Genomic DNA, 72,089 nt, shown 5'->3' with positions numbered 1-72,089 from the left:
TAAAATTTTGTCACGCACTTAAATCAATTTTATTGATATTTTCAGACGTGGTTCAAGAACAGGCGTAGCAAAAGTCGCAAAGCAGGGGAAGTTGTAAGAATGTAACTAAGAGTGAAGTTGAAGTTTAAAGAAAAATCAAAATTTTCGATTAGAAATATTTTATGGCTACAACAATTGAAGCTTCACATAATAAATTTGCTGGTTTTAGATTTGTTTTTTCTAATAAATTTGTTTTTTTTGCACTAATACCGCATCAGTCTGTATGATTTTTTTAAAAACATTTAAGTTGTTAATATTTATAAGAATGTAGTGGAAAAGCCGAGACAGACACTTGAATTGTTAAAATATCCTATACAAATATGCATGTTTATATATATATAGAAATTAAGGTGGTTGTTTAAACTTAATCAGTTTCTAAAGAGCCCGCTTAAAAGGATTTCAAATATTTTTTTAGGAAAATGCAATTTAAAAATTTCAAGAGCTTCTAAAAATATAGCTTGGAAAAATTCAAGTGTTTTATGATATAAATTAGGAATAGGTGAAACTAACTAACTACTTTTGTTATACAGCTAATATAAATTCAGCACGTTTTGTTAAATTTGGTCATTTAGGTCTAACTTTTTTTTCAAACTAAAACTATTCTCGTCTTGCTCGAGTCTCTCTGGTCGAGTTGTCTTTGCTAAAATTGTCCATGCTTGAGTTGCCCCTGCTCGACATCGACTTTTCTTATTTAAAAGTACTAACAATAAAATATTTATCTCAATTAAAAAAACAAACTTAATTGGTCCAACTGTAAATTATTAAATACTAAACAAACAAAATTTAACTCACCTTAAACTAAATTTTTTGTCATTTCTTCAAATAAATTTTTCTTGTGACGAGAAAAATTTATGCGTATCTCATTTTTATTGATTGTGTAAAAAAATTGTCTCTTTTTTAAATAATCAAAACCATTTATTAATCTATATTAACTTACACTTAAAGTAAATGTTTTAGAGCCAAAAGTAATTATTAGAGTTTGTCAATTTAAACTTCTACATATCTGGTTGTCTGTGCGATTTGAATTTGTTGAACCAATTAACATCATGTATATCCTTACAAACTTTTTTGTTTATATACTTATTTTTATTCTGTTCAGAAGTAATTCATATAACTACAAGCAAAGCTAGTGAGGTTTAAGCTAATTTAGTTAATTATCATTTAAAAAGTCTAAAATTTTATTCTTATATTTATTTTTTCAAAGCTGCAATTTTTTTAGTCAAAAGTTAAAATTTCAAACTGAAAACAATTATACAGCTGCTACAATAAAAGAAGTAGAATTAAAAATAAAACTTTTAAAAAACTTAAATCAGTTCAGTTTCATGATAATTTTATTGGTTGGAAAATGTCTGAGCATTGTCGATGTTAACCAAAAACATAACTAAAACGAGTTAAGAAATGTATAATTACTAAATGTTTTACAAATGTTTTTAACGTTTCGATAACCGAAAAAGTATTTTTGCCACAGAAGAAAATATTTCTAACGTTTTTTTTATAAAAAATTATAAATATAATTAGACTAATACATGGCATATTGTAAACTTGGAAACAGGTCAAATATGCACGAAGACACTTTTGCACGAAGGGGTACTTTTGCAGTAAGAGTCATATTTGCACAATAGTAAAATAAAAAAAAAAAAAACAATACGGGTAAGGGTTGGGAGTAACAGTGAAACTAACGAAAAAATTACTAACAAAAGGTATTATAAAAAGAAATTAATAAGTCGACTCAGGGTCAGGGCTAGGCTTAGGCGTAACAGCAATACTAAGAAATATAAAAAGATTTAACTAATTAGAATTATGTATAAAATAAAACAATGAAACAAAAATTATAAAATCAAATTAATTAATAGAAGAAATAAAGTTACCGATTAAGGGTAAGTGTTAACGGTAACAATGATTGTAGAAAAAAAATAATAAAAAACTAAAGTTATTAAAAGAGTTTCTACTAGTGCAAAAGTAACTTTTAGTTTTAAAGTATCTTTGTGCGTTAGTGACCCCTCGAGCAAAATATACATCGAGCAAAAGTCTCTTCGGCAAAAATGTCCTTTCGTGCATAATAGACTACTACCCTATAAGCTTATATAAAATACAGTCATTGACAAATTCTTTTTCTATTTAAACATAAAATAAACAAACACCGAAAAAGGGATAAAATTCTATCTACTAGTTAAACAAGGTTTTTTTTCGACGTTAACAATTCAAAATATCATTAACTAGGTAAATAAAATGGCTTATATACCTAAAAGTCAGTCAGCTGACCAGCAAAAAATAAATATTTTTCATGATATTTTATCTCTGCTAATAATACATTCAAACCATACCAAAAAGAAAACTTAATCACCAATTATGTTAAGAAGTATTCTAACCACCCGTCCTAAGAACCTACCAAAAATTATTAAAAAAAGACTCAATAGACTCTCAAAAACCTAAAAAATGTTCAATGAATCAATAACCGGGTACCAGAAAGCTTTAACCAACTCAAAATTCAAGCACAAACTCAATTACTCCAACCACCAAAACAACCAAAGCAAAAGAAACCAACACGAACAAGAAAACAATCTACTTCAACCCACCCTACTGTCAGTCAGTAAGAACCAATATAGGTAAAATTTTTCTGCAACTAATAGATAAACATTTTAAAGAAGACCACAAGTTAAACAAAATAATAAAAAGAAATAATTGTAAAATCATATAGCTTCATGAGAAATAATAAGAAACTAATCCAAAAACACAATCAAAAATATTTAAAAACAAGAAACGATGAACAAAACGAAACGTTTTGCAACTGTCGAACAAAAAACAAATGTCCCCTTAAGAACAAATCCTTAGCTGAAAATGTTGTATATAAAGCGACAATCAGATCGGAAAACAAAACAAAAAACTATTTAGGCTCAACGGGTGGAACTTACAAATTAAGATGGTAAAATCATATTAGTGACTTTAAAAACAATAAAGAAAACGGAACAGAAATATCGAAGTATATATGGAAGCTTAAAAATAAGAACATTGACTACAAAATAGATTGGGAAATTATCCACAATATTGGCAAAGCCAAAATTTCACAAAGCATTTGCAGTACTTGCATATTAGAAAAGGTCGCGATCGCCAAAGCAGACAGAAGGGATAACCTAAACAAACGGTACGAGCTCTTTTATTCCTGCCCGCACTTCCGAAAACTCCACTTCAAAACTTAAGCTAACCGTAATACAGGTTTTATGCATGCTTTTTAATTTTTGTAGCTATTATTTTCTTAAAGTTAAAAGTTTTTTTTATACATTCAAGCAAAATTTCAAATTTTTGTAACTACCACAAGCACAAAATTACTTAAATCTACAATTATCAAGTAACAATAAAATTTAGCTTGTTTAAAATTCATCTTAACTTAAGGTCATTCATTTAGGCAATATTTACTTTATAAATCAACTAGAAGAAAATAGAAAGCTACATACAGATTTTTTTTTTTCTATTGTTATTATTATTTGTGTTATTCTTTGATTTTAAACTTTGCCACAAATTCAAACTCAGAATTATAATTTAACTTGTTTTATTTTTAAGTAAGAATTTGTTTTATATAAAGCATTTCAGCGGAATTTCAAATTTTCATAACGATTGAAAGCACAAGGTTGTTTAAGTTTTTAGTAGTTACGTCACGATTAAAAAAGCTATACTAAATTCAACTCAATTTAAAGCTCACTTTAATAATAACACCTTTGCTTAAGCAATGTTTGCTTTGTAAATTAACTAGAAGAAAAAAGAAAAATACATACAGCTTTTATTATTATTATTATTGTTGTTATATTAATATAATACTAAACTTATAACCATCTTTATTTGGGATTTACAGTAAAATATTAATAAGATTATAAAATTCAGTAAAGCTAGTTGGTTTACTATAGACTAAAATATCAGTTCATGCTGTAAATATATTATTATTTTAAACTTAGTAATTGATTAGTTGATAAAAAAATTAGTTAAGTTACTTAGTAATTAAACAATTATGACTATATAAGATATTTTTAAAGATTTTAAACTTTTTATAAATAAAATACTTTTACAAAAATCTAGTTAATATGCTCCTTTATTAATTCTAAAGTTTGATATAAAAAAATTTAGTAGGTATTTTTTAAGGTATAAACTTAAACTAATTTAAGAATACCTGAATATAGTGTACCATAATACATAAAAGTTTTGCTGAATAATAAAAAATGGTATACCATAACCATATAGTGTAGTTGTACCTGCTAAAATAAAGCACTTGTAATTTGTAATTATTACACTTAAAGCTTTTGTTTTGTTTTTAATAGTACGTTTTTGGCTAAAAAGTTTATTGAAAATGATAATTGTTTGCTTTGCGGACCGAAGTTTCTAATTCTGTTTAAAGTAAAAGTAAAGGAAAAACTTTTGAGTGCAAACCAGGAATTCCAAGCTTTTTTTCCTATGGCTCCCTTCAAAATAATTATAAAAGCTATGGCCCCTTGTACCAAAATTACTCAAAAACTACAGTAATAAACACTTAAGACCTTTTTTTTTGTTCTTCATCAGGAACTCCAGAATGTTTTATGTAGGTTTCAAAACTACCAAATAAAACACCTAAAATCTTTTTTTTTCGCTCTTCATCAGCAACTCCAAATTATTAAAGTTTGTAGTAATGTTTTCGATTTGATTAAGTTAGAAGCCATTTGTATTTTGTTAAGGAAACCTATTTTAAGTAAGCAAAAAGGTTTTGACTAGACTGTTCTTTATTTTCGTAAAATTTTATAAGGATTGTTCTTATTTACGTTTAGTTTTACTGTAGATCAATTTTTCGTAAATGTACTTTTTTAATTTTAACTGTTACTTATTGTTTTTGTCTTTTATTATTCTCTTGATTACTTTATGATTACTTGATTACTTGGTTATTATATAAGGGTGTAAAATTTTGTTATTTGTTAGCATTTTACTCTACTGAAGAAAATTGCTCGAAATATATTTAGTGTTTTTGAAATTGTGTGTCTTGTGTAATTTATTGTATAAGTCATTTATGTGTATCAGAAATAACAACGGTCCTAATACTGAGCCGTGTGGTTCCCCAACTTCACTTTTTTCACAGTTTGACTCATATCCTCCAAAGCTAACGAACTGTTTTCTTTCATCCATTTATGAACTGATTAGTAGATGCATATTTCCTCTAAAACCATAACATTCTAATTTCCTTACTAATATATGTTTATCTACACTATCAACTGCTTACTTAAATCCGAAAAGACTGTACAAACTGCGTTTCCTTTATCAAAATTAGATGGAGCCCATTCAACAAATTCAGAACAACCTAAAGTGATGATATGATTCTGTTGAAAGCAAAACTGAGAATTATTTAGAACTTTTTTTTAGAAAAAAAAACTGTATAGGCGATTATAAATTACTTTTTCAATTATTTATTCAAAGTAGATAGAAATAAATTTGGGTCTATAATTTCCTAGTAGTATTTTTAAAACTGATTTAAAAATTGGTATCATTTTTGCAAGTTTTAGGCTACTTGGATAAACACCTTCATAAAATTATTGGTTAATTAACTTGCTTCGTACTGATGATATAAAATTGTTTACTTTCTTTTGGATCTTTACAGATATATTATCTTTACCACTGGCTTTGTTTAGATCTAAACTCTTGACAATGTTAAATACTTCAGTCTGTGTAACATCAAACTAAATATAACTATTATTAACATTTCTGAGATTGTCAGTAAAACCAAGTCGGTCACCTTTTTGTGTTGATGTTTGCTTTTTAATGCTAGAAAAATGAATGTTAATTTTGTTTACTATGTCTAATGGTTTTATAAAAGATTATTGATTCACATTTAGTCTATGTGGAAAATGGCTGCCTTTCCTTGTCTACTATTGATGTTTATTTATACTTTCCAATTTTTAGATGTATTTTTGTAATAATTTTTCAGAATCTGTTACTCTTTTTGTATTTTTATTTCTGTACTTTTTAAAAATCTGATATTTTTTGGTCTACAAAATATTATCAGTAATTATATATTACCATTGATACTACTTTTTTTTGAACATTACCGTGTTTAGTTGAATAATATATATTCCGAATAAACTGGTTGGAAAGAAAATGTTTTTCTCCCTTTAAATATTAATTACTTTATCATCTGAACCCAATTTCAGCGTAAGAACTCGTATCTTTTGAAAAAGACAATAACTTTTAAGACTTTTTATACTCTTTGGTTAAACCAAACTTGATTTTGAAAATGTATATAAATTAACCATGTCCACAATAGAGTATACGACATAGTGAAATAACAAATAATCAAAACGATCTGTAGGATGTTCATTTTTTTATATGTTGAATTGTACAACATTCGGTTTTGGCTTTTTTAAATCTGAAAAGAGTTTTTAAATGGGTACAAATATGTAAAAATTAGCTTTGCATTTGTTTTTTCACAAAAAGAAAGGTTCTTCTTTACATGTTTTACTATTTTTCGCTCTTCCACATTTGTTGACGGAAAAAGCCCGACTTATCAAAAACTAAAATTAAGCTGGTTAATTGAACATTTTAATACAAAACATTCTCAAAAACTCTTTGTTTTAACAATAAGCAACTTAAAAACAACAACAAAAAGCTTATCAAAACCCTACAAATAAATGTCAAAATGAAACAAAGAGTTTGTTTTTAATGATATTTAATTTAATAATATTGTTTAATATCTTTAATGATAGTTATTAAATATCCTAGTTCAAGAACTTGTAAATATATTGTTATGTTCATACCATGGTGGTTAATAAACAAGTAATTGAAAAGGGACATTTCTATTGTATGCGCTTGTAAAATGTAATTTTTTCTTTTTAAATCTATAATTTTAGACTTATGAATGAAAAACAATTCAAAAATTTGTGGTGGTTTCCTTGTTTTAATTATAAAATCATTTTAACATTCATGAAACGGTAAATTATAGGTTAGAGATTTTTTTTCTTGATCGGCAGTATAGTATTTTTTTAAGGATAAACTAACTTAAAGAATTATACTGATAATTCCTGATCGATAAAATTAAATGTTTATTTTTTTGTATTTCAAGAGATAGAAGTAAGTCAAAAGCAACATGCACAATAACTTGTAGTTCGTCAGCTATGTTAAACAACTTTTATAATAGTACTTTTAATATATGTTGAAAATTTCTAACGAATTAAAATCTTGATAAACTTTAGAACAAACTTTACTTTAAAACTTTTATTACATATTGGTTATTTAAACAAGTATATAATAGTCTATTTATGTAGACTAAACATACACCCGGTTCAGTTGTCCTTCTCTACTTTTTTTATAAGTTATAAATAAAGCTTCAAAAATACAGCATAGTAGGTATAATGTAAAACCAACTTACCAAAGCTTGTTACATATTGGTTAGATTAATTTTAATAATTATTATTTACCTTATTATTAAAAATAAAAAATAAAATTTTGAGATTGCCTCATAGTAGTTTACTTTATTAAAAAACAAGGACTCTGAACAGTTATTTGTTTTTAGTTTATCTAACTATAATTTTGTGCATATAAACAGACTTCAATGTTAACAGTTTAATTTAAAAGTAAATTACCAAAAAGACTTCAGCCATAATCATGCGTTCAAAAACGATGTTATATACTTTTTATTTAGAAGCATTTAAAAAAAGGAGCTATATCATCTTTTAAACAAAATTATTATTGCATTTAATAAATAAATAGAAGATATAAAAGAAGACAATTAGCTTAACCTAACAAACAGATTAATAAGTTTAAGTTAAAAATTAAATTTAAAGCAAAAAATCAATCTTCTAAATTATTAACAAGAGTCAGAGACAACTGCATAAATAAAGTCTTGCGTTTTCATACATATTGTTTTCAACATTATACATAAAACGCAGATGCAATATATCCGTCATCAACAAACTGTTCGTCTCTGATTTCCCAGTTCTTTCCACCTACAAGACGCTCATATTCATTCAAGCTAAAAACTTTGGTCTCGCTGCAAATTCTGTTCAATCCCTCAGAATAATAACTGCTGACCATAAAAACTCTGCCGTCTTTGCAAACAGTGAATTTCTGCCGTCCTCCTGAAGGAGATAGGGGCAGCACGTTTCTCTTGATGAAGAACATATCGCGTTCAATGTCAAAGACCAACACAGCGTTGCTGAAATGGTCGATGTTGAAGCAGTCGATCTTGATGTAGAGTTTCTTCTTACTGCAAAACATCTTATCGAAGCTAAACATTTTTATTTCGTTCAATTTTGCGGAATTCCCGTGAAGCCACACGTCTTCATCGCAAAGTTTTCGGTTTCTCAATATTCGAAAGGACTTTTTGCAAATTACTAGCAAGTAGGTGTTATCAAAAGTGTTGTAAGGAAACCATCTGTTGTAGAAAGTGTAAAAAACATAAATATTTTCATCGAAACAATGTGAAAAACGAATTTTAAATCCCTTCATCACACATGCTGAGTCGGTTGTTGGTAGCACGCAGATTTTTTTTATTTCTACAAACTTTTAGAAAAGCTTTCTTTTCTGTCCTGCTCAATACCATTAAACGCAAAACAAGGTCTTTATTTTTACTTTTTACTAGGTTAAAAAGGTAGAAGCTATCATTGTCATTACAAGTTGACGATTTGTCATCAGTAATGCAATTTAATCTGCCAAGTACAAGCCTGTGTGTCTTTCCTGACCAAACATCATACTGAAGCAAAACGGACTTACAGAAAGGTCGTCCTTCATAAGCTACCGTGCAAAGCATATTGTCAACAAAATGCAGTTGGCTGAACATACTTACTCTTTCAAATTCTTTAAGCACGTAAAATGGTTCATACTGCCTGGGTTTAATTTTCAGACACCACGATTTTTCTCTGTTTTGCTGCAAAAAGTAAAATCCCGAAACAGACACACATCTACTTTCTCTGAACATCATTGCTCTCTCTTTGAATTTTCTCATATCTAGGTAAGAGCATTTTTCGATGTGGCCTAACTGCGAACTTAAAGTAGTTTTGTTAAGATTGAGAGTGAAATGGTCAAGACAGAGTGGTTGTAGACAATCTATTTGCAAAAACAATGACAGATGATATGTTTCAAAAATTGAATTAATGTCAAGAGTGATACTATTACTGTTAATAAGTTGCAGAACCTTTGTAATAGTTTCTTCTCCAGCAGGTAAATAAACATTGATCAAATCAAGTGTATGGTCTTCGTAGCACTTTTTGAACATAGCTCGAAAGTAACCAGATTTATTTAGCAGCTTTTGCCTATCAACGTTAACTAGCACGTCACCATCAAGATAAAAAACGATATTCTTATCATTTTTGCGGACTCCTACATTCATTATAAAATTAAGCTGTGAAGTAAAAGATAAATATTGTATGGTCTAATGAAAACTACAATTTTAATAAACCTTCTTATGCTACGGCTAGTATACTTAAAGGACAATCTGGTTTGCAAACTTGTTAAGTCAAAAAAAAAGTTTATATTTTAATTTTTTTATTTCAATTATAAAAACTTTATCTATTTTTAAATTAATTTTAATACGTTTGAGTTAGGTGGGTAAGGGATAAGTGTAAACATAAAAATAAAGAAAAATAAAGCTTTTAAAATGTTTGCTGACTCAACAAATATACACATCAGAGATCAGACTGACTATAAGCATATTTTCCTATAGCTACTATATAAAATCAATGCTTTTGACATATATTACTATAAACTTGAAAGTATTTTAAGCAAAGTTGTGACTGTTGACACAAAAAAGCTAGCCTGTGTAAATAAAAATCAGCTTGAGTTGACCTGAGATTGTTAGAAACTTAAAAAATTGTTTTGACTCGAAAACTGGAGCTCAGTTGAGCTATTAATCAAGCTTAAAAAATTCAAAAACAAATAAAAAAGAAAATAAATCAGTAAAACCACTTTTTTTTGAAAAAGTAAGAGTAAGTATAACTAAATAAACTAGCCTGAGTTTTACAATTTAAAGAAACAAAACCTGAGATTTTCAAAAAGTTTAAACATGGCCTGTATGTGGCATGGCATCTCTGTTAAATGCAAGTTCTTTTAGAAAATTAAACTTTATTATGATAAATTATTTATTAATTAGCTACCTGAAAAAAATTCATGAATAAAATTTGTGCTATTAATTAACATAAAAAGTAACACACTTAGACTTAACAAAATTGAGCTTTACCACAATAGATAGATGTGAAACATACATACTTTCAAAAAAAAAATATTTTTAGAAAAACTAAAATAAACTTGTAATTTTTATTTGTTTTTTCATATAGATTCTTTCATTTTGAACTCATCATATCAAAAAATTTAATTTTGCATAAATTGCAAAAACTACAAAAAATTAACCATGTTTACAAAAAATAAAACAAATCCAGTATAAACAAGACTTTACAGTATCTTATACTTAAAAATATATATGTAAGCATAATATAAAAAAAACTTTAAATGGATATATTTATTGTAGCACAAAATAAAAATAAAAATTTAATGAGTTATCAAATAATCAATTCTGTTCAGTAAGATTAGAAAACTAAAAACACTTTTCAAAAATTAAGGGCATTGGGGGTCCGAATTTTTTTTTTACTCAAAATAACATGGATCTTATATTAAAGCTTTAAGTACAGACTACAAGCCAGTTTTTATGAAATTGAAAAATCGTATTTAGTTTTTGAGATGTTGTAACTTTTATAAAAAGTTTCCGATACAGAGGTATGGACCGCGAATTTTCGGGGTTAATTTTCTCAAGTTTAAAAAATCACTAAAAACCTATCTTTTTCTTCATTTTTTGAGCTAGAGACTTCAAACTTTTAGGAAAAGTTTTTTTTATAGTTTAAAAGACTTTTAATGTTGAAATTTTAAAAATACTAAAGAATAAAAGTATTCGATAAAAAAAAAACAAAAAAAAAAGGTGGTTTTTGTTTAATTTTTTTTAAATAAAAAAAAAAAACCCTGCATTAAATCTTTTTATAATATACTTTTCAGAAAATTTGAAGAAGATTGTTTATAAAATGAAGGAAGAGATAGATTTTTAGTGAAATGGTCTTTTTTCGGGTTTTCAATTTTAGCCATCAATTAGGAACCTATTGAGGTCACCGACTTTGATAGCACATATCTCAAAAGATACTTTGAATTTCTTCAAGCGGTAAAAAATGTCTAATAGCTCAGATAAAACTCTACAAAATAAGATCAACTTGGAAAAACCAATGTGAAGTGTTAACTAAATGTAGAAGATTATTTTTTTAAGTTGCTAATTTAAATATGTGAAAGGGTGATAGGCTTAAAAATAAATAGAAGATCACCAAAGCATAAAAAAGCTTCATACTTCTTTTGTTAAACCTGTTAAATTTTTTATCTATAAACTAAATTTAAATGTATTTTCTTATGCCTAAATTTTAATTTAGTAAATTTTTGTTTAAATAACTAAGTATGTTTGTTTTTTAAACTTTTCATAAAGTATTTTTTTTATATCCGTCAGTTACTTGTAACATATTTGGTAACTCAAAACAAAAATTAAACAAAATATTTTTTTAACATTAGACTTTAGATCAGGGTTTCCCAAACTTTTTTGCAAATGGCTCCCTTTAAGGAAATTGAAAAAGCAATGGCCCCCTTCAACAAGATTACTCATAAACTACGATAAAAAAACCGAACATCTTTTTTTTTTATTCTTCGTCTGCAACTCAAGAATATCTAGTGTAAGTTTCTAAACTACCATAAAATACGGATAAGACCTTTTTTTTGCTTTTTATCTGCAACTCAACAATATCTAGTGTAAGTTTCTAGATATGGCCTCATGGCCCCCCTGTGGTTCTTTTACTGCTCATGCCCCCCCATTACCACTTTGCTGCTCGTGGCCCCCTGAGTATCTGTCATGGTCCCTTAGAGGGCCACTTGGCCCACTTTGGGAAACCCTGCTTTAGATTGTACTGCTAAATTTTTTAAAACAAGAAAATATCAAAATAAATTTTTAGTGTAGTTTTTAGTATTTGTTTTATCAAAAACATACCATTAACTTTAGATTTTTATGGCTTACTTATTCTTGAAGCAAGTTTCTCTTAATGGCTAACTCAAACTTGGTAGCTAACTTACTCTTGATAGCTAACCTAGATTTGGTAACTAACTCATTATTTGTAACTGGACTCAATCTTGGTAGCTAACTCAAACTTGGTTGCTAACAACTATTGATGGCTACTTCATTCTTGATGGCAAGACCAACTTTCTCTTGATAGCTAATTCAGTGTTTCAAAGTACGATTATATATTTATAAAACTTAACTTATTTACATGTACAAAATGAGTACATAAATAATTACTCAATCCGTGCAAAATACATTAAAAAAGTTTCTTTTCTCTTGGTTTCAAGTGTTTTAATCTTATTTTTTGAGTGGATGCTAATTTTCAAATATATATAACAAAAATTTAATCTTTTTCATATCATTTAATCTTATATTGAAAAACTGAAACTTGAGATGATTAAATTTTTTTGGCTGGCACTTCTTTTTAAAAACTATTCTACTTTTAGTTAAACCTGAATACCTTGTTGTACTTAAGACCAGTTAAATCAGTTAATAAAAAATTTAAAAAATTAGTTCAGGGTTGTCAAATGCTTTTGACAGATTTTCCCTAGGTTGTCAAAATATCCTCCAGGTTTATAAAATCACACATTTTTCTGTTTGTGTTTAAAGTTAATTTTAAGGTAAGAAATTGTGTTCAATAGTTAAAAAACATTAAAATGATACTGTAAAGCTACTTTAAATGTGTTTTTTAATAAAAAACTTTTTGATGATGGCCAGAGGGCTGAATATTCTACAAGCTGATTGGCTGATCTATTTTCATAGAGATAAAACTATCCAACCATAAATTTTGATGCTAACTACCATATATTGGTGCCACAAGTTGTTACAAATTAGCGGGCTGAATATTCTACACATGTGTCACTGATTGGCTGATCTATTTTCATATTGATAAAACTATCCAACCGTAAATTTTGATGCTAGCTATCATTTTTTTGGGTTACATGACAATTCAAATTCGGACAACTCAAAATTTCGACAATTCAAATTCTTAAAAAGTAGTTAAAAGACGATATCCCAGAAAGTATTATAAATTCAAAAAATATAAAAATACTTATATAGATCTTATTTATATCTACAAGCCGATTTTTATTTTTTCGCAAAATCTTAAACATTTTCAAAGATATTTGAAAATTACAAAAATAATTGTGTTTTTTACTTTATTTAAGCCATATCTCAATAACTAGTCAATTTTTTGCAAAAAGAAAAAAAAAGGCTCGTAGAAACTATTAGGACCAAAATATATTTTTTTTAACTGACAAATATACATTACTTGTTCAGTTGTGGCCCTTTCATTTTTCTTTCAAGAATTTGAATTGTCCGAATTTGAACGGTCGTGCACTCCATATTTTGACACCACAAGTTGTTACAAGTTAGCAAAACACTTGGTTTAAAATTATAAAAGTATGTTCTCAAATATTAAACCTTACTAGTTTTTAGAAATTTGTATACAATTTAACTGTAATATATCTGTAGGATGAGAAAAAATTATTAAATAATAATTTATTTTAGGATTATTTTTTTGTACTGCTAATATAAGTTTATGAGTGGTTGGGTCCATTATTTTTGTACAAAAATTCACAGTAATTACCTAGGATGAAGTTTTACCAATGTCAAGCTGAAATTATATTGAGTTTAATGTCTTTCTAACCATTATTTTAGGTTAAAAATCAGTGTTTCACACCAACTATGTTTAATCTAAAAATATACTTTGTTTTTAAGAAGCTTTAAATACATAGTGAGAATGAAATTTAATTATAAACTAAAGTATTCGATTGATTTTTTTTACAATATAATAATCAATATAAACAATTTAAATGATATTATTGCTTATTATTGTTTTATAAAAGCATTTAAATATTTAGGTTTTATTAGTTTTTGTTATGTATTTCAATTAATGTACTAATAAAATATAAATTTCAAACCAAAAATTATAGTTAATAATACATCAAATACAATATAATTTTAGTTAGATATTGGTGAAACATCATCCTAGGTAATTATCGAATTCACATTGGCTTTTATGTAATAACAAATTTATAGGGTTGCAAGTTGCAACACACTAATGAGCTCAAGAAAATTTCAAATTATAGAAAATATCAGGGAAATTCACGAAACTTTTTTTTTCTAAACTCTGGAAAACTCAAAGCAGTTTTGAATTTTGTAAAAACTTAAGGGAAGTTTTAAGATTTTTAAAAACCTCAGGAAAAAAGTTAAATAGTTTAACAAAACTAATTAAGTATTTGAAAAAAACACCGGGAAGTTTAAGGTTACTGACGGAAGATTTCATGACTCAAAGAGTGGCAAACAAGTATATATTAGGATTTATTTCTTATTGATTCCAAGGTTAATTTTCTTAGATTTTAAAGAAAAGGTCATTAGAAATATTTTATTCCTCCATTTTAAAGCAATTTACTAAAATTTTTCAGATTTTTTTTATATTACAACAACTTGTAGATAGTATATTTATAAAAAAGGAGTTTGAAAAAAATTTCTGATATAAAATGTGTCAACACACTTTGTATCATGCTCATAGTTAGTTTCACTAGTAAATGCCATTAGTGTCTTGATTATGAGTAAGATTGCAAAACATCTTCAAGTTAAAACATTTTGTAAATCATACTTTCTACAACCTGTTTCTTCCATGTTTTTATTCATTTATATAACTATGATACTTCCATTTTGTATGCAAAAGGGAAATACTTCCAAAGTTATACTTCCAAAAGACAAAAGGAAATTACAGTTGAGGCCAGGGGGTTACATCCATGTAAGGTACGCACTAAATTTTTTTTAAACATATGTGTTTTTTATTTAAAGGACGATTTTAAAAAGTACGCATCCGTGTACAGTAAGGATAAGTTCAAGGGCATAGGGGGGTTAAACACTTTTTTTCAAAACTTGATTTTGCTTAGTATAGTTTTTAATAAGCTACAAGATATTTTTCACTGATTTTAAATACTCAAATAACTTTTGAGATATAGCCGTTCAAAGTCAGAGGCAACAATAAGTTCAATATGGGAGGCACAACTAAAACAGCAATTAACCAGAAATCACTAAGAATATATCTCCTGGTATTTATGAAATTACTACCACAAGTTTTTAGCAAATGTGTTTTAAACTTTAACTAATGTTTTTTGCAACCAAAACCATAAAAATATAACTTAAAGTTTATGTCGAAGTATATAGTGATTAAGCTAACAGCTTGAATTAATAAATTAATTTGTCTATACTTTTCTAATTCAAAATCTCATTTGAAATATAACTATAAAAAACGGTTATTTTTACAATAGTTAAAGAACTACACGCTTAGATATTTTAACTATAAATGTTTACTTGTTTAATTTGATTTGTTTATTAAACTTACTTAGTGTTGAATGTTGAGTATCTGTAGTATACAATACTAAGAACTTATGTTACTTTTATGAACTACCTCATGTTCACTGTTTTATTATTGATACTTTTGATTCACTACAACAGATGCGTGGCTAAACTAATTCAGCAGGGTGGCACAATAGTTTGAAATTTTATAAACTGCAACCATTTTGGTTTTTTACAAAAGTATTTAATAATACAGGAAATAACTTGCTTTTATCTTTTCAGATTTTTTTTAATTTGAAGTTTGTTAAAAAAGTTGGTAATTTTCAAACTATGGTTTATATGTTTTTTCATCAATTGTAGAACTAAACTTTAAGATAAGATAACTAAAGATCTTGTTTTTTTTTAATTTGTCATTGATTTAAGCTACATAACTATTCATATTATTGAGTTTTTGTATTATATAGTTTAAACAAAGTTTATTATATATGATATGACTTAGTTCATGTAGCTTGTTTTACAATTAATACAAATTAACTCTTAACAGCAGGGAGTATCTATGTTTTTATTCTAAATTTTAATTTTTTTTTTAATACAGAGTATTTATATTGCTTTTAACATTATACTTTTTATTGATATCTATCTACTCAACTAGTAAACTATTTATTGATTGTTATTAAAGAAGTAAGAAATATTTTTTAGTCAGAGTTGTCACCAAACCTGGAAATATGGAAAAACCTGGAATTTGAGAAAAAAAAAAATTATAAAATAAAAGTTACTAAAACCAATAACTTTAAAAATTTAGTAAAATTTTGATTTATCACTAAAGGTCTATCATAAAGATAAAAACAATTTTAAATTATTGAAATTTAATTCAAAACCATCTAAAAGCGCTTTACAGTATCTTTCAACTGTTGTTATACTACTTTAAACAGTTTTTGACCTTTAGCTTAAATTAAAAATGATACTAGACCCAAAAACTTGTACTTTTAAAAAATTGGAAGAAAAACTAGCAGCAACAATGATTAGTACAATCACTAAACTCTTGGTAATAATTTTTTTTTTTTACTTTATATATTTAAGTATGAAGTTTCTGAAAAAAAAATATTTGAACACTTTGATTAGTTTAAAATTTACTCTTCAGAATATTTTAAAGTAAAGCAGAAAATAAAAGTTATTAAAGCTAAAAAAAGTGCAAAATTTGTTTTGCAACTGGAACCAATTTTTGATTGTCAAAAGTAAATTGAAATAAAAACTTGCTTTACATAAATCTATTTTTTACTTCTAAGTAACTGTAATTCAAATTGTTAATTACTATTATATAAGTAGTAAAGCTGCAATGTCTTGCTAGTTTCAAAGTAGAGCATAATGTTAATCAATTTTTCAGCACTTCATTTTTAATTGAATATTTATTTAGACTAGTTAAGGGTTTTTTTTTAACAAATAGGCTAACTTTTAGACAAAGCTTAAATTTAAAATAAGATCTTGTGTGCTGTATATAAAAAATAGTTGTCTGTTTCACACAAGATGTTTTTAAGTATACCTTATTTCTAAGTATACATAAAGTATACCTAACATCAGAAACATCTGTACTTTAAACAGCATTTACATTCATCTGTTAACGTTTTGTGACTTATGAAAGTAAATACCAAACTGTGCATGGTATACACTACTTGTATTTTTTCATTGTTTTATCTATTTAAGCAAAGAAGTAGTTAACTAAAGTTTTAACTTGTAATTTACAAATTCAGCTTTACATATTATAATTAAACTTGTGAAGTTATTTATGGTTACTTTTCTTTGTCTAGTTTAGCAAAGTTTTTGTAACTTAGAGAATACGCAAGATGCAGTAATAATTTAAATAGAATAAGGCTTTGACTTGTTACCCAAATTTATGACTGTTTCATTGAGGTGCTTATAAGAATAGCAACACTTTTATTTTTAGTTTGTACTGTAATTGAACTTAGGAAGCATAGCAAAAATGCACTGAAATTTATTTTAGATGGCTTAAAGAAGCATAAGTGCAGAACATTTTTGTATTTAAAAAAAACTTTTAGGATTTTTTTTCCTATACAGTTTACATAGGGCTTATTTTCAAAAAAAAAAAACCTCTATCTATGCTTCGTTAAGTCATCTAAATTCAGTGATCTACTGATACTTTCTAAATGTAAGACTTTTTCAAGCTAAAAATCAACAGATTATTATTTCTATAAGCACCCTACGTTTTAATTTCATACATTTTTAAAATATACGCGTAAGTTAGTTTGTTTATTCAATTTTATTACTTAAATTCATACTTCGCTTCACCTTTGCCCAAACGCGTGCTCTAAGTCAAATTGTTTTAACAAGAAAAAACTGCATGTAATAAAATCAGTCTAATGTTTTGCCACTAGTAGTGAGAAAAATTCGGCTAGTACTTTCAAGCCTCCCAAAATTACTTAAAATGTAATTGTATTTAACATGTAAAATTAAAATTAATGTTGTTTAAAATGAAACACTCAATAGGAATGCCTCGCATCTAGGCTACTCAAGTAACTCAGACTAGTTTTTTTTAATTTTCAGTCTTGCTCAGCGTAACTAAAGCCACCTCAGGCCAGTTTAAACATTTTTTAAACACTATAGTTAATTTTACGTTAGCATCTAAGCGAGTTTGAGTTGACTTAGTTTTAAAATTAAGTTAAAAATTTAATTTGGATATTTTGAATTTTAAAAGTAAAATAGTGTTACTATTAAGGCTTATTCTAATTACATATTTGTTTAAGCTTTGACTAACTTTTGGAATAAGTACCTGTTTATTAACCCTAAATTCTTAACGAGAAGTTTACATGTTAGTTGTAGTTTTAACGTTTTTACCATACTTTTAGTTGCATATACTATAATTCAAACTGTTTATAGAACTACATGAACTTTAGAACTGAATTTCCATTGTTCAATTTTTATTATAAATTGTTAAGTTTATTACAACAATGTCTAATTTAAGTTTTTTTATTTTTAAATCAGGGGCGTGTTTTGACTAGTTTTCAGTTTTCTGTGAACCTCTTGAAAACAAAAGAAAAGAAAAAGAAAAAAGATTCTTAGATTATCACTAAAAACGTTGTTTATTGACTTTGTTTTAGTTATTTGATAAACTTTGAATAATGGATGTTGAATTTACAATACTGAAAAAGAAAAAAGTTTCCTAAACAAAAAATGCTCGTTTTTAGCCAGCTGAAATAGATTTTAAATAAAATTCTAATTGTGACGTCATAGTAGGTAAAAATTTTAAAGTAGCATTTTTTTCTAGGAAACTTTTTACTAAGATGTTCTTAGTTCCCATTATAAATTGTTACTTAAACCTTATTTGTAAGAACTGCAGCTATACTAACATTTTATTCAAAATTTAAGTTATCTTAATAAAAAAATTTTCTAACTTTAATCATTTTATAATACTTTTTCCTGATAAAAAAGTTTATTTTTTATAGAGTATGTTAGCTATGTCTCTAATATTTTTGTTTTAAATTACAGATTTGAATTTCGATTTACAATTGGTAAGTTCATAACTTTATTCTGGTTCTTTTAGTTTTAGCTTATCTAAATTTAATACAGTATAATAAATAAAAAAATATAATGTTTTTATTACTACTTATATGTTTTTTTTTTCCTGAGTAGAAAAAAAAACATTTTAAACACAGAGTTTTTTGATTAAATATTGCGTACTTACCTGCCAATGCATATCTAAGAAATACGTGCTTAATCGGAAAATTAGGAACAAAAAAAAATTGTGAACCCCCTTTGAAAAAAGTCTAGACACGCCCTTGTTATAAATATTTAATACATGCACTATATAGTTCAGATAAAACTCATTCTACAGTTGCCTACTCGATTTCGCTAGTTAAAGTATTAACACTAATTAATTTTTTAAAGTTTAAAATAATCAGCTGTAAAACTAAACTTACCAAACAATTTGTTCTACACGGTAGAACTTGATTTTTTTTATAAATATTAGTATGAATTGTGCTTGTTTGAATTGTTTTTTTTATTTAAAATAGATGCAGACTAGTTTCAAATGTTTTGAAAACGCAGGCTAGTTTAATATTATATTGCATTTGAATTGGTTTAATTTTAAATAGATGCGTTTTAGTCAACATAGTTCTACTTTTAAAGTTCTTATTTTAAATGTTTACCAAAAATATCCACTTGTACCAAAAAGTACTTAAAATACAAGATAGGTATTTTATATATCTTTTTTAAGATATTAAGGATGAGAGCAAAAATTAGAAGCTTAGTATTTATTGATAATAAATTAAATAATAAAACATATACATTTGTTCATATAACTTTTAATATTTTAAAGATTTTTTATGAAATATAGAACTTAAAATAAACTTAAAAACATTTTACAGTACTACAAAGTTTAGTTTTCTTTGTATATAAATTTCATAAATACTTATTTGTCTTACCTTTAATATATGTATTTGTTAGTTTTGTTTGATATTAATAAGCAAGTGGCAAAAATTACTAAAACATATAATTTCAAAAAAAAAAACAAAAAAAACCTTCGTTCTGTTATTAAATTTATTTTTATTCTGACAACTCTACTTTGCCTATTGCACACTGATTTAGATTAAATTAAAATTATCTTTTTAGGGATAGTTCATAAACATAGCAAAATTTATGCTAATACTTTTTTTGTTCTTTGGTCATTTACGCTAGTTTATAGTTACTCAAGCTAGTTGTTGGTGATTTAGAGTAGTTAGTTAGCCTAAAAAAGTAACAGCTCTGAATATATAGTATGATTTTATAGTTTAAAGATATCTATAAACAATATTTACTACAGAGCATAACTAGTTCTTGTATTTTATCTTAAAACTAGTTCATAGTTCATTTTTAAAGAACATATACAATGATATATAATTAGGAATTTCTTGGATTTTTACTTTTAGTCAGGTTTAGCACTCTTATAAAACTAATTTTGTTAACTTTTTTTATCACAGTAAAATATCAAATAGAAGCAAAGTTATGTCACAAGTACTGTTTTGATTACTTAGTGTTTATTTTTCAAATACTGGGTAGTATATAAACAAAGTAAAATACTACTAATGAAGATAAAGTTAATTAAAAAAAAACATTTTCAAAATAAATACATAGTCTAAATTATAATTTTGTGGTTTTTGATCTTTTATTTTTTCGTATGTACATAAAACTTATGTCTTAATTTTTCTTTTATTTTTGATATTTTTGACTAATCACAATGTTCAAAAAATTATTTTTGAAAAATTTCATACATTAATATATAAAGTGAAAAAAAGTATATTATTAAGTGTTTACCAATTATATTATTCAAGGTTGCTGCTATTTTTTGAAAAATTTCCTCCAAGTTTTCATAAGTACACGTTTTTGGGCCTAGTTTTAGTTTAAAGTTAAGCTCAAGGTTAAAAACTGTGTAAAGTAGCTTAACAGTATTTAAAATACACTATTCAGCGCTTTTGAATGAGGTTTTCAATTTAAAAATTAAATGATGATAAAATTTTTGATACTTAAAATAAAATATTTTATTTAACTATCAATAGTTATGTTAATTTTGTTTATATTTTATGTTTAACAAAAGAATGTTTGCAGATAGTAGTATAAAAATTATGAACAACTTAACATTTCTTTGGGTAAATTATTATGCACTACTTATTGGTGTTATAGTATTAATTTTATGTGCTTTGAAACGTCAATGTATGGTAAGTGTACAAAGATTTTTAAGAGCAATACTACTATTACTTATATTTTATAATTTTTATAAGAATACCAAATAAATATTCTCCTGGTTTTTATCAAAGATTTCTTCTAATATCTTTTGTGTGTAGAATATTGTCTTAAAGTAGTTTGAATATTTAAAAATGTCAAGTTAAGTGACTGATACCGAACATGTTAAAAATAACTGCTTTGTTTACTCGAGCGTGAAATTATCAACTTAAAACAAACCAAGTTTATACGCTTCATTGCTGATTTACCATAGTAACTCTTAGTATGTTAACAAGTCTGTCTGACACCTTTTAAAAAGCTGTGCACACTAGACTAAAATAATATGAATATATGTTATAGTTACCTTTTTATAAAGACAAAAATACTAGATAGAGGTGTGCAAATTAAATATTTTATTCATGACCGGTTTTGGTGGCAAAAAAAAACAATCTCATCAAGCAAACTAAAATATAAAAGTGGACATTACAATGTTAGTTCACTATAATTTTATTTAAAAACTTTTTCTTGTTAAAAATCTAAGAAAAAACTAAAATGTTACATATTCGAAAATTTAATCTTGTCGGAGTATAATTAGGTAAAATTGGTACTAGATTTAAAACAATTTTTTTTAAGTTTGAAGATATTTATACCTTGAAATTTATTTAAATGAAATTAAAAACTATCTAAAATTGTAATTTTTAGCCAAGAATTAACAAAACAATAACAATACTCAAAGTAGCTAGAAATTTCAAAATTTTATTTGTATTAGGTTCATGTAGCAGTCAACATTTAAACAGATTTAAGAACTATTTAAAAAAGAATACTTCTAAAAATTTATCTAAGTTGAATTAAGAAATATCTAAAAATTTTGAATTATACCAAATATCAACAAAATAAACTCAATGAAAAAGTCAAAAAAACATATTTTGTACTACTAATATAATCTGATTTAACTTTTGTCTGCTTAACAGTTTATTAATTAAAAGTTCTTATTGTTTCTGCATGAGTTCATTAATTTCGCTCTTTTGTTGATGCAATTTGTACTAGATTCAAGTTTTAACAAAGCTTCTATTTAGCATAATCGGCATTTCATCTGGTTTAGATATTTTTTTTTCCTTTGAAGTATTTTCTAACTTATTTTAAGGTTTTTGTTTTCATTTTTTAGTTTATTGGTTAATTTTGAAAGTTCAGTTGCTTGTCTATACTGAACATAGTTTCCTTTAAACTTTAAAAAAAAGCTCTTAGTTCAGTTTTATTTGACTCTTTATATAAATACTAATTATATTCTACTCGTTTTAAACCTAGTACCAATTTTACCTAATTATACTCCGACATGCTTGAATTTTCGAATGTGTAACATTTTAGTTTTTGTTTAGGTTTAATAATTCAATTCGCATGAATAACATTTTAAATAAAGTTATAGATAACTAACATTGTTTGTGCTTTAAATATTTTATTTTGCTTAAAAAGGTCGCAATATTTTGCCACCAAAACCGGTCGTGAATAAAATGTTTGATTTTCACACCTCTATTCAAATAATCTCTTTACACTTTAGTAGATTGTGAACCGTTTTTAGTCAAGGCAAATAAATATACAATGAAAACATACAAAACAAACGTCAATTAAAATTTTATTTTTACCTTACAAAACTTTCTGTACATCGTAAAATAATTTTAAGTCGCAATAGTGTGCACAGTTGCACACGGTAAGACCATTGATTTAGTTAACAAGAACTTTTATTTTTAACGTCAGCTAAGAAATTTAAAACAAAAAGTTTTAGGTAAAAATAAATTATTTTTACCGAATGTTTATTGAAAAAAATCTCTTGACTTATTTTCTTAAATAAAAAACCAAAGTTTTCTACGTAAAGTTAAAAACAAAAACTACTGAACTTTTTCGTCTCAAACCATTTGTCTCCGAACTTGAAAACAGTTATGATGAGTTCGTGCAAAGAAGTTTATTCTTAGAAACTGCTACCATGAACAAGTTACAACCGAAAAAAGGTCTTTCAAAAGCGAGGTTAGAAAGATTTCACTAATTCAAAGCAGATAAGGCTGGAGATCAATGCGGAGTGTGCCTTGAAGACGTTGAAGTTGGAAGAAGAATGTTGCAGCTTGACTGTCAAGGCCAACATGTTTTTTGTCAGGATTGTATTAAACGCTGGTTTTTGGATCACAATACCTGCCCTTATTGCAAACATATTTTTTTAAACTAGTTTCTATATGCCTAGTTAATAAATTTTAGTTAAAACAGTAGTATCTACATATAAATATTATTTTACTATTTTTGACGGATAATAAAAAATTCCTTAATTTAAAAGATATGGGTTTAAATTTTATATAATTAGAAATTATCTAACGACTAATAGGTAAGTAAGTATTTAGTGCTTTTATTCAAAGTAATTTTTAAAGTCTTCTCGGGCCGTAGATTTAGTTTCGGTGACATTTAAATAATCTGTTTGTATTACTTTAAGTCACATTAATAAAAAGGTTTAATTCTGTTTATAATTTTAAATGACATTCAGCTACATATATAATATATTATATGGCCTATACAAATTATACATAATTAATGAAGTAGAATTTTTATTAATGTAATATACTTTAAACTTAATAAACTCTGACTATACAAAACAGTCAATTATTTTAACTTAATATTTTTGTAGTTTTAACAACCTAACACTTTATAAAATCCGTGCTTGAAAATCAATTATAAGTTAATTTATAAACTTTTTGAATTAATAACCCCTATTTTTCAATTTTTTGAATTATTACTTATTGAAAATATTTTTTTGCGTTTCAACCTGAGCCGCTTAAACAATACACACGAAAAAAGAAACAATCAAATAACATTCAATGTAAATTAATATCTAAACATAACATAGTAAAAAAATTACAAACAAATAGTCCTGTATAATAAATTATAACTTATTTTGCACAAAAAGCAAAACGAATCAAAATTCTCATATAAAAAATTATGTATAGACTATAAATAATTACACATATACAAAAATTATATATAACAACTTATAATCTGTAGGGGGAAGGCGTAGGCAAGAAAAATTATTCTTAGTGATACAAATACTATAAAAAAAATTTATTCGATAATCATTGTATTTAACTTGTGTTTATATTATTTAATTTTTTTTTTAGTTTCTATTTAAAATGTTCCATCCTCTCGAACGAAACCACATCCTGCGGTAACCTATTCCACATATTTTTTGTTCTGCAGAAAAAAGAATTTTGCCACTGACTGTTATTAAAACTATATTTACTTTTATTTTTTTTTATCATTTCCTCTCAAATTTTAATTGGTCTGAGAAAAAACAAAAACTGATTGAAAAATTCTTCATTTTTACCATTAACAATTTCAAAAAAGTGTTATTAAGTCAAACTGCCATCTACTATACTCTAGAAACTTCAATTTGAGCTTCACCAATCAATCTTTGTATGAGGTATTGGAAATATTGAATCTATTACAAACAAAACGGGTAAAAATTCTCTGCACAGACTCAATCCTAATAATGTCTTTTTTTAAATAGGGTGACCATATTGGGTTATTGTATTCGAGTTTAGGGCGAACGTTGATTTAAATAATTTAGTAAGAATACTACCAGAACTGGTCTTAAAACGTTTAAGTATTTGATATGATGAGTTTTGAGTAATTTTATATAAATAATTTAAATGTTTGTTCCATTTTAGATTTTCAGATATATGTATTCTTAAGCCTATAAAAATTTTACTGCTGGTATTTTAGTTTTATTAATAAAAAGGTTAATAGGGAAAGGTTTATATTTATTGAAGGTTAGAACTTGGCATTTTTTGGATTTAAATCAAGTAATCTTATTTTTAGCCATCCGTGAATATTATCTAATGTTATTTGTAAAGAAGTTTCTGACTTGCTAAATACTTTTGCGTCATCTGCAAATAGACTTATTCCGCTTTTAATGTAAGTATTAAAAATGATATCGTTGATGTAAAATAAAAAAAAAAGAAGACCAATGACTCCACCTTGTGGTACTCCACTGTGAATTTTCAGAGGATCTAATAATGTGTTGTTAATGAGTACACTTTGTGTCCTACTATTTAAAATTCGCTTAACCAATTCTTTAAAATATCAGCAAAACCATATTGAGTCATAATTTTTAATAATCTAATGTGTGACAATTTAGTCTTTTTAGCAATGGGTTTCCTGAAAAGATAATTTACTTAATAATTTAGTTTTCATTCGCTTAAACTTTAGTATCAGTCAGTTCGACATAAGTAAACAACTTTTTAGATTGTAAAATGGAAAAATTAGACTCTATTAAATATTTAAGTATATTTATTCATACATTTAATTTGTTCTCTTATAAATAAAACTTACTTTGAATCAAACTCATTGTCTGTTGATCAACTGCTTAAGACTAATTTTCTACTAAATTTTGAACTCCATTGTGAGTAATAACAACCTGTCTTCACAAATATTACTATTAAGTTGTTTTAGATAACATTTATAATTATAAGTTTTTCTATCATTGTTTTGATATTAAAATAAAACAGTAGTTTTTGGTATCTAGCTAAATCATTTATTACAATCAAAAAAGTTTATTTCAAGACGGGTTGTAAAAGTTAAAGCATAATTGGCTTTTTCAAACAAACCACTAATATTACTATACTTTCATTTGAATATGCTATTTTTCACAACTTAGTAAAGTTCTGTTTCAATTACTGCTCGTGATATTAATTATAAACAGTAAAGCTATGTGCGTTTGAGTAAATAAACTTTTTGTACAAGTCTCATTCGTTTCAATGTTGATATTAATCTAATTTCTTGGACCTTCGAACAACTTTTTAGATTAATAATACCGAAGTAAATCATTGAAAAGTTATAAAGTTTTAGGACTGCTTAAATGAAGTGTATTACTTCTACGATCGCAACTGACTAATTATAAGTATTTAAGATGTAAATTTTTATTTAAATAAATAATAATTTTGTTTTGTCTCAAAATAATATGTAATTCTAGTTAATTTCTAAGATATTCAAGATGTAGATTTTTATGTAAATAGATAAAAATGTTGTTTTGTCTCAAAATAAAACATAATTCTAGTTAAAAATTTAACGATTAATTTTAAAAATTTATTATTTTGTATAAATGACTAAATGTAAATTTAAAACAGGATTATTGAAAACTAGTATAAAAGTCAGTAAACTTCTACATTTGAACACAACATAAGTTTAGTTAGTAATCTTACATTTCTTCATTTTGCTTAAGTTTATCTCTTTGATTCTCTATACCAGGGGTCGGCAATCTGCGGCCCGCGAGCACGTTATTTTTTTGAGTGGAATTCGGCCCGCGAAAGAAAATTTCGTGGCCCGCGAGCATGTAAAAGTGGCCCGCTGAGCAAAAATATATTTCAAGTAAATTTTTTTTCGGTAATTCGATTTAATTTGTTTAGTTTGGTTTTAAGTCTCTGTATAACATTTAAAAATAATTAGAAGAAGTTACTACTTTAATTTAAAAATGTGAAAAAGACAGATTAGCATTCTAACAGGATATTTTTTTGAGTTTCATAATAACTTCTATTTTACAACAGCAAGTAATTATTTAAAAAAAGAGTGCTTGAATTCAATAAGTTAGGTATATTATACCTATTTATCAAATAAACTAAATTTAAATGTTTTCCATTTTTACAAAAGTAATGCACAGTAATTAACTAAAGTGTCATTTCTTTATAGCTTAGATATTCTTTTCAATATTTTTTATACCTTAGTTCCTTTTATATATTTTTTATTTGTGAATGTTATGTTTTAGTGTAAAAACATTTAAAATAACATAGTAATAAGAAAAAAAGGTTTATTTAATTTTTGTTTTGACACATTTTAATTTTTTTAGAAGTTTTCTTTGCACTTGAACTAATTTATATGCACACCAACTTAAAAAATGCTCATATTTTAAACCACTTTTTATAAAATACTTTGGTTAGTTTAAGTTTAGTTTATGCATAATCTTCTAAGTTTGTTTTTTCTACATGTAATATCTAAATTTGTACAGACACAATTAAAACAATATATATGACATAAACTAATAAAGTTTTTGTTAGGTATACATTTTCATTTTTCAAACATTGATTTTGTCAAACTAAGTTAACTTTTATGCTTTGCATATCAATACACACATTTGCTGTTTTTTGGAGCTACCTATTTAATATAAACTAGACTTAGGGATAGACTTAGGACAGGATCTTATAAACATTGACACACACTCAGACTATCACTATTTGAAGACTTCAAATCTCAGGCCTACTAAGTCATTTTATAAGTTTTTTGTCTAGAAATGTTTTTTGTATACAAAAATATAAGGAATTTTTTGTTAATTCAGGCTTGCTTTTTTACTTAAAAGAGTGGCGAATTAAACTTATGATGTAAGTTTTGCTCAACCCAAAGTGTTAGTTTCAGTTATAATATATCAAGTTCAAGCTTTGAACTTGAAAATTTATGCTCAAAAATTTTGGAAAAAGACTTGAATTTGAGAATTTTTGAAAAAGCCTGGAGTTTCAAACAATTTTTACATGTAAAGTAGTGAAGTTTCGATTTGAAACAAAAAAATTTAGCAAATAAACATTTCTTTATTAAAAAAATATACTAAAGTAGCTTAACAGTGTTTTTTAATATTGATATACTTTATAAGACACTTTTTAAGCTTTAATTAAACTTTATACTAAAAATAAAAGAAGGAATTGTACTTCTAAAGACTTTTGGTGCATTGCACCTTATACTTGTAAAATTTCACCGATTGTTGTGCTACGTGTTTAAACTAAACCAAGAAATTATACTAAAGTGTCAAAGTTAAAAAAACATCTCTAATAAAAATTCTCAGATGAGCAATAGTTTTTCTATCAGTGCTCTCATCTTTACATATTGATATAAGTCATAATTTGATTTATGCGACCTTATAACCTTAATGGATTTCCTAAATAGGACTTTTTGTTGTCATTGAAGAAATAAACAAAAGTTTTTCATTACTGCCAACAAAAATTCTTTAAAAAAGTTTTCAACTATAAACGGTATCTCATTATTAATAATAAATTTTGCTACTTTATAACTTACCTTAACAACTTTTTTCTGATAATTCTGTAGTTACTGAAGATAATCATGTGCTTTATTGGAACTGACTTTGGTGATTTGTTTTTTTATCGTTTCTCGCAATAACTCCTAACTAACGTTTTTTTTTTGTTGCTCGTCTTTTATTTTACAACTAATATTTTTAAATTCTTATTGCAGATAAAGAATTGCTGCAATGTTTAATAGAAAAGAGATTTTTCCCTTCGCTAGTGACTCAATTAAGTTTTATACTTTTGTTAAAAATGTTTAAGAAAGTTTATTGTCCATTCCAGCTGACTTATATTTTTTGGCATGTAATTTGTTTACTGTTAATAAGTTTCGTTATTTCTTTATGTTGTAAACTTAGTTTTAACTGGGTTGCTACACAAACAGGCTATTTTAAAAGCTTGAAAACTCATATGTGTGTGAAACTTTTATTTCAAACACTTTATATGAATCTTAGAATTCCCAGAACAGTTTTTATGACTGCAGTGTAGTTTACTAATTGTAGTTTTTTCTTGTTTTTTACACTTTGTGTACTTTTTAATGATGATGATATTTTTACTAGGTACGTAAGCTTGATTTACAACGATTTACTAACTTTTTAAACTTTTAATGAACTTAGGCTGGTTTGATACAACTCAGACATTTTTGCTTTTTAAGGGACAACCATGTAAAAGACTAGTTACTAATAACATATTTTATTAAAGTATTCGAGAATTAATTATGTTAAAAAATTTGTTCTAGCTTTCTATAATACAAACAGGTATTAAATTTATCAAATTAACTAATTACTAAATTTTTTAGTGAATGTAAACTATTTAACACGCTAAAACTTTTTTTGAAGTTAATATTCTTAGAAACATGAAAAAAGGGGTTGATAATATAACAAATATATAAAAGTAACTAATAAATTGTCTTTCAAGTTTGGTTTTTATAGAGAGTTAAATTGTATGTAAAATTACAAAAGTATTAAATTTAACTTACTAAGTGCTTATGAAAGTACATAGTTTATTGACACTTTAGTATATTAGTCAATGTAAATTTTATTTTAATTTTATTTAATTTAATTTAAATAGTCATTCTATGTATAACTAAAAGTTATTTAAAATGATAAGGTGAAAAAAAGTAAAACTTTTCTCTAGTGTGACTAGAACTAAAACCAAAAGATTTTTCAAATGTCACTAAAACTAAAACTGCGGCCCGCGAAGACTTTGTAAACTTGAAATTTGGCCCGCGATCACCAACTGCCTGCCGACCCCTGCTCTATACTATGCTGTGTTAGTTGCAAACAACTATCGAAGTTCTGGCTGAAAATTGTAGGATCACGATCGATCATAGTTGCAAAAGCATCCAAAGTTCTGTACAGTTTATTATCGTTTAAAGTCGTTAGAATATTTAGAATAATAAACTTATTTAAGTTTAACGGTTGTACTAAATACATCATAAGTAAAAATTAGTAGGTCAAGCTAAACCAACTTATTGTAAATATATTTAAAAATGTTTTTTATAACTTAGACTTTATGAGTTTAACAGAATAATTTGTGGTAAGTTTTAGAGAAATTATATTTTTCGACGTCTAAAAATTGTAATTTTAACAAATGGGAACTTTCAATGGTAGATTAAATAGAAAAAAAACAATTCAAAAAAAAGTAAAATTGTATATTAAGTATCATATTGATGTCGCTAACCAAAAAGGTTCTACTTATACACTATTATGGGCCTGAATTATTACGCAACGTGCGCTCTAACTTGTATAATTAAAGTCCCCAAGATAACGCTTATATTATAGTTGACTTAAATAAACTAATATGAATTACTTACTATTTACTAAGATTTAATAAATCAGTTACTTATACTAATTTAAACTGAGTTCGAATCTGTGATCATGATTATATTTGCAATGAATTTGCGAAATGAAAAGATGATAAAATACTGCACAACATTACGCTTATAAACCAAATGATAAATTTTTTTTAAAAGACGACAATCTCGAATAAAAGAAACTAAACACTAAATGTTTAAACCAAACTCAAAAAGTATTCTAAAATCGAAATCAATTCGACAACAAGATTGAAACCATTAATACTTTAGTGCAGCGAAAAGCTGCACTGACTTCACACTGCTGCCATGCAGTAGAAACTAAAAGCCCTCTCTATTACTCGAGACTGTTGAATTTATACACGCCTGAGAAAAAAGAAGAAAGTAAAAAAGAGACAATTACCGCGTAAGCGGTACATTTTCTCCTTTTACCTTCGTACTTTAAGAATTTATTCTTGGTTTTCCGAAAAAAACATTAATTTTTATTCATTAACACTTGTAAGAATGCTTAAAACTCCCTATATAGAAAAATTAACGAAAAACGACCGCCGACTTTTATCTCCTTAGTTTAAAAAGCATCAATTTAAAATACACAAAATTAATAAAAGTATTATACAGTTTTCAAAATGACAGACAAATGTAGAAAATTTAAAAAACTTCTTCGCTGATGGAACTCGCTCCGCCCTTGTACATCTCCACGTCGTTTGACCGGTTTATGCTGATACGTCTCCTCGCCTCACCTAACGGTCTGTTGGCGCTACGGATTCCGTCTCCTCGCCTCACCTAACGGTCTGTTGGCGCTACGGATTCCGTCTCCTGGCCTCACCTAAACGGTCTGTTGGCGCTACGGAATCCGTCTCCTTGCCTCACCCAGCGGTCTGTTGGCGCCACGGAATCCGTCTCCTTGCTTCACCCAGCGGTCTGTTGGCGCCACGGAATCCGTCTCCTTGCCTCACTCAGCGGTCTGTTGGCGCTACGGAACCGTCTCCTTGCCTCACCCAGCGGTCTGTTGGCGCCACGGAATCCGTCTCCTTGCCTCACCCAGCGGTCTGTTGGCGCCACGGAATCCGTCTCCTTGCCTAACCCAGCGGTCTGTTGGCGCTACGGAACCGTCTCCTTGCCTCACCCAGCGGTCTCTTGGCGCTACGGAATCCTCTGATCCGTCTCTCCATAAATCTCCTCTTTCATCTTCTCTTTCCTCACCTCGTACATAAGTCTCCTCTACCGCTCCTCGCCGATTCGTTTCTCGAGCCGTTCGTGCGAAAGTGCAATTAGAATGTACATCACTACTTGATATCAATTTTAAAAACAAGTTAAAACATTAAAAGACAAAAAAATTCAATTTACAAACTTATATGCTACTAGTTAGCAACAACATTACATTAATCAATTAGTCTATTTATATTTTAACTTTAAAGTTTGTTAAGTTTCAAAGTAATTGAGAAACATTTTTGGCTCCAACCAATATACAGTAATTCTCTACAAGCTATAAAATAAAAAACATTTCACATTTTACACGAATTAGTTGACAAAACAAGCGTTCACATGCGTCTCAAAAGTTTAAACTTCTTTTCGTAAAAATATAGCCAGTGAACTTGTACTGATTTTGAAAACTTTGATATTCTAACAAATTTTAAACAAAATTGTTTTTTATTTTCAGATTTTAAATACTGGGTAAGACATTTAATAGCTCGAATGACCTCGTTAAAAATTATTTTTTGTAAGTACGGTTAGATTTAAAACAACAAAAAACATGCCAATAAAGTTTGTTACAAGCAATTAACAAGGTCATTGTAAAAAAAACTTTAAATATTATAGTTTAAAGTTTGAACATGACATTGTTGCTAAATATAAAATTAAATTAAGTTTAATAAATTTAAGAAATTTCACTTTAATAACCGATTATGCACTCGAAAACAAGTTTTAATAACCTCATACAAATATTTTTACAAGGACGAACAAAAAAACAACAATGTTTTTTACATGCAGTTTAAAGAGTTTATTACCCGTTATAGTTCAAATTAAACCGATTGTTTGAAAACAAAGCAATTAAACTTTACAGTTGCTAACTTTTATAGACGTTTAAAACTCTTTATGTTGTACAATTGTTTTATTATTAGAAGCCTTTCATTTCATTTTAATTTTTAGCGAACATTTCTCTTTTAACAAAATGTTTAAAACGATTAAACTATATTTAATTAATTTGACGAGACGGCGGAACAACTTGAAAACAAGACTTTTATTTCAACTTGCTCGTACAAGATTTAAAATACACTTTAAAAATCGCTTCAACGATGAATTGCGATAAAATCATACACCACAAATACAATTTAGTTCTAACACATGTCGGTTAGCCTTTTCCAAACCACTTTAACATAAAATTAAACACAATAAAACTAATTATCATTAGAAAAAACAACTCAAATCTATCACAAACTCGAACTACTTAGTTGTTTTTCCATATAAAAATTTCAAACTCATTTTTATAAATTTTACCAACCTGTTGACTAGGATAAATAAATGCCATAAAGTTTCTCAAATTTATACTATTATTAAATCAGGTTTATTCCACTCTGTCCCCATCTAAAAATCGTAGAAATTTTAATGTAGGTATCTGTGTTCAATTCCAGCTATAAATAACTGGAAGTCCGGGTCACTAGACGCTATCAACAAAAGGGTTCTACTTATACACTATTATGGGCCTGAATTATTACGCAACGTGCGCTCTAACTTGTATAATAGAAGTCCCCAAGATAACGCTTATATTATAGTTGACTTAAATAAACTAATATGAATTACTTACTATTTACTAAAGGTTTAATAAATCAGTTACTTATACTAATTTAAACTGAGTTCGAATCTGTGATCATGATCATAATTACAATGAATTTGCGAAACGAAAAGATGATAAAATACTGCACAACATTACACTTATAAACCAAATTATCAATTCTTTTAAAAGACGAAAATCTCGAATAAAAGAAACTAAACACTAAATGTTTAAACCAAACTCAAAAAGTATTCTAAAATCGAAATCAATTCGACAACATAATTGAAACCAAAAAAACTTTAGTGCAGCGAAAAGAAACTAAAAGCCCTTTCTATTACTCGAGACTGTTGAATTTATACTCGCTTGAGAAAAAAGAAGAAAGTAAAAAAGAGACAATTACCGCGTAAGCGGTACATTGAAACTAATTTGTAAACTCCGTTTACCAAAAAAATAGTTAAGAAAAGAATTGCGTTTTCAAAAAACACATACGTATAAAGACCTCGTCCTGGACTTTGGTAGAAAAATTTTTCTGCTCCATTAGCTCCAATTCTATTACAACAACAATTCTAACCTTCTTCAATATTAAGTAGATGATTTGTAAATAGTTTATGTGGTTTTGATATCAGATATCTCGGTCAAAGTTCTTGCTGAACATTTCAGGATTACGACCAATTCTAGTAGCAAAAGTATCTAAATTGTTTTCAGTATTTTATTTTTAGATTAAATAATCATTGTTTTACAAAATTTATTTAAGGACTGAAACAAAGTTGTCTAAAATCTATTTTTTTTTTAAGACTAAAACTGTTAAAGTAAATATTAAAAAAAAAACTTCAAGAAATTTAATGTATTAAGAGTCAATAAAGACCATACTACTATAAGATTAAATTTAATTAAGTTAAATTTATATTAGCACATTAACACCCTGTAATCTTTTTTCAAAATCACTAACAGTTTTACCACAAATCACTTTATATCAATTAGTTTACCAAAACAGTTAAACAATACTTAATAGGTGATTATTGGACTTACAAAGCAACAGATACTTAAAAATACCACGCCCCGGACATTGGTTGGAAAACTCCTCTCTATCATCAGCTCTAAATCTATGAGTGCAACTCCAACCAGGATTCTGTCGGTGAATTTCAGAAACTAAATCTCGGACAATATCATATGGTTCTCGTTCATATAAAAATATGTTCAACTTTTAAGTGAAATGGTTAAAACTAAAAGAAAACCGATCAAAAATTGTTTTTTTATTGGCATAAATTGTTGTCCCTACAGTAGTTGTAATTGTAGAATACATAATAATCACAACTTTTCTTTTTGTTTATACTATGGCTCCAGAAAAGTTTATAACTTTAGTGAAATAGTAAATTGTTGCAATGTTTCCATATTACATGAATAACTTTTAGAATTGTTGCTTAATACATTAATGAGGTGATAGAAGTAGTCTTTTTTTGCTTAATTTAAAGGTTCTTGAGGAAGAATCATGTTTTTAACAAGCTAGAACACATAAATATGCTTCTATCAAATCAACATATATAAAACTGTTTCGTTTATTTCTAAGTATTACATTGTGTTTATTAACCAACAACTTCACTACTATTTGCATGTTTATTCTTTCTTAAACAAATAATAAGTAAAAACTAAGGTTATAAAAAGTAATTACGTTAAAAAAACACTTATTTTTCTTTCAAAAATAATGAAGAAAATTAATTAAAGGTGACTAAAAGTAATTAAACTTAGTATCATTAAATATTTAAATATAAACAAATAGTACGCATAAATTGGGCAACTTTTGCACGAAGACTCTTTAGCACGAAGGGTCAATTTCGCAGGATTTATAACATTGCACAATAAAAAAGAATAATAGATAAATCACCGACAAAGGATAAGCGTAAGGGGCAAAAGTGAAAGCAAAGTGATAGCAAAAAATAAAAAACTCTAAATCCAAATACCCACCAGAAAAGAGTTAGGAGTAAAGGTATTAAGTATAAATATGATTAACAAAAATTAATTAAAGAATAACTAAAATAATATAAAGAAAAATCTACTGACCAAGGGTAAGGTTCAGAGGTAATAGTGATAAGAAAAAATGAAATTAAAATAAAAAAAAAACACTGTCAACTCGTACAAAAGTGTCTTCGTGCATTGACTTTGTACAAAAAGGTTCTTTCGTGCATATTTGACACTTACCCAAAAGAGTTACTAATAAAGTAGCTTCTTATCACAATCTAAACACCAGCTAACTTAATTTCATTTTAAACTCTTTATATTTTATTATAAACAAAATTTTATTCTCATTAACTACTAGTAACTAAACTAGTTAAACCAGATAAAATAGTTAAGAGATTGAAAAAAAAATCAAAATCTACCTATAGACTTTACTTCCTGGACTTTGGTAGTAAAAAAGCTCCTCGCTATTATCAAGTCTATGTCCATAAGTCCAATCATTGTCAATTTCATCTGTTTTACTTCTGTCAAGTCTATTTTGCCGAGATTATATGATTATTTGGCATTGATATAGGTTAACTTGGAAAATTAAATATTGTATTAGTTCTTGCTAAAAATTAAATAAAATATTTTTAATAAGATAATTTTTGTATAGTTATTACTGTGGTAAGTATGAAACTAAGTTGTTTAATGAAATCTTGTTTTGTTTAAAAAGTTTAAAGTCAGCTATTTTGTTTTATTTTCTTTACAATATTAGTATAGAAGTAATAATTTAAGTTGTAAAAAAAGTACATTATTTTTTTTTATTATTCAATCAATATATCTAACCAACTTTAAAAAAATGACTAAGTTCTGCTATCATTGACTTGGTACTTAATAAAATGCAGTATTATCATGTTAAGAAAAAAAGTAGAAAACTTAAAAATTAAATATAATATAACTGCGTTATAAAGTAAAAATTTTCCAACACTTGCAAATCATCAAAAATAAAACAATAAATTTTAAGTTAAAATACGAAGTTTAGTCGTAAAAACTATTAAACAATGTTTAAAATTATTACTAAACTATAATAACGTTGAACTTATAAATAATGGTTGACTGCTGAATTTTCAATAAATTAAAGTTTTAGCTAAATAACCACTACAAAATTTGCCATTTTTTATTATAAGTTTTTTAATACAATTGATAAAAAAAAATAATTTTGGCCAACAGTGTTTTCTAGTTTTACATTAAAATAAGATTAAAATCATTAGTACATCAATAAACGCATAGTTTCTGAAAATCTAAGTTTGACTAACCAACATTTAATCTTAATATAATATTTCAAATGAGATTTATTTCTGCATATAAAGTTATTTAAGCAAATGAAGTTAAACAAAATATAATTTACTTGTTGTTATAAAACTTACAATCTTACTGTTTGTAAAAGGGAGTATAAAAATAAAAAAACTTGATAAAAAATGTGACAATTTTTTTTTATTAAAATAAATTAAAAAACAGTTGTAAAATATGAGATGATTTATTTTTAATTCTTCTTATGTGTATTATTTAGTTTTTAATGTAAACAAATACTAGCGAGAGTTTTATGATTGATTTTTATATCTTATTATAAAGCGTTTGTGTTTGAATAAAAAAAAAACTTCTTTAATAACTTCAAGCTAATTATAAGATACAGATGATCCTTAAAGAGAAACAAAGGAAGTTGGATTTATGTACGGAGATTCTAAGCGGATAAAAAGGCACTTTTAGTGGCAAGGGGTGGTAACGCACTGGATCCTCAATAAGACCTGAAGTTACTCGTGGTTTAGTTTCAACATTTTGAACTAATTAAATCGAAAAACATGTTAGACTAAAATCATGACAGCTATAATGAAATTTAAAAAAAGTTGGTTTCACTTAACTAGTAACCGTAGCTGATCTGATACTTAACTGATAAAAACTGTTTTTACGTTAAGATAGGGTCTCGTTTATATTTTTTAGTGTGAGAAGAAAGACCACGGAGTCAAATTGAGAGAAAAAGTTTTGCATATACCTGGTAACTCATAAAACTGAACAATGTATTGATTTTAGAGTATGAGTTCAACTCTCAGTTAGTCTAAGAAACTATTTACAAAATTAAAGGAATATTAAATATGTATTTATGAAGTGCTTATCTGTTTTCTATAATAATAATGTTATTAGGTGAAAAAAGTACTAGGGTAGTTTTACAACTAAAATTACAAGGGTTAATAGACGAGAAGAAAGAGCATCACGACTAAATAACAAAACAAAAGGTATGGTCTCTATGAATACTTAAAATCATTTGTATTTTATTAATTTTATTCTATTTCTTAGCTATACTCCTGTTAAGGGGTCTGCAAAAGTTAGATAGTTACGGGCTAAGCTTAAAAATTTAAAAATGTTCGTCAGTCTCAGTTTTAGTTTTTTATTTTAAACCCGAGAATTTCAATTGCAGATTTCAAAGTTTTATTTTGCGAACCAGATTTTTATATTAAGGTGCCACAGTTTTATACGAATTTGCAAAAACGTTCTGCTTTATTTACTTGAGTGTAAAATTTAGATTTAAAACATTCAAAAGTTTATACGCTTTAGCACTCAACTGCATAATAACCACTAGAATTTTGACAACTCTGATTGGTGAAAGAGCCAAAATAATAAAAAATGAGACATCTTGGCTTTTTTTAGTTTTTAGTAACATATTCCAAAACATCATATTATTTAGTATATAGTTTAATTGAAAAGTTTTGTCAATAGTGCTCATCGTTTAAAATTAGAGCTACATATATAAACAATTAACATTTTTTTTTTCTGAAATTATTTAAGTAGAAATACTTCATATATAACACTTTTTTTTAAATGTTTTATTTTTAATATAGCTAACTCAATATAGTTGTTTAAATAAATATATGTTCTATCCTTTAGTCAATGAACTCATCTGGTCAGCGTTCTTGTTATTTTTATAAAACTAATACTTTGTTTTTAATATTGACTGTTTTTTCATCTTTCAAATTTATTCTTTAATTAGGGTCTTTTGCCTGCTTGGTCACAAAAAAAAATGAAGCAGCTTCATAAACTTGCAAGCTACTTGCATGTTTACAAAGTGAGATTTTTTTTTAAATATAATTTCTATTTTATCATTAACTATAAATATTAAATTTTCAAGTGTTTAGGTAAGCTATGTTAGGAATAAGTGAAGAAATAACAAACAAAGTTAGTTCCAGGTTTTTTAAACTAATCTAAACTAAGTAAGTTGATAAGAACTTTTGCAAAAAATTTGAAAAAAGAAAATGCAAGCTCTAACCTTTTTTTAGTACTTTAATTAAAATAGAAAATTACAGAATAGTTTATAATTTCTTGCTTTTTTTAGTTACAGGTTTAAAAACAAAATTAAAATTATACATTTAAGTATTTAAAGTTTTTAACAAATATTCTTGACCATTTAAAATGATAAGACTTTAAAAAAAAATTGTTTGACACCTGAAGAAAAATTAGTGATAGAAGTGTTTAAAAAACAATTCAATTGACAATTAAATTTTCTAAAAGCTTTATTGTTAAGCTAAATAGACCAAAAAATGAGTAAAAACTCTGTATAGCAAAACATCATAGTCTTTCTTTTTTACTATCATGGAAAATTAAAATATTTTCTATAATAAATGTAAATAATTAAAGAATGGCTTTTAACAATATTAGTTTAAGCCTACTTTACTTTGTATCGACTTTAAAGTTGTTTTACGTAAAGATGTATAAGTTCAAATGTAACGTTATGATATTTAAAAAAATATATATATATATTAAAAAGGTTTATTTTACTTAAACTTAATATGCCATTTAAATGTACAATATTGTTTCACATTCAGGTTAGTTGAGATGTTTTTGAAACGCTGTTGCTGACTCAGCCCTGTCTAATTTGTATTTGAGAGCTAGTTTTAATGTTATTTTGGTAAACTAAGGCTAGTTTTTTCTTAGACTAAATAATTTTAAAATTTTTCACTCTTAAATGTTTTAATCAGGGTTGCCAGTAAACTTAGAAAACCCTGGAAATTGACAATTTAAATATAAAAAACCTGGAAAAACTTAACATTTGAGAAATTTTGAGAAAACCCTGGAAAAACCTGGAATTTTAAACAAAGAAACTGAAAAATCTGAAATTTATAACAACTTTAACATGTTCAGTAGAAACGTTTTGACTTGAAACAAAAAAACTATTGTATAGTAAAAAATCTTTGTCATCATCAAAAGTTCTTATTAAAAAAAGGTTTCAAGTAGCTTTATAGTATCTTTTTAAGGTTTTTATACTGCTTAACACACTTTCTTTATGTTTAACTTAACTTGAAACAAAAAAATTACTCAAAAATATGTAATTTGAAAAACTGGAAAAAAATTGAAAACCCTGGAAAAATTTTTGAAAAAATGAGTGCCAACTCTGTTAAATGTTTTGGAGATTTAATTTATAGTCTATTTGTTTATTTTCGTTTAGTTTTTTGAGTACATTGATTTTGATTACCATTATTTTTGTAATTTCTTACTAGCTCTGCTAAAATAAATCAACAAAAGTTATAGAGAAAATTTCTTAACATAAAGCTAGATTGTATTTATATTAAAGGTCCTGACTCCTGACCTTTAAAATTTTTATAACAGTTGCTCCTAGCATCTTAAAAACCATTGCAATTTAAAGCTTAAAAAATAAGCACAATATATAATTTAAAATATAGTAATTAAAATAAAATATAAAATTAATAACTTTTTTTTGTGTATTGTCTTTATGATTAAATAAAATATTACAACCCACTTAGAACTTTAAAAATAGAACATCAGTGATAATGCATGTGTTTAAACATAGTTTTTGCTAATTTCATTATTTTTTATACATTTAAGTTTAATATATTTACATTGGTATTCAATAAGTATTCAGGCTAAAAATAGTTTTAAAAGGCTTTAAAACAGGCTGATTCATGCTAGTTTATAGCAAACCAGGCTAGTTTTTATTTGTATTAAAAGAATGATTACCCTATATCAAGTATATTTGAACAAAATTATTTAGTTAAACTTAACTACGTGTAGGGTTGTTCTCACCTTGATATTTTTTAATACTTACTATTTATCAGATAAAAATTGTTAAAAATTAAAATTAATAAAATAGATGATTTTTATTGTTTGCTTACTTTTGGACAAGTTTTTAATTTATTGTTGATGATAATTTTTTTGAACAAATCTTTAATAACTAAAATAATATTAAGTTTTTCAATAGCTATAAGAAAGTATAGGATAATTAAATTCTATTAAATTTTTACTAAAATACTGTTCTTGCACTCAGTTTAAGAGTCATCTAGCAATTGCTTTTCATTGTTTGATTGTAGAAACCATAAACTATGTGAAATGGGCGAAAAAAACATTTTAAAGATTTTTTTTTATAACAAAAAAGTATACTATTATAAATAAACACAAAAATATTTATTATTTAGCTATGTTCAAAGTAAGTTAAAAGTACAGATAAACAATGTCTAAAGTCAGTGGTTTTATTACTACTTAAAGTCTGTGCACAGTTGATATTTAACGGAAGTACACACCAAAGAGTATAGTTTAAACATTTAAATTGAGTTTTGTAAAAGTATTTTTTCCTAAGCTTTATATTTAAACATGTAAAATGTTTTGTAAAATTTAACAGCAAAGCATAGTTAAAAAAAAAGTTCAAGGTATTTAAAAAAATAATAGTTTTGGTTAAAAATTTTTTAAATTAGTTAGTCTTTTTTTTTCATTATATAATAAATACTAATTGATTTTTTACTGAAATTTTGTATTGAATATAATTTTGAAGTTATAAAAATTTTTTTTAGTTCAATCAGTTTTCTATAAGTAGTTTAGGATGTTTCAATTAGCATTTCTAAAAATTGAAGTTTTTTTGTTATAAATGAAGGAGAAAATAGATTTTTAGTAATCTGTTGAAAATGAAAGAAAACAAAATTTAGAAAACATCTTTCATGCCTTTGTAAACGAAACACTATACAAAACGGATTATATTGAAGAAAACATTTGATATAAAATAAAATGTATATTATAGTAAATACTTTAAGGGGTTAGATTAAGTTGTGAGGCTTTAGAGAAATTTCATTCTTAAAACTGTTTAAATGAAGTAAAATAATAATACAGCATTACAACATCTAAATCCCTTTACTTAATTATTTTTTAACCAATTTTTCAATATATATATATATCTTTAATTTTAACAAACTTTGCCCAAACAAATAAAAAACTAAATGGGAAAAAATAAATAACCAACCAAAAGTGCGTTAGATTTGGAGCTGACAGCAAATAAAGATTTTAAGAAAAAAGCTATAGTTATTAACAAAAAAAAAAACAATTTAGACTCACTAAGGGTTTAAAAAGCAAAAAGTATTAATATTGAACTATCATTTTCAAAAAGTTGTACTTAAGTTTTTACACTTTACTATTATTAAAATAAATCATTATAAATAATTTTTTCGGTAACATTTCAAAATATTTTTAGTTGTTATTTGTCGGTTTTCTTCAAATACAGATACACAGATAAAATTCTTAATTGCTTTAGTTTAGTAAACACATTAAAATAAAAAACTTCAATATTTTAGGAACTAAAACAAATGAATAAAAGACAAAAAGTAGAAGATTCATACAATTCGTCTTCTGATGAAAATATGGATGGAGATATTGATTGGAACTCTGTTGTTGAACAAAGTATAAGCCCTGAATTTCAGCGTTAGTTTAATATATTTTACTTAATAGGTGTTTTGTTGTTAAAAATATTATTATTAAACATATTGTAGTTGAGAACTTTAATAAATGCTAATACATTTCACAGTTTATAGAATGAAAGATGATGACTTTCATTCAATAAAAATGCTACTCCAGCAAAACTTTACCGGAAACAGCCCAGTCAGTGTGTCAGATCTAACCAACGCTCTCATCCAACAAGATGAACTTGGTGTTGTACTTATTCAGGTTACGACAAGTTGTATGTAGTTTTAACTGCTTGAAAATTAATAAAACCAAATTAGTATTGTTCAAATCGTTGATTAAAGATTAAATAAAAAAAATATTTTAAAGTCTTAAATTAAAAAGGATTGCCACTCCCTTATGCTAATAATTTGTTTATTTTAAATTTTTTAAAAAAATTATTGATTCTTGAAAATTAATTTTTACTTTTCAGAAAACTCAGGCTACTCTTTATTGTTTTAAACTGATTTGTTAAATTACAGTTTTTATTGTAAAAAAATTCATATATTTTTCTTGATGTTTTTTATGTATCTTTTATGCTTGTTTTGCAATTTTTTTTTAATTTTGGTTACTTTACAGTCTTTAAGACTATTTTTGTTTCATTATGACTATTTTTTTTTGTTTCAAAAGTGGCAACCCTATGTGATAATACAATCTGCCAAAACTACATGTTATATAGTTTTTATTATTATTGACAGTTTTTTAACTCATTTTAATTTATAATGAACTTTTTCTAAAAAAATTTTGATATATTTTAGAGAATTTTAACAAACTTAAGTTGGTTTTAGAAACTTTATTTAAATATAAAATCATAAATAACAACAAAATCTCTTAGGTATATAAAAAAATTAATTTTAGAATATTAAATCTAATTGTAACGTTCAAATTTAATAACTTTTAGTATGCTGATTATGGTGGATACTGTTCAATTTTGATAATAATAAAATAAATTTTAGAATGTCGGTGATGAAGATACAGATGATACAGTTTATGCTTTGATGAGTTGCTATTCTCTTACCCGTGCCATAAAATCTCCTTGTCTCACCGCAATTCGCACCTTTTTCGTAAACAATGCAAATTCCTCGGGCTCTGCTAGTAAACATGATAAAGAGGCTTTTATTGATGTCAGTTTAGTTTACCTGTGTAACTTACTATGTTTTAAAAAGTTGTAACTAAAAGAAGTAACCCTTTTTGCTAAAATTAAAAGCTATGAGATCTAAAAATAGATGGTAACATAATAAATAAATATACAAAAGAGTTTTATTAAAACAGTCTTTTGTAATAACTGTCGTTTGTATAAAACAGATAATGAATATAAAATGAAACTATGTTTTAGTTGTACAATTAGTTTTGACAAACAAAATTGACTTTTTAAAGAACAAATTACTTTAGAAACAGTTCAAAGTTTTACTTTAAGTGCAAAGGAAGAGTCAACCTTGTAATTACGAATTAATGTTATTTTATAGCGATTTATATTGGCTGTCATACAATTTTAGTACTTAACAAAATAAAAAGTAACTTTTATATACAACATTAAAAAATGATAAATTCGTAAAGTTTACAAAGAACACAAACAAAAAAACAATAGTAAAAAAAATATTTTATTTTTTTAAGCAACTCTCTGTAAACTTTTACGGTATATATATTTCAAAAGCTTAGTTCTTAAACTAATTTTTTTTTTAACTTCACAGCTAAAGAAAAAAAAGTAGATATTTTCTTATTTTTTTATCGTAAATTTTTAATTTTCAATTTTTTTAGATTTAGTTTAGATTTAGTTAGAAATATTTTTAAAATTATACAACACAAATAGAATTACCGATTTCAAAATTGCTTTTTACGTAAACCTTCTAAAAAACTATAGATAACTAAAGATTTAATTGCTATTCGTTTCTTATAAAGATCCAAAAAAAAAAGGTTTATAAGAATATACAACAAAAACAACCATTTGTTCCTTAATTAGTAGACTTACCTTAAGTTGAATAAAACAAGTACAGTGCAAAATTCAAACATTTCTCAAATAATTAAGTTTTCTACTTTATAAAAACTGACTTACAATTTAACCTATCTTGTAAAAACTCATAGTTAAGTTTAAAAACAAACTATTTACCCTACACCCTTAGTTTTATATTTATATTCAGAATAAGGAATAAGATAAAGAAATAAGATAGTTATTTAGGTTTTTATATTATTCTATTTACTCTTAAGCTATTTGAATAAGTCTATGAGATCTTAATTTTGAGTGAAACATCTGTTTTTTTTTTTAATAAAATTATTTTAAATTTAAAATAGTATTATAAATACAACAAACTGTGTGTAAATTTTACAAAAACAATTAAGTAGTTTTTGTTTTAACAGTAAAAGGTTACTATATTCTCTATTATAAATAGATTTTTAAATATACACACTTAAATTTTATGCTTATATATTTTTTCTCCTGAATCTATTAGTCAAAAAAAAATACTAGTAATTTATTTTACAGTCAAATTTTAATTATATATTTTGTTAGGTTTTTAGTGTTGTCGAATTTTAAAAAAGTAACTTTGACAAAGAAAATCTCCTAGCTTTATGTGCACTTTAAAAATTCGATATGAGCCAATATACTCATAAAAAAAGATTACATTAACTTACATTTTATAAATATTGTACTTTTTTATTACCCAATCGTATACATTGAAAACTTAACTTTTTTATAAAATATCAGATAATGAAAAACTCAGCATGTGTTAATGGAGATATATCCAAGTGTAAATATCGTGTCGGATACTTCATCAATGAAAAGTTTTTGAACATGCCTTTTGATAGTGTAAGCTTTTAGTAACTGTTTTTTATTTACTATACACATAATAATTACATATATTTTAAGTTTCGAAAATATGTTAGTAAAAACTATGTGAGGTATAGTAATTGAAGGGTTGAGAGGATTTAAACTTTAACTAACGATTTTAAATAAATATTTATAATTTATCCACAGTTTGTTTTTATTTTCAAAAAATGTTTTTTATTTAAAAAGTAAATACAACAACAAACTGATGGTTATTTAAAATATAGAAGCCAATAAGTTTTAAAGTCTTTCAAACTATATAAATGAGACTCAATTTTTAGAACAAGATATATTTCATGCTTCTTTCATCAGTTGAATACTAAGCAATAAAAATAAAGTTTGAAATTTAACTTATATAGTGGAAATGCAATCAACGTAATTAATAATAATAAAGCAAAGAGTAATTAACAATACATAAGTACTTATAATTACAATGCAACTAAAAAAAATATAATAATAAAACAGAGCAACAACTTATAAAACAATTTAAGAAAACAACGAAACAGTATAATCAAAATCTTTATGTTTACATAACTTAGGTTTTCTTAATAAAATACAAATAGCCTCAAGTTTAATTAAATCCGAAATGTGAAAACATTTTTTAACAATTTTAAATCTTTTTAAATTATAATTACTAGCACAATCAAGGAATTGACGAATTTTGTAAGAGTAATGAAAAAATTAAATCTATTAGAGTAATAAATGCTTCAAAAGATCTGCTATTTCTGAACACTTAGTAAATAACCTTGATTGTGCTAGTAATTATAATTTAAAAAGATTTAAAATTGTTAAAAAATGTTTTCACATTTCGGATTTAATTAAACTTGAGGCTATTTGTATTTTATTAAGAAAACCTAAGTTATGTAAACATAAAGATTTTGATTATACTGTTTCGTTGTTTTCTTAAATTGTTTTATAAGTTGTTGCTCTGTTTTATTATTATATTTTTTAGTTGCATTGCAATTATAAGTACTTATGTATTGTTAATTACTCTTTGCTTTATTATTATTAATTACGTTGATTGCATTTCCACTATATAAGTAAAATTTCAAACTTTATTTTTATTGCTTAGTATTCAACTGATGAAAGAAGCATGAAATATATCTTGTTCTAAAAATTGAGTCTCATTTATATAGTTTGAAAGAAATTATTCTAATGTCAAATAATGTTTAATTATCTAAAGTTTTAAAGTTACTAAATTAAAATTTGTTTAATACATTATACGTTGCAGATAAAAGATTTACCTGTATTTTTAAATTTTGTTTAAAGTAAGTTTATTATACTGTCTTCTTTTGTCAAATAAATGTTTTTTATTAACTAAGATCTAACTTAAAATAATAAGAATTTGACAAGTTAAGCCCAGTAGACAATAAAAACAAATGTGTTTGTGTATTTGATAAGTTACTACATTATGTACAATGTTTTTCAACAATCTTATAGTCATTTAGCCTAGAATTTACAACGTACAATACAAAAGATTACATTTTCAGCAAATTAATATCTTAGAAATTTTCTTTATTCTTTCCAAAGCCTTGAGTATAAAAGTTTAAACCCTTTTATTTTTTACTACAACTAGCTATTGTATATAACTCTGTCACATAGGTACATAATTTTCTATGCTTTTATTGGTACTTTTATCTTTTTCAGACAACATAAAGCTATTTATTTTTTTAACAGAAAAACGACGTAAGTCAATAAATTGGGATAAAAAACAATTGTTTTGTTTTGTGAACTTTATACTATATTGTAAACTTTATACTAAATTTTATACTTTTTTTTAGCTTAAAACACAATTAATTTTTAACAAAGTAAGTATTTACTTTAATTCATTGCTTTTATTTCAAAACAAATATACTTATTTTACTTGTAATATTTAAAAACTATAGTAAAAACATGAAATTATTGATTAAAAAGTTTCTCATGTAATTAGTTTGTTTCGTGATGTTTCTGTTTATATTTTTTTTCATAAACTTAACAAAATAAAAATGAACTGTTTTGTTTAAATAACTATTATAATGCATTTAATTCTGAAATGTGTAAGAATAATTTTTACTATATTTTAAGTCAACTAAAGTTTTCAAATTCAAGTTTGTCTTTTTTATCTGTATACTAAATCATTTACGTTACAATGTTAATAGGTTGGACCTCAGATGCTCAACACTGTTTTAAGTGATATCAATAATAAAAAGATGAAAATGAATCGCGTTCGCCATGATTTTACGCATTACGTAGTGTTATGCAAAATTTTTAAGGAAAAAGTGAGTTGTTTTTTGTCTGATCTTATGTTTTATATTAGTTTGATCATTGTTTAGGCAATGCGTTAAACTTTTGGGTTACTATTAGTGTTAGTAAGCAGAATACGTATATATATTTTATTAAATAAAATTATTATAATAAGTTTAACAAACTTTTTAAAGCTATAAAATTTAAAAAAATAAATAAGGTTTATTTTCAGTAAGATTTCAAAACAAAGTTGCTAAAGCTAATTAGTAGGATGAATGATTTAAATAAAAATTTTAACCAACAAAAACTTTTTTAAATAACTATAACAAGCTGCAATCGAAAACAGACAAATAAAAACTTTTTTTGTATAGAAGTTTGCTTGCATCAATATTTTTATTTGCAAACTTGCAGAAAAAACAAAACGAGTTTTTAAATTCGGTAATTTCGTTGGTTTAGTTTTTCAACATTCTTATTTCTATATAAATTAAACCTTACATTTACAGTTTATTAATTAAGGCTAGTAACGTTTTAATTTTCTTCCTTAAATAATGTTAACCATGTAAAACACAATGCACAGCTTAATCTTATTCAAATCTCACTACTTTTCTCTGGCTCGTATAGTGTTTTTAGACTATTCTAGTTATAACAATTTATTTTTTACAAATTATTAAAAGTTCTTGTTGTATTTTTAAGTTATTTCTTAAAAAATTTTTTATTTCTCTAATGTACTTATTAACAATATAAAAACATTTTTACTAAAGATAAAGTTAAAATTTTACATAAGCAAGATTTATTAAAGATGGATATTTTTTGTGTAGTGATTATTTCATTTTAATTCTTTAACTTAAAACACCTTCCAAACTTAATCTGGTTAAAAATAAGTTTAATAATCTTACTTAATAAAACTTTGATGCAAAATAAATTTGATTTGATCAATGTTCTTGTGTTATTACTTATAACAAAATCAATAACTCAACAAATTTTTATTGAACAAGCTGAGATTTTAACTTCTGATTAAATTATGTTCTTTAAGTATTTTGTTGTATTTGTAGTCATGTAAAAGAAAAATAATTTAAATTTACATTTAAATATAAGTTTTATTACAAGCAAACAATATTATATCAATTTAGATGTATTTTGCTAACTGTCTTACAAAAATTAGAGTTTCTAAACTCGAAACTTTATAATTATATTTAGTGGTATAAACAAAATTCTAAAAAATTTTATTACAAGTCTAATCAAAAAATAATTCAAGTGCTTCTGTTTTTGGTTTGTGATAATCACTACATAATTTAACTCATAAAGACACGGGTTGAAAAATATATTTCACTAATCTTTTTTTAATTTAAACTAGTTATTGTTTAAATTCAAAACCCCGATAGTATTATGAAGTTGCCGTAATTCTAGTTTGACTTAATTAAGTATGAAGTCTTTTAGAAAAACGGCACTTAAATTTTAATACATTTTTAAAACGAAGTTTTTGTGTTTAAAAAAAGACAACATATTTAAGGTATTTAAACTAATCTCTTTGTTAACATATAAAGTTAAATCAGATTTTTTAAACACAAACAAACTTAACAGAACGGAGAAGTTGTTTACAGTCATCCTGAAGAATACTATTTTGCTGAAAAAGCAACTCACAAGTTTGACTTTCAACTTCAGCAAGGTGATTCTGGCAATAAGCATAGAAGACTGATAGTTGTTGAAGCGAAACATTTTAACGAAGTTGTTGCTGAACTTATAAAAGACTGATTACTATAAAAAAACCTTTATAGGTCTATTATCGTTTAGAATAAAGCATTAATTAAAAGTTTTTTTATCCATTGTAGTTGTTATGTTTTATACTTTTATTTGATATTAATATTTATATGAACACTAATCTACCGGTGATAAATCTTAGACTTAAACCATGTCTGTCGTTTCACTTGCCGCATGAGTCTAGCAGAAAAGTTTCAATTTTCTTGTATTAAGGTTTAGCTACTTTTTTGGTAGATAATTTGTTTAAAATAAAATCAAAATCAAACAATATAAATGAGAAATTACTTTAAACATCTGGTACTTTAAAGAATTGTTTGTAAAGTTTTATAACTAATATCCATTGTCTACTACTCTTTTTTTTCATAAGTTCCATGGACTTCAATAATCCCTAAAAAAATATTTTTTTTAATTTTCTAGTAAGATACATAACTCTTTGTTAAATTTTATATTAACAATTATCGTCTCTACTATTTTTTTAAATTTTATCAGGTCCAGTTAAACTTAGCGTCTAGCCGATTTAAAAATTAGTCAGTAGTAAAATTACGTTCCTCTTATCTTATTTTTAAGGTGTATAAATCTAATTTTGTTAAGTTTTATAACTTTAATAGACATTTTCCATTAGAAAGCTTTTTGGTTTATGAAAAATCATATAAATAATTAACAAGTCCAAGAGATTTTATTACTAACATTTTTAAATTATTTACATTTTTAAATCCTAGGTACATAAAGTAGAAAGTAAAGTGTTTTTCAGTTTTATCTTTGCCTCTAATTCTGAGCTAAAATTGAAACAAATAAATAAAAAACTATTAAAGAAAAGTTTTGCTAAGCTAAAAAAACGATTTTCTTGTTGCAAACATTTATACATTAGATTGCTTATAAATAAACCGATTTTTGAGTTTTCTGCTATTTTTTAACATCTAGCAAATTCCATAAAAAACAATCTGTACAAAGTTTTAGAGGATTTAAGAAACTTTACTCGGTAGAACACGATTTTCTGATAATCACCCCTATACAAACTGTATAGGGCCCTAACCTTTGAGTTTTTAGCTATCAGTATTTTTACATATAACAATTATTAATTAAACACACTGTGCATAATTTGAAACGATGTAGTCAAAAGTTTTTGTAGGTGATTTTCGGATTTATGTGATTTTAATAAATCTTTTTAAATTTTGTTGAATTTACTTTTTTTTTTAATTCAAGAAGTAATACCATAATTTTTTTTAGGCGGTTTAAAATGTGCATAATGTATGCATGTGATAACTGCCATATGTAAAAACAATTGTTAACAGTTTGCGTTAAGGAGCTTCCGAAAAATCGAACTCTGCCGAGATTAAAAATTCTTCAAATCTTTAAAAATTTCGAACATGGTTTTTTTATGGTAAATATTTAGCTAAAATATCAAAGGTTTTCCGTATGTACAAGCCCCTTAATGTAGATTGCTGCAGAATTTCAGTAACTTACCAACCTGCGTGCCTGATCCGGAGCATCACAAACTGCTTTGTATAAAGTTATCTCTTATAATTAAAAAAACTCGTTTAAATTTAATGTTCTAACACAACTGCTTACTTTGACATAACATGCAATAACATTAAACGTAACTTAAAATGATGTGTACCAGTGGCGTCGCGTGGTATTTTTCCAAGTTTGTGCAGAAAAAAACATCGAGTTGCCCTTACTTAAATTATCCCTGCTCGAGTAGCCTCTTCTCGAGTTGTCTCTGCTCAAGTTGCTTGTGCTCGAGTTGCTTTTGCTCGAGTTTCTTCTGCTCGAGTTGATTCTGCTCGAGTTGCTTCTGCTTGAGTTGCCTCTGCAAGTTGATTCTGCTCAAATCGCATCTGTTTGTGTTGTTTCAACTGAAGTTGCCTCTACTCGAGTTACTTCTGCTCGAGTTGCTTCTGCTCGAGTTGCTTCTGCTCGAATTGCCTCAACTTGTGTTGTTTCTACTCGAGCTACCTCTGCTCTGCTTAGCTTTGTATTCATTTTTAGTTTACAATAGCGTGTGGAATGATACTTAAGCCTGTACTGTTTCAGGAAGTTTTTAACTAAGCTTACTTACCACAAGATATTGATTTTGCAGTAATACTTTAAGTAATTTTGTTTTTTCGAGTTCATTTGCGGCAGTCAGCTAAGAGTTTGTGGCAGTGAAGTGAGCAAAACGGTCGTTTTCTAAATTGGAGTTTTTTAAGAGATTTTGTCTAAAAATAATTAAAACGTTAAAGATACTTAATTTTTTCTTACAAAAATTTAAGGTGGTGCAATTGCGGCAATGCAACACCCCACGCGACGCCCTTATGACGTCATTACGCCCCGAGGTTTTATCAGACTTTTTCAGCTTCCTACGTCCCTGGTATAAAGTAATACGAACTTTATTTAACCTTTTTTTAGCTTTTTAGTTAATGAGTTTTGTACTTTAGTTTAAAGCTTTATGTCAGGTAAAATTATTATTTAAAATCTTCCTATAAACTCTGTTGATTTTGTAAACTGTTTTCAAAACGATCCCTTAAATTTGTGAAAAAGGGATTTAAGTGATTATTATAACAACAAACTTAAACTGTGTTGATGTTTTAACTAAAATTGACGCTTTGTGCCACAAACTTTGTAGTGTATTCCAAAAAAAATAACAAATATGTTTTAAACAGCTGTTTTGCAGTTATAATCAAAAAAGAAATGATGGTGATTCAGTCTAACGATTGACTAAAAATGGTAGTTAAAACATAGAGTATCAGTTAAAATTATAAAAAAATCTGTAGAAAATAAAAATATTTGTCTTCAGTACATTATAAACTTAAAAAAAACAAAACCACGTGTTTTTAAATAATTTTTATAAATAGAATAAATAAAGTAGAATTTTACTTGTTTTAAATTAGAAGTTATTGTATTTAATTATGGAAATTTATTATACGTAACAAGAAAGATTAAAACTAAACGTTTAACTTATAATTGTTTTTCTAAAGCTTTGCTTAATGATAGCTTTTTTTTGTAGTTTGCTTTGTTATAGAAAAAAAGAATTTGTTTATTTCATTTTCAGGTTATAACTTATGTTTCTTTTTTTCAATAGAAGGTTTTATATTTATATTTGTAAACAAAATATTTGCAAGTTATTGTCAATTTTTTTTAACTAAAAATCATTGTATAAGCTGTGTTTAATGTCGTAGAAGTCCTATTGACGGTTTAATATCTCTCCGACTTAAACATTGCAAGATCGAATCCATTTGCTGACACATTTAAAAAAACATGAATTAAAAAAAAGTATACTTATACAGATTTTTATTTGTTTAATGGAAGTTTTTATCCTCGAATACTTAAGATGACCACGTAGTTTCCAATAACATTTTGTAATTTAAACTTATTCAATAGTAATTTTTCTTTTTAAGACTTTATTTTACAAACTAATTAACGGTCAAAGATCTCATCAGAGCTTAAATAAAAAATCAAAAAATTAATAATAAAAAAGTTACTTAAAATGTTTACTTCAAAACAAATTAAATTTTGATATCAAGATTGAATTTATGGTAAAGTTTTAGTTTTCTTCATCGTTTTTTTTTTCGTTTTTTTTTTCATCGTTTTCAAGAAAACGAAACACTTTGCAACTGTCGAACAAAAAATAAATGTCCTTTCAATAGCAAACGCTTAGTTGAAAATGTTGTATAAAAACTAACAATAAGATCAGAGAACAAAACAAAAGCTATTTGGAATCAACGGGTGGACTTTCAAAAAAAGACGGTACATCCATATAAGTGATTTTAAATCTACAAAGAAAGTGGCACATAAATATCAAAATACACTGGGAAACTCAAAAATATTTCTGAATATTTCGTTAATTGATTAAAGTTTTTTAGTTTTATCGAAATTTTGAAATCAAGTTAAACTTTTTATTCTTAACAAGAAAACTTTGGAAAAACATTATAAAACTTACATTACTATTTATAAAACTTAATATTAACTTGATAGTGAACAGCTAGGCTGTCAGTTCTTTTTTTATACTTAAGAGATCAAGTTGTATAAGTTTGATATGTGAACTTTAATGCAAAACATATATATAAACTTAATTAATTTATTAATAGAAGAACGTACAAGTCATAACTTTTCAAATTTATTACAATAACAGCTGTCTTATGTTGTTACTTCAACTATAATAACTAATAACACTTTTATCGAACAGGAAAATGCAAAAATCTTAAAAAATTATAACTTTAATTTTTAAACTAAATGAAATACATAGGATAATTAAGTTTGGAGAAATCTATAACAAGCAGGTAGGCCGGAATTGTTTCAACAACAGGTCTCCTGTTAATTCTAAAGCTTTTAGGGTTAGATGTCAGAGTGCCATCCTTAATATAGCAACCTCTGCTGTCAGTTAAAGCTTTATTCGGTTTACTGCTGCCCTTATCATTTACGGCAACTAAAAATACATAAGCAAAATTTTTCTTTATAGGATCTTCACTCTTTTTAATCACTTCACTCTGATTATTCGTCGCTTTTCTAATTTTCAAATATCTCCTGGTGCTTTTTTCAGCCTCTAGAAGGAAGCATGTAGTGGAAAATTGTGCGCAAGTGTCTTCGTTGCAGGCAATACAGTCTTCCATACACATTGAACCCCACGTCTTACTATCGTATCCGTATTTTAAAATATTTTGGACTTTGTCAGACTTAACCCCGTGCGCAAACAACCTCCTGCCATTGATTTCATTTTTGTTGGTCTTAGAATCAATTTTGTACATGTGAAGGACTTTAGAAACATGTGCGCGTTTTTTTATTGTTATTAAACTTAAGACGAAATCGTAATCTTTGTCCTTTTTGGTGAACTCGTTGGTTGTAAATTGATTGCTTTCGTCATTTTGCATATTATTTATGTCAGTAAGTTTAAAAGTAAGTTGATGTAAAGTGCTTTTCATCTTATAGTCAAACTTATCTTGTATAAACTTTAACTCCGCATCGTGGTTTGCAACAACTTCTTTTTCTATATACTCTTTGAGATACTTTATGGTGCATTTATCGACTGTATTTGAAGTTTTTGAGGTAGTGAATCGTTTTACCTTAAGAATTTTGTAAAGAGCATCAGTGACAAAGTTTTGAACGTCTGTTTCACTTTTAATTTCAATAAGGTAAGCTGGTTCTACCAACTCATGATGAGCCAGAAAAATATTTGTTTTACTACTTGCTATATTAAACGTGCCTCCTATTAACTTGTTGTTAGCTTTGTCTGCTTTGTATTGTGCTTTCTCATCAAACGTTACTACATTGCCTGTTTGTTCATTAAAAACTTGCAACACAGGTTTTTTAGCAAGATAATCATCATAAATTTTTTCACCATAAAATTTCCTTGGTGTCTCCGGCGCTGCAGTTTGTTCCACTTTATTAACAAAAATGTAACTGACTTCTTTAATGGACGAGTTTTCGAGTTTGAAAGACTTACTGTATTTAGAAGCATACTTATGATCGTCCGTATGATACACACCACATCCATACTTGCCCTTTTTGGACGGTATAAAATCTTCTTTTAAAATTCCCATCACGCTTTTAGCACTGGTTCCATGAAGTAAAAGCAAATTTGATGAGTTTGGCTTACTATTTTCTATTTTTCGCTTTTTAGCTGGCACAACCCTGACTATTGTTTTTTTAAGTGTAGTTTTTGTTTCATCATCTTTTATTGCTTCTTTTAGAAGCTCACGATCTTTCTCATTTACATCTAAATGCTCAAAAGTAAACTTAGAGTTTCTGAGTGAGTAACCAGCGCGAGATAAGTCTACATTGTTGCTTTTTAAAATATTTAGAGCCTTCTTTACTAGAGTGCTTTTTTCTGCATCAAACTTTTTTTTTCTCTCATGGATCTGTTGGTTCTTCTTCTCAAGTTCTTCTAAAAGAAAATCACGCAAATATATGTGTAATTCATCGTTGTTTGGTTCATTGAGCTCTTTTGCACTTACAAAACTCATTTTGAATTTTTGTATACAATAAGTATGTAGTTTATAAGTACTTCTGTGAAAAAATATAAGCTCTTAAGTAATCTCAGGTTTGTCATTTTTTGAGTCAAAATGAAAACAAATGACCAAAAATTTTTCTGATTGACCCTATACTGTACTCAGTCATGCTGAGTGTTTAAAGTTATTTAGAAAACAATATTAAGTAAAATTTTCAAAACCAATTAAAATAAAGCTTATGTCGGAAAAAAAACCTAAATATTGTAACTTAAAGTGCTAAATCTCATTTAAGAAACTATCTAGTGTCTTAAAGTAACTTAAGTTATCTTAAGTTAAAAATCTTTTAAGTTTATATTGCCATTTGATCATACACTTACTTATTTTATGCATTAAAATATGAAGTGAAGATTAAAATTTAAATGGATCAGGTAATATTCGTATGTAATCAACAGTGTATGTACAATAAGCAAAATAATTTAAGCAAAAAAGCTAAAACTTATTAATATCAAAGTTATAAACTTAAGAAGTGAACAAAGAGAAAACGTTATCAAACTTTAAATACAGAAAAACACCATAATGCTTACTAAAATAAATAAACTTTAAAATATTATAAATGTTATATTTAACCATTCACATCAAAAAAAACATCTTTAAAAACATGTTTAACTGTCAAAATAAGATAAAAATGGAAAATCAAAAACAAGTAAGTTTTTTCGTTTTAAGTGAATTTTAAATACAAAATTTTAATACTTATGCTCTTAAAGAAGATAAATTTCTTTTTTCAATGATTGAAGAGTGGTGAATTAGACTTAAAACAAGACTTTACGTTTAGATAGTAAAAATACTTACAGCAAATTATAAAGTTTATCTTTCATTAAAAAAACCTACGTTTTAATATGTATTTTAAACCTCATTTTAGCATGCGAGCTTTTTTTTTTAAAGTTGCACTTGAAACTATGAATTTAATAAAAAGTTTTTTTTTTCACATTAAAGTTTACTTATAGCTTGATATTATAATATTTTATACATTTATTTACAAAATTGGAATTGTAGTTGTTAAAATTAAAAAAAAAACACCATGTTAACATAATCTTTTATACTTTTATAAAACAACAGGTCATCGACAACAACTATTGTAATTAATTTAGAAATGTTTTGTTTTTTGTTAATGTTTTCCTTTCAGTTTAAAAAATTGGTTTTAGTTTTGAAAAATTACTTTAAGATTAAATATTTTTTCACAAACAACAAAACTTAATTTCCGAACTAAAAGATTTTTATATTTTGTATAAGTTGTTATGTTAATTTTTAATTATTTATGAATCACTATTACTTATTTAAAAACATGAACTTTGTAAATTTAAATTAAAATTCACAATTAAAAAATTGAAATGAAATCAAAATTTTTACATGGGTTAAAATAAAATCTGTAAAAATGAATTTAAAATATTCATTGCTATGATTAAATGGTTAGTTTTGGTTTAGTAGTTCTTAAAATGTCATGATTACAAAAAGTATGAACTTCTAAAAATATTAACTAAACAAATAATGATTTTTACAAAAGTTTCATATTAGGTTGTTAACAATCAACTTTATTTGCTTTGCAAAATTATTTAAGTGTCAAACAAAAAACTGTGAAATTTTAATAGTTTTTATACGTAACACTGCAGTTTACAACTGTTTGACCAGTAAACTTCGTAAAAAAAATGATAACATTCAAATAATTGTATTTTTTTCTAAGTACTGAGCAGTTGGTTTTAAATATTATTTGCCATTTGATTTCGGGGAATTCAATATTTTTTGATGTAGTAAGTTTAGTCAAGGCTGTTGATTGTAATTTCTTGAGAATGCTGTGAATTGTGCTATTGTCACCTTGTTTGAACGAGTTTCCTGTGGAACCAACGTATGCTTTGTTTCTAACTTTTGCTTAATAAACACCTTTTAAGAGACATTCACCGTTAAATGGGCAGTTTATATTATTTCTACAATTGCAGGTTATGTTCGTTTTGTTTTCAGCCTCTAAAATATTTTTGTTGTGTAAGCTGATGATGTTTCTTATATTGGGTATTCAGCATATCGGGCACTCAATTGCTTTGTACCTAGAAAGACAGATAATTGTTCTACTTGCAATCTAGAAAGAATGACCAGTGCCGAAGCGGGCAGAGATAAAACACTCACTGTAAGAAAAAAACTAACTATGATATGCTCCCACTTTAGATGTAGTTATTTTTAATTTCGAATTTGATATATGTTTTATTTATTGTCGTAATTTTTATTTATTTTACCATCTTATGTTTTATATTACAATAATTTAACTAAATTCCCTTTTATTTGCTCAGCACGCAATTACAATAACTAATTGATTACTAATCATTTACTTTCTCATCACCTAATCTCTTTATATATATTTGTGTGCTTCGTATCATTTTAATGCCACTTAAAAAATCTCTGAAAATCATTATAGTTGAGCTTGAGTTAACTATTGTTGAATATTAAGCTCTTATATATTGAGCAATTTATTTCATATAGAATTATAACCTATGTATACTTAAAAACCCTATTAAGCTGAGCTGTTTATAGTAAAGAGAAAGTTTTTAGTTTTCATGAATTCTGTTTTTTATATTTGTTGTTTTTGTAAAAAAAAATAACGTGCTTTAGTTGGTTTCTTTTCGGAAATATAATAAACAGCCAGTATTGTAAATATTTAACGCAAAATAAGCTAATAAAAAACTTTGTTAAAAATTAATTGAACTAAATTTTTTGTTTTTTATTTGAGTTGATTTATAATTCTTTGATACTTGAAAAACAAGTATACTATTATACAAAAAACTCCACAATTGTAGATATATTTATTTTATAAACCTTAAAAACCTAGAAATAGTTTTAAGCATGATTTCATTTTACTATAAGCTAGTCCTAAATACGTTACTAAGTTTAAACTGGAGTTTTTACAGACATAATTGAAATATTACTACTAGAAAACGTCAGGCAAATACTCAAGCATGAAACCTCGAGTTAAAATAAACAGACGTTTATTTAGCTCTAAGTTCTTATTATTTATTTTTTTTACTTTAAAAACTTTTTTTACATTTCGAGTAGAGTGACAAAGTGTTGCTGAAAAATAAATTGTTAATGTTAATTAAAAAAACATATTGTTTTTCGTTATGGTTTTGTAATATCTAAGAATTTATGGAATATTTTTTTATGCAAACCAATTTTCTTAAATGAAGAACTTAGTTTGTCTCAAAGAGGTTGAACAAGTTTTAATTAAGATTATAACCGGGTATTTTATTGTTGTAGTACAGAGTCGTTATTTGTTTATTACCATCGTTGAACTTGAAAACCTTGTAAAAATGTAGTTTGTTTAATTATAGTATGGAGTTGAAGTAGAATAATTATTTCTATTCAAAAAAGTAAATATAAAATCAATATTAGTTAAGAAGCTAACTTCTGCTACTTAGCTTTTAGTATTCATTTGTACTTAGTTATGCACTTCTGAGAGATAATTTCGACATATATAAACTCTTTAGCGTTTTTAAACGTAAAAACTAAACGAATTAAATACATCCAAGTTGTAAAATTTAGCGCGTTAAAGTTTTAATTTGACAAAAAGCTGCATTGCAAAATTGATTCTAATGGAAGCTATTGCTTCAAAAGTTAAAATCATACAATTTTATGTTACAAAAATTTGCATAACTTGTTATAACTATTGACTAAGTAAATATTGACTTTAAAACTATATGAATGTTAATGAGTTAAGCTGTGATTTTCTTATACTTATTTTAATGAATATTTTCTGGGTTTACACAAGTGGCAACACATGAAGAGTCAAAGGTGAAGCAAAATAAATTGCCTTGTATACACTTATCACTTTTACTTCAACATTCCATTTTTGATGTATTAACATAACTGCATATTTTCAGATTAAATTTAATAACATTAGAGGTAGTTTAAATTGCTGTGTTCCCGCTAAGACGTTATCACGCGTCATTTCAGATGCTTTAGTTTTTGTAGATTCGTAACTTTTTTGAGCTAGCTACGTCCCTGCTTACTACTTATAACTACATTTTTATTTAAGCATTGTTTACTTTGAAAATTGACTAGAAGAAAGTAGAAAGCTACATTTTTTTTTATTACTTTTTTTGTAGCAACATTGGTTTTGAAACTTAACAAAAATTTAAACTTTAACCATAAATTCAATCTTGATATTAAAATTTATTTTGTTTGTTTTGAAGTATAAAATTTGAAATAAACTTTTATTTAATTGTTTAAATACTACTTTTCATGACTGTTACATACACTTTTAGATTTTTATTTAATCACTTTCGATGTCTTTGATCGAAACTTGGTTATTTTTATTTCTCATCTAGTAGTTAAGATACTGTTTAATTAAATATGAGATTATGATTGCTTAAAAAGTATGATGGACTAAAAGATTGAAAAAGTCTTTACAGCATTTAGTGTGTACCTTAAGCATAAAATAGAAAGATATTGTTTATGATATAAATATTATAATTGAAAATTATCGTACAGTACTACTAGCCTTTAAAAAGAACGTGCTTGTAATAACTATTAAAGAAATTTTATCTATATCATAAAATTTATAACGTCTAGAACAAATAATGCACCATTGCAATAACTACAGATATAACATTGTTGTTAATAATGACGTAAACGATACAACTAAGTGATATTTTGTTTATGCTTATGCCAAAACATTTAAAAGCGCACTCAAAACTAATTGAAGGTACAGTTTGCCTGTTGTGTTGTATGAATTTGAGACTTTTGTAACTTTGTAGTAAGGTTAAAAGTAAAACGTTGTAATCATTTAATAATTTATCTTAGTTTTAGTAAATTTCATAGTAAATAGTTTAAAAAAAAATTAAAAAACTAATAATCTTTTTTGTTCTTTATATGAAAACACATTATTATAATTATATATATTAATATATTATTTTATATTATTATTTTAGCATAAATTAAAATATGTTGTGTAAAAATTAACTTTTTATTTAGAAACAAATGTTATTTAAAAAGTCAAACACTGATATACTCACAGCCGTTAAATGAATAAGTTTTTTATTTTACTTGCATTATATTTTTTTATTAACATTTATATCACTATACATTTTGCTTAAATACAACTTTTGAAAAACTTACAATATTTGAAATTGATATAAAAAACTAAAACTATATTTGTTGTTACGCATAGTATTTGTTATAGGTATAATACTAGACATGATTACAATAAGTTTTATGCAAAAGTAGTCTTATAAAAACTAGATTCATAGGAGATATATAATCTATTGAAATCAAGCTTGCCTATTAACCTTTTAAAAATAAAATTAGGTTTTTAACTATTTATAACGTATAAAAAAGGTGTAAAAAACTAATCAAAAACTAATGTAACAAGTTTATGTCTTTTGTTAAACTAATGCAATTATTTTGTTTGGTAAATTAAAATTTGTTGTTAAACGCTTGGACATCTTTTAAATAAGATTGAGTTAAAGTTATTGCTAGTAATCATTTACCTGGCTAATTGTTAGTAATGGTTTAAAACCAAAATGCCTAATATTTTCACAAAATGCTCGTTACAAAGAAAAAAATTGTACTGTTATAGATTACAGTTATGAACTTTATTAAAATCATGAAGTTAAAAATCTAACATGTTTGATCATAAGTTCACGTGTTTCAATTTAATTTTGTTTTTACGTTTTTTTAGACCATTATAAATTTTCTAACAAATTAAAAAAGCTTTTTTATCTAACCGTTAACAGCTTAAATGGGACATTAAAAATAGATCAAAATTATAAGCTAAAATAATCTACTATTATGACGTATTGATTAAGACTATCATTTATCAAACATACTTCAAAATTTTCAACAGGTACAACTGATACACACTTAATTTGTTTACAATAACATGATGGTGTAAGCTCTCAAATGTTCTCAACATCTATATCAAACTAAAATATAATTTATTTTGGTGGTATAATATTTTAGATAAATTGATATTTGTAAGCTTGCTTTATGTTGATTAGCTAACAAGGAAGCTGAAACGTAATACACGACAAAATTAGAATAAAATCTAAATAATTACTTGTGTTTAAAACTTATTGAATAAATAGATTTATAAATAAATTTTTAATATACTGTGAAGACCTTTTGGTGTTGCAACTCTTTTAATTAACTAAATATCTTGAAAGTAGTGTTTTTTTTATAGGAAATAATTATTCGAACAATTAGTTGGAAAAAACAATAGTAAACTATATATATTTAGTTTAAGTCGTACTTGTTTTGTTCATTCACTCAAACTGAATCTGTTTTAATTTTGATTTTTCATTTTAAAACAGTGTTAACATTCATATTTTAAACAAAATTGATATCTTTTCCATATGACGTTAAACACTTGGTATTAAAAATATAAGTAATAGTTAAGCTCTAAGGTCTACATTTATGAAATTAATGCAATAGAGCACAGTACAGAATAAGGAAAGTTTATTTACAATAATGTTTTGCTTTGTTAAAGGTTTCACTAAAAACTATTATAGTTTTCAGAGTTATAATAAAAGAGATTATTTTGTGTTGCTATCTATTTTAAGTTATTTTTACAACCAGTTACGCATATGTGAGTTTACCTTTTTTTGCTTTTAAAAGAAGGAAACGTTATATATACAATGAGTTGCACCTTAGTTTAAAATAATATCATCAAATACTAAATTATAAATTGAAAATCGAATTTAAATAATAAAATGCAAATAATCTTTTCTTACATAGTTTTACAAATAATGAACAAATCGTTTTGTTTTGTATTTTTTATATTGCTCAAGTCAGTTAAACCAGACATTTGGTTGCACTTTCCAAGAGGTTCCGGCAACAGACTGAATGAGAAAACAACGAATAGAGCAAACGGTAACCGACTCTTCGATTCTCAGGCAAATTGTTGAGTTTTAATTTAAGTTTTTGTCGTGAATCAATAGTATAAGTTAAAGCTTTGGTATCATCATACTTTTAAGTTCGTGTTTCTCTCAAACTTTTGTTTCTGCTCGTTTTAAAAGTATTTAGCTTTATAAAAACAAGTACTTAAATACAGAACAATGCGAAAGGTGGTTATAATGTAGGAGACGCTGTTCAAGGCGCTTCACAGAATGAGCAGCAACAATATCGGATGGTGAGAATTTTTATAATAGTTTTATTGGCTATTTAATAGTTAAAAACTGCATTACAAGTATTTTTTAACACCTACATAATTTTTTAAAACAGTTTGTCAATTTATAAACATTATACCTCTTTATGTTTATACTTTGGCAGTATGTCAATAAAATTAATTTTTACCCCTGAAAACGTCATAGACAGTAATATAACGATGTATATTGAATAGTATTTCAGCGCTAAATAAAATATTCAAGAAAACAAAACTTTCCGCAGCGCTACTTCGAGAGCGGCGTTGAGGGGAGGAGTGAGCTGGAAGTGACGTGGACCAACCAGCACGGGTGCGGCCATGACGTCACCAACGAAAACGGACCGCTGAAGGTGAACTGCAACCTGGTGCTGCAGTACATGTGCCAGGAGAACAAGGATGGGGGCGGTGACAGCGGCAACTCCAACGTCAGGAAGGACCTGTTCCGTGAGTTGTGTTGAACAATTGTGAAGCTTTGAAATTAATAATTTTTCTACAAGATAATTTTTAATACCTGTTTTTTCAACATTCTATGCTTTGAAAAATTAAAAAAAAATGTTAATGTGTTTAAAGTGTACTAAAACTTTAATGCAAGGGTTTTTCAAAGCGTGTCTTTTTAAACTACAGTGCTCAAAAACAAAGTTTATTTGCTATATATTTAGTATAGAACATTTTTATAATTTTCTGTATCTTACGTTTAAGAAGTTTATAGTTAGTTTGTGACCAGTTATATAATATTTTATTCTTTAAAGTACAGTAATAAGATTTATTACAAACTTTTGTTTTTCATAAGCTAAAAACTAAATAATTTTATTCTTCTGTGCGAGGCTTTTAAAAAGCTTAGGAGTCACTTATTTAATATTAAATCAAAAACAAACTTATTCAAAATAAAAAAATATTATTGCTGAAACACATCTCAATATACAACTATTTACTAAAAACTGTAGTTTTAAATGTAAATATTTTGTAGCACTGTTAAAAAACTAAAAATATATTTTTTTAGCTCAAGACCTGATAACATTCCGCAACGGCAAGGAAACGACGACACCTAGTTATCAGGAATTCGGCGCAGGTGAGACAACCAAGGCGCAGTCGGAAGCCCGCAAGAACAATGCAAAGGCCGACAACGCGCAAAACAAAGGGTTGCACGAGCCTTGGTGGTGGTACGACGATTGTAATTGGAGGAAAAGAAACGAAGGTTTTCGCTGATTGGTTTAAAAATACTTTTAGTTTATAGTTGGCAAAAGTTTTTTAGTTCAAGTCAAAAAACTCTAAATATTTTCAGCTAATAATACCTATAGTACAACTAACAAGAGCTCTTAGCGCAAGTGTATTACAGTTTCAAAATTGTGGTAGACAAAATTGTGGTATCACATGCTTTTAGAGGTAAATAAATTTCAGGATTGTTTCTAGCCGTTCAGAAAGGAAACATCCAGAAGAACGCTGACAACGTTGAGAGCGCGGTTCACACGCGGCAGAACCCCGGAGGCGCGAGGAGGGGGTACGAATGCGCGGAGGAGAGGGATTACTTCCCGTACTGGCACCCCACCCCTTGGAGGGACATCGCGGTACTTTCCCCAAACTACGACCTCTGCCGGTTCGTTGTTTTTTGTTGTTTACTTGTAAGTTGTTGATTTTTAAGTGTTTGTGGGCTTGTTTGCTTGAAATTAGTAGCTATATACTTTAGATTTGTAAGTTAAACACCACGTTTGCAGAAACTATTTGTTCATTGAACAGTCTTTTTTAGAAGTTATAAGTTGCAGCATTTTAAAAGTTTTAAATACCACAAAATTCTTAATATTTGATTAAGCTTTAGCTATAGTGCCTTGCTTATAAAAAAATTTACAAAGGTTTAACAAATCAGCTTGTTCTGTTAAGTAGGTAACTTAAAAAAAAATCATAAACGTGTCGTAAAAATCTGTATGTCGTTTAACTTGATTCTGTTATCAAAAAAATTTTCTCTTAGTAGTCTGAAACAGTTCAATTATTTTTTCGACGGATTTTATTGATCATAACTTTTCTATGCACAACTTTCACAGGTACTACAAGGAGAACAGTTTCAACAGTCGAGCGTACGGGAGGTGTGTGGAGAAGTTTCCCGACGGCGGGTACAGACATTACTCTGAAGCGAACAATCCGGACTCGTGTGATGACAAAGGCGGAGAGTGGCAAGACTTCCACAATTACAACGAGCTTTCTGACGAGGACAACGAGCAAGATGTACGTTTGAGTTGTTCGTATCAATAATCGGTGGAAGTTTTCGCATACAAAATTTTATACGAGTCTTGTTATAACTTTATTGGACTTTTTTCTTTTCTATTTTTTGTTAATTTTTGTGAGAATTTTTGCCGTTGAAAAAAAAGTACTCAACTAAAAACACTTTTTTTTTTGTAAACTTTTTTTTAAATTTTTAATATAAAATCAGGATGAATAGTTTTCAACTATTTAAACTTATTGTAATAATAGTTAGTTCGGTGTATTGAATTTCAATTTTGCAATTTATAGTTTTGATAGGATCTAAATACGTAATAAAGTACTTGATTGTTCTTATCAACAATTAAATACATACTTTTTAGTTATCGTTTTTAAAGTGCGCGACAAAGTTTTGCAGTAAAAAGTTAACTTGAAAATTCATGCACAACAATAGAGATCGTTTTTAGTGCTTAGCAAACAACAACGAGAAATTGAAGTCAATTGGAATTGTCTACAAATGGGGAAGGCCGCTAATATCGGAGAAAATTGACAAGTATGAAGAAATCGAAGAGCAATGTTTCATTTCACCACCGCCCATTGAATGCGAGGTAGTTTATTATGACGTAGCAAGCTATATTTAAATTACTTCCTCGAATAAACGTGAGCGAATTTCCTGCTAACAGTTTTCATATGCACAAAGACATACGTGATAAATAAAACATAATGTTTCTCAATTAAAGGTTTTTAAATTGTTTCATCTGTTAAAAAATACTATTCAACTTTTCCTTTTATTTTAATCTGCTTTAATTAAAACATACTTGATACAAAAGTATACGACAACAAAAAAAACACGTTTTTATTCTTTTTGATGTTTATAGTAATACTATTAATCGATTCAATTTGAATTTCGACATTTCAGCAATTCAATAATGAAATTGAAACATTTCAAATTGTAAAGGTTTCGGATTTTTCGCGGGTGAACCACCTTGGGGACACAGACAAGTTGGGAGGGGGAGGGGAGCTCCGTTACGTGTGGAAGCTTCCTCATTTCATGACAGAAAAAGATCACAGATGCGTCTTCAGAACCAGTTTTAAACTGAATTAACTTCTGAATTATTTTCACAGTGTTTTCATAGCGAAGTAACACGTTTAATTGAACGTTATTATTTTAGATCAGGGTTTCCCAAAGTGGGCGATATCGCCCCCTTGGGGGCGATTTTAGTAATTTGGGGGGCGATAATTAGTAAGGGGGCAAAAGGGTGGGCGATAACTAGTAAGGGGGCGAAAAGGGGGCGATTTTAAAATTTTGGGCTGTCATAAGATTTTTACTTTTTTCTTGCTATTTTACTAATTTTAGCTTGCTATTAATTATTTGACCCTGAGGTGAAACTTAAACAAAAAAGTTTCTTTTATTTATGTAACAGATAGAAAAAAAAATCAAGTGCTTATGACTCCTACTTTCAAGTAAATATTTCCTTATTTAACAATTACATAGATCATAGACGATTTAAATCCCTCTCACTATTTTATAACCTGACATATATGTTATTTGGGATCATAAATGGTTTGTAAAAATCTATGTTATTTATTATTAACTATCACCTCATGATATTTCCATTTTTTTTTTTTTGAAAAGTCACTAAGTTAGACTAAGAAATAAAACTATACAGAGTTGCCAATTTACCTAGAAACCTGGAAAATTCTGAAATTTGACAATTTAGGCAAAAAAATAACTTAGAAAAAATCTGGAATTTTTAACAATTTTAACATATTAAGTAGTAAAATTTAGATTTGACACAAAAAAGCTATCATATAGATAAAAATATGGATCCCTTCGAGGCAAATACTTTTGAAGTTAACGACTTACAAACTGACCTTGAACTTAAAGTAAGTTCTTCCAAAGAACGATATGAAAGTTTTTGGACTCAACAAAAACTAAGGCAGAAGTATCCAATCATTTGAGAGGAATTTAGACTGTTGTTTATAGCTTTTCCTTCTAGCTATGTTGTTGAGAAAGCTTTTAGTTCAGTTATCAGCATCTTGAGCAAAAGATCTAATCTAGATATTTGCAAAAGAGAAGACTTAAGGCTCTATTTTACTGATTAAGAATCAGGTGAGAAAAACTTGCAAGCAGTCATGAACCTTATCCTTCACATAATATTAGACTTCAGTAGCAGACATTATTTTTTGAAAGTTTTTAAATTTTATTTGATCTTTTGAAATATTTCTTATTTAGCCCGGTTTGTATTGTATTTAAGTAGTCTTTTTTTAATAACAACTATATTAGACTATTTATTCTACAACAGGTTTGCATAATACCTAATAAATATTAATTATGGTAGACTTCCTCTTGAGTTCGTCTTTTTTACCCAAAAAAAAAGTGCAAATTTATATTTTCTTAAATTTAACTTAAGTAAAGTCTATTACTAATTAAATATTTATAAAACAAAATATATATAATAGTTAATAGCTTGTATAGATCTTTTTTTTTTAATGAAAGTTTGTTTTATATTGAAGTGGATTCATGGTTAATCTTAACATTATTGCATATAACATATTGAAATTTGTCATTTTGTAAAAAAAAAATTGTAATAATTTTCTGAGTTTGCACTTTTTTATTTTTTTCAAAGTGCGAACTCAAGCGGAAGTCTACTATATTTATTAAATGGTTTATGTTTTAAAGTTGTTAATAGTTTTATTTTGACCTTGTTAATTTTGTAGTTCATATTCGTAGTTTAACATAACACTAAAAGTTTTTATAGCATAGTGATTAAAATATTTCTTTGAAAGACAGGTTTTTGTTATTACTTGTTTTATCTGTATATAACTTATATCACTATATAACTATTATCTGATTGTAAAGTTCTGGTAACCATTAAAGTTTTTATGTCTATAATGAATTTTTCGGTTTTAAAAGAGTATAAATTTGAGGTCAAAATAACATATATTGTTAAAACATATATACACCTACTTTATTCTATGCTTCTATTCTCTCATTACAGTAATTATTTTTTTACAGAACCCAGTTGAAGTGTGTTGATTCGTTGACACACAGAAACATATGTTGGTAGAATAAAGGAAGATTACTGTATAATTTGTTTTTATTTATATTCCAGTGAAGTTACTTTACTATGATCTTTTATTAGCAAACAATTAAAACTTTATTTTGAACAGTTAAATTTGAGGTCTCTATTTCAAATGACTTCTACGTTTTCATTTAAAAGTTTCTTAAACTCAATTTTATTTTCTAACTTTATTTATTATTATATAAGGAGTTTTAAACTATTAATACAACTGTTTTTTGTATTATCTTAATTCAACATATATTAGCAATTAGAACATACTTAGTTTATTTTAATACTTCAACACTAGCTTTTAGTTTTTCACTGTTTTCCTCTGTTAAATTTTTAGAGGCTAATAGCTAGAAAAAAATATTTAAACAGAACTAAATAAGCCATCAGAAAGACTGCTACAGTTACAAAAAAAATTTTAACCTAGTTAAAATTTTTTTTAATTGATTACTTTCTGTTCTCAGAATTAACTGTAAAAAATTGGATTTTTTATTTTTGAATTTTAATAAAGAAAAAAAATTGTTAGAATTAAGGTTAGTTCCCTAAAGATTATTCCAAGTCAAATACTATTAAATGGTGTTGTACTACAAAACAAATAGTTTAAAAAGTTTGAAATTAAATTTTTAATTTTACAACTAACTTGCTTACAATATATCTTAGCATTGAAATTAATAAATTTACTGCATTAATTGAAGCTGTTGATGAAACCACTTTTCATGTAAGATAATCAACCAGTCGGTCAAACTTCCTCAAATTAGATCAGAAATTATTTCTTAATTTTTATTTTATTATGTGTAAGATAAACTGTTAGTTCATTATTTTATAGTTTTTTAATCTCTGGTATAGTTATTTTTAAATATGCCTATTTATAAAATAATTTAAGTATTTTGTGCGGCTTAAATAAGTTACTTAGTATTAACTTCTAAATGTCCGAAATTTGTTATATGTGATATTATTATAATGTCAGGTTTCAGTTAAAATTTCAGATGGGTAACGTACGGCTCAGATCGAGTCGCAGATCCAGTTGAATTTCGACCCGCTAAGTAAATTGAAAACTACTTGTGCAAAATAAATAAAATTTAGTTTTTTGATACTTAACATTTTGAAATACGCTTTCATTTCGCTTTCAGTTCACAATAGTATTTTCTAGATCACAAAAATACTAAATCATTTTATTACAATTTTGCTCGAGTTTTTTAATTTTCTTATTTGTTATTTTTTTAAATCTTGCAGCCCGCATTTATCTTTTTTTAACGAGTTGAAACTAGAAAAGATATTTCAGTAAATATGAATTGCTGACTACAAAAGTTGTCCACCACTGGCCTTAAAGTTTCACCACTTTCACAACAGTTCATATTTAAACAAGATTGATTACAGATTACACAAGGCTGTTTAATAATTAAGTATTTTAATACACTTTACTGGGCTTCTAAGAAAATAACTGTAAATTATTTTCTCAAGCCTTGTAAACTACTTTGAACACAAAAGTGCGTGCATAAGAAGTACCAGGCTAAATTACAATTCGAACACAACTTTTTTTAGCTCAAAAGTTTGTACTCAAAAGAAAAACTACTTTTTAAAATTGTGGGGGGCGATTTTTTTTCAAATTACTAAAAAGGGGGCGATTTAGTAAATGAGTTTGGGAAACCCTGTTTTAGATACTTTAAACTGTATTTAATTAATGGTAAAAATACAGTACTCTTAATTTCAAAACTATATGTTTCTAAGTTCAGTAAAAACTTTTTGATTTTTATTAAACATTTGTACCGGGAAATATAATTGTTATTAACATCAATGTTAGATTTTTAAGTGCGAACACACACCAATTAAGCTAACAAAGTTAACATTATATAAAATATTCAATGGAAAACAAAATTTGAAATGTAAAACATCATCAGTATATAATTAATAAAAAAATCTAAATAACAGGTACAACATATCAACTGACGATTATAACTCGTGGAATACTGATGCAAGGTTAGATTATCAAACCATCCTTTTAGCATTATTCTTAAAAATCTCAATCCTAACCTAAACAAAATATTATAAGTCACGATGTCAACAACAAAAAGTTTCAAATAAAACACACTTGAATAAATATTTTTAAAAAACAGGAAATTCTATAAATAAAAAAGTAATATACTTTATAACATTTATAAATTTGTTGAAGGAATGTAATAATTTCGACAGCGACAACGACGACGTCATAGAGAACAACAAGAAGGTCGACATGGGGGAGGGAGTGGAGTTGCAAATTGCCCTCAACACGCAGCAGACCGGCAGGACGTTTCAGGACAGGAGCCACGTGTTCATCATCAGAAAGAGAACAAGCGGTGAGAACTAATGCTGTTGTTTTTTGTTGATTTTTTTAACATAGTTTGAGTGCAAAGTAGTACATAAAAATAGAAAGTAGTATCTAAAATCAAATGAAGAAAACTTTAAACTTGTTAACTAATATTAAGCTTTAAGCTTCTCGATAGTAAAACAACAATATTTCACTCTTGCAGTCGTAAATATAAATAAACGAACAAAAAAACGAACTGATTTATAAACTGAGTGATTATTAAAAATCACTTTTCTTATGATTTTATTATACTTGAAAACAGTTAAACAGAACATTATTTAACTAAAGTGATTTTACTTCAGGTATTCCAGACGACAAAGTGATAAAAAACTTGAACGTGCGAGGGAAGAGGGGAAACGGGGTGCAGACTTTTCCCGGAGTTGAGTACGACTTCACCCCGACGAGGAGGACTTACTCGACCGACGACTTGATCCACATACAGTGGACCGGTTCCAACACTCACGACAACAGTAAGTTCGCTAAATTTCGCAGGATCTTGTTGTTTACGAGCATTTGTGGAGTACCTCGAGTTTTATATATGTTTGTTAAATATATGACGCCATTACACAAGTTTTAAAATATAAATTGATTATGTTATTGATCTTTTTGTTTATGTTTACGAGCGTTTGTGGAGTACCTCGAGTTTTATATATGTTTGTTAAACCACCGTTAAAATTTGTTGCAACTCAAAGTGCTACAGAGGTTTGTGTAGTTTGTAGAAAAAGATTTCCGAGAAATAAAACTTGACTCTAATATTACCTCTTTTTTCAAAGCATTTTTGTAGATTAGTTTTTATCTGATTCAACATTATCTGTATTAAGAAAGGCAACGTTCTGCTAAAAAATAACAACTGTGGCTTTCAGCTAATCAGATAACTATAATTATAAGATGCCATTACACAAGTTTTAATTTAAAAACCACAAAATTTTTTTGCTTTAACAGCTGATAACGGTAGTGATGGCAAAGGGGGGAGTGCTGGTCAGGGGACAGCCGGTACCGACCGACACAACATGGTGCAAATACTCGCTCCGAACGAAAACTTCCCAATACCCTACGAATCTTCTGACTTCACTAAAAGTGCATGCTAAACTTATTTTAAGTCGCGTTCAAAACAAAACGTTACTTAAATGCTATTGCTCTAAATTTTATGAGTTCTTAATCTATAAGAAATCCACTATATGTGTTTAATTAAACTCATGAAATTAGTGTCCAGTATTTTTTATTGTTATTATTATACTGTTGTTTTTATCAGATATGAAAGTTTATTGGAGTAGCTACGATGAGGAGGATGCGGAAAGCATCGCGATCCAGCTCGCTTCTTCGGGACACTATCAGTGAGTCGCGTTAAATTTTGTTTAGTTTTCAAACGAAAGTACTCGCTATTAACACTGTAAACAGTATATGACATTAGTTTTATCAACAAAAATAGAGCGAAATTTTATTTAACTGTATAAAATTAAACTAGTGACATTACCTTGAACAAAAATTTGATTTTCAACAGTTGCAAAAAAGCAGCTGACTGTGAGGAAAAGTCTGTCGAAAATGCAGCAGAAGTTGGTTCGCTCCTCCAAAATGCCTTCGTTTTCAGGGTTGGTTGTGTCCCTGAATGCGGGGATCTACCATTTTATGTGCACCAGAAACAACCAGTTCACTAACAGAAGTCAAAAAGGGGTGATGCTTGTTATGAAGAAATAATTAACATTTTTTAAAAACTCGGTCTTACTTATTTACTAATTTCACCATATTAAGTAGTAAAATTTCGGTTTGACACAAAAAAGCTATCATATAGATAAAAATATGGATCCCTTCGTGGCAGATCTTTTTGAAGTAAACGACTCACAGGAAACCTTCTCCGACTTACAAACTGACCTTGAACTTAAAGTATTTTTTTCCAAAAAACGAAATGAAAGCTTTTGAACTCAACAAAAACTAAGGCTAAAGTACCCAACATTTGAGAGGAATTTAGATTGTTGTGTTTAGTTTTTTTCTTCTAGCTATGTTGTTGAGAAAGCTTTCAGTTTAGTTATCAACATCTTGAGCAAAATATCTAATCTAGATATTTGTAAAGGAGGTGACTTGAGGCTTTATTTGACTGATTTAGAATCAGATTAGAAAAACTTGCAAGAATTCATGAACCTCATTCTTCGCATTATATTTGAATTCAGTAGCAGACATTATTTTATGAAAGTTTTTTTATTTATTTGATCTTTTAAAATACTTTTTGTTTAACCTGGTTTGTATTGTATTTAAGTAGTCTTTTTATATTAAAAAATCTTTTAAGTTATTTATTCTATAACAGGCTTGCATAATGCCTAATAAATATTAATTACGGTAGACTTCCTCTTAAGTTCGCACTTTTTACCCAAAAAAAGTGCAAACTTATACTTTCTCAAATTTAACTTAAATAAAGTCTATTACTAACTAAGTATTAATAAAACAAAAAATACACAATATTTAATAGCTTATATAGATCTTTTTTTTATGACTGTTTGTTTTATGTTTTAGTTAATTTCATGTTTATTCATAACGTTATTGCATATAACATATTCAAATTTATCATTTTGTAAAAAAACCGGGTGAACCACCTTGGGGACACAGACAGGTTGGGAGGGGGAGGGGAGCTCCGTTACGTGTGGAAGCTTCCTCATTTCATGAATGAAAAAGATCACAGATGCGTTTTCAGAACCAGGTTTAAACTGAATTAACTTCTGATTTTTTCACAGTGTTTTAATAGCGAAGTAACACGTAGATTTTAATTGAACGTTGTTGTTTTAAATACTTTAAACTGTATTTATTTAACGGTAAAAATACAGTTTATGTCAGAAAAAAAAAAGCAATATATTAAAATCAAAAAAAAAACTGAGACTAACTAAATGCTTAATCTCAAAACTATATGATTCTGAGTTTAGTAAAAACTGTTTTATTCTTATTTAACATTTGTACCGGGAAATATAATTGTTATTAATATCAATGTTACAGTTTTAAGTGCGAACACACAACAATTAAGCTAACAGGGTTAATATTTTAAAAAGTATTCAATGGAAAACAGAATTTAAAAATTA

The 72,089-nt window shown here is 26.5% G+C and overlaps 1 protein-coding gene across 1 annotated transcript; it reads left to right on the top strand.

Moving 5' to 3' along the window:
• Positions 1–41,383: 41,383 nt before the first annotated feature.
• On the top strand, positions 41,384–48,312 carry LOC145836237 (BRCA2 and CDKN1A-interacting protein-like). Its single transcript, XM_082944057.1, has 6 exons — positions 41,384–41,498; positions 41,602–41,741; positions 42,473–42,640; positions 44,218–44,319; positions 46,476–46,595; positions 48,142–48,312. Exons 1-6 carry the CDS (start codon positions 41,384–41,386, stop codon positions 48,310–48,312), a joined length of 816 nt encoding a protein of 271 aa, XP_082800183.1.
• The last annotated feature ends 23,777 nt before the right edge of the window (positions 48,313–72,089 follow it).

This window comes from Thalia democratica, chromosome 5 (assembly GCF_965202585.1).
Source record: "Thalia democratica chromosome 5, ktThaDemo2.hap1.1, whole genome shotgun sequence".
NCBI lineage: Eukaryota > Metazoa > Chordata > Thaliacea > Salpida > Salpidae > Thalia > Thalia democratica.
This window is presented reverse-complemented; position numbering and strand designations above follow the sequence as displayed.

Excerpts from the sequence above, each read along its gene's own strand:
- LOC145836237 (XM_082944057.1), top strand. The coding sequence starts at position 41,384 with ATGAATAAAAGACAAAAAGTAGAAGATTCATACAATTCGTCTTCTGAT. Across the intron at positions 41,499-41,601 it reads TATAAGCCCTGAATTTCAGC|TTTATAGAATGAAAGATGAT; the intron begins GTTAGTTTAATA and ends TACATTTCACAG. Across the intron at positions 42,641-44,217 it reads ATAAAGAGGCTTTTATTGAT|ATAATGAAAAACTCAGCATG; the intron begins GTCAGTTTAGTT and ends ATAAAATATCAG.